We start from the raw sequence: 64,875 nt of genomic DNA, 5'->3' as shown, positions 1-64,875 counted from the left end.
GCAAGGAGTTATGCATACGGTGGGCTCTCGATGTTAATGCCTCACAAAGAAAAAACTAACTCTTTAAAAAAAACAAAACCCACACTCCAGTTGCAATCCATGTGATATTACTAATACATCCCATGCTCTAATAACCACCTCAATTTACAAGAAAGAATTGGCATTGTCCTCTCACCATGCAAGCAAGGATTGGCATCGTTCCTCGAGAAAAGGACCTCCATCAATGGGTCCTTTTCTTACATATAGAAAGAAAGGTCTTCTTGCACACACTACCTCTAGCACATGCAAAGTTCCAGGACAAAATTGGACCCTTGTGGAAGATGTAGAAACCTCTTCTTAACTAAGTGCTACTAAAAAATACCTTTTGCACATGATTGAGGAGATTGCAAGTGATTGCAACATTCTACTTGGCTATTGCAAGAAAAGACCTCGAGCCCAAGCTTGCCACCAATGTGTGAAAGTCATTTTCTATGTACTTTGAAGGATGTATAATGTTTGGAGATATCCTAGCTACACTTGTCATGGACCTCGATGATGCAACTCAAGATTAATTTAAAAAACTCAAGCACAACTTTCTTTTTTAAAGAATTACAAATAGACCCCTTGCTCTATTTCTATGAAGCGACTCAAGGTTAATTTAAAAAACTCAAGCACAACTTTCTTTTTTAAAGAATTACAAATAGACCCCTTGCTCTCTCTTTCTAGTAATAAAATGTTTATCCACTCGATAGATGTATTTCATTCTAGTGGGAGTGTTCAAGTGAATACCCAATCTCATGCTTAAAAGTATCATTGATTTGAAAATGATGCCACGTTTCTCTCTTCATCAATGCAAGAGTAGACACGTTTCCCTCTTCATCAATGCAAGAGTATTCTCCACAATCAAACTAGAAAAAGTAGACAAGAAGTAAATAAACTAAATGTGCAATTGGTGAAAATGAAGCTACCTTTGGCATTTTCTACCATCGCTAAGGACTTGCCTCTAACTTCTCCTTGAATCATGTCCCATAACAACATGAATGCAAACCTTGTTTGCTTTCTTGGAAGCATCCTTCTAACAAGTATTAGGAGTACCACTAGCATGAAAATCATGAACTCTACAAACATTAAAAAAGCACAAGAACAATAAAGAGGAGAGAGGTAGAGTCTCCCCCTCTCTTGGCTAATGCTTCATCTAGAGTATTTACAACCTCTCAAAAAGCTTATGACATAAAATAAAAATGCACAATTTGGCCATAGTTGTGAAGTCAATTGATTGACATCTCTTTTGGAATTCTTATTAGCATTGCCTTGTAAGAGGATTGCTTTAGTTGGAGGGGGGGGGGGGGGGGAGGGAAGTCACCTATGTGATTTTCCACCTGTTTTAGTGGGGAATTTAAACTCTTCTATGTAATTTTCCACCTTGTCTCTTGTCTTTTAGTAACTCTTTGTAAGTTGATTTTAATCTCTTACTATTCGTAGGGCCTTAACATATGCAAACAAGGGTGGGCCAGGTGGGAGAGGCCACATGGCATCATGCCATGTGTTTAGGAGGTGGGGACAAGGACACATGCATCGTCCCATCCTTTCCAATATCATAAAGGACCCATTCTAGTTCCCCATGGTCTTGAGGCCATAATTTAGGAGGGGAGAAAAAGGGGTTATTCCCATTCTAAACCAATTAGTCTAGGTCCTAGGATGGAATAATGATGACAAATATATTCCCATTCCATCCACGTGCTAAGGCCCGTAGAATACCATTTTTAAATATGTCTCTCTCTCTCTCTCTCTCTCTCTCTCTCTCTCTATATATATATATATATATATATCATGATTATGAAATTGTGCCCATGAGCATTCATGCTCTTCATCTTTCTTTGGATTACATTTCATCCAACTCAACAAGATACCATAAGCATCTCAATAATAGCCACCCAAATCACCAATAGACTAACATAATAGTAGCATAGCTTTCATTATAAATCTCATAAAATCAGTTTGGAAACCCTCAATTGATCCCTAGTGCAATTTCAGATCATCTATTTTGTTATAGCTCACCGCTATGGGTCTCATAAACGCAAAACTATAATGACAAATGCTTAAATCAAAACATAATAACATTACCATTTCCATAACATTTCTCAAACTTACAGATTGATTTATGTTTGTCCTTGTGTTTACAACTTGGTGAATTCAACACCAAAGACCATGTCTCGTTTGTGATTTTAAATGTCTAAACATACTTTAATAGGGAGTTGATGAATAACCAAATTGAACCGACAAAAATATCAAAAATTTTATGTTTATTATTATTGTATCTAGCGTGTTGTAAATTTTGGCAACATAATTAATCTCTTTATCATGTGAAAGTATTGTCCCATACCAATTGGATATATAGGAAGATAAGTTAATTAATGTGAGCCATTTTCAAGTATTTACTCAAGTGAGACTTGGGATATATATCATTAATGGGAGTTTTTTATATAAAAAAAGTTTTAAATGCCAGATATATTAAAGGGCTAGTTAGGCCTCAAAAAAAGGAGTTGAAAGGTCACCTCTACAAAGCATGGAGACCCCACTTTTTAGAACATGGCCTAGAATTGGTGTTCACTCAACTAAGGAAATACCCTTGTTAAGATAAGGGACACACTACCGTACTCGTAGTTTTTGCTTGTATATATATTTTTTCATCTCGCAAGGACATTCCCTACCCCCTAGTGTGTAACATTTCTCACGTATGCATTATTGTGGCAAGGAGCTACCCCCGAACCCCCCCCTTTAGGAAGTGGGTACCTTCCCCATTTTTATATCCTTAGAAAATGCCTCTAATACAAATGCACACGTGCATGCATATATTTCCCTTTAGCTAGCTTACTAGGCGAAACTTTAATGCTATTGTCAAGACATTAGCAACAAGTTCAATCAAACTTAATAATTTTGGATATGCATACTTTGGCTTTCATGATCAAAGCACATGCAACACATTGATAAAGGGATTGCCTATAATGCTCCTTTGATGCTAAGTGATAGCAACTCAAGTAAAGGCTAGTCCATGTCATTGCTAAATATAGGAGGCCATGTGACTTCCTCCTAGGAATCTTGGACAAGCTAGGTTTTAGTGAAGGCTTCTACAAGATGGTGTACACTCTATTCAGGAATGCATTGGTGATTCTCATCCATTAAGAACTTCCCCACTAGCTAGAGATCGAGCAGTTACTTTTCTCTTTCCTTTGGGCAAAATACCAAATTAAAGAAAAACTCTACTACATTTCATGGGAGTCCTAAAAGCCCCTGAATCAAAAGGGGGACTAGGTCTCCCTACATAAGACTAAAAAACGTAGCTCTGTTAATGAATGGGCTCCCCATATTTTTCTAGCGAATACTCCCTAGACAGAGGTAACCAAGCACTTTATAGAGAAGGGGAAAAGCAAGGGGGACTACTAAGCATAGAAGCTTGATTGGCACACGAGACTGTGCTCCATCTTTCCTCTACGCATTGTGGGCTTTGATATAGTGTTTGGTATGGTTAGGGGATGTTTTTGGGTGGCGAGCATCTTTTGGCGAGCTTGCCCAAAAATGGCGAGCATACTTTCGCTTCTCTCTTCTCTCTTTGAATGTATGTTTCCCTCTCTGTAATTGCTCATGCACTCTCTCTGTCTCCACTCCCCTCTATCTAGTCACACCCCCCCCCTCTCTCTCTCTCTCTCTCTCTCTACCCATCTCCCTCCATGACTCGCCCTATCTCTTCGCATCTCCCTCCACTCTCCCCCCCCCTCTCTCTCTCTCTCTCTCTCTCTCTCTCTCTCTCTCTCTTACATAATTTGCAAGCAAAGGATGCAAGAAATCTCTTGAATATTTTTCTTATGAAGTAGGTCAAGGTCTAACTATGGATATATTTAAAAGACTTAAATGAGCATATGGAAAAACATAACCATTTATAAGTATTATGTTGATCAATGATGCAAGTAGGAATTGTTGGAGGTGGTGGACTTACCATCTTGATTGAGCCAAGCGGAGCATGGTTTATTGGCCAGTATCACGCTATAGGACTCGTTGCATTGGTGGGATTTAATCCCATAATCATTAATGTGGCCCTAATGGCCTTCGATATATTGGTTTGATTACCCCTCTCTCTCTCATCGCTCGTGGGAACTTTTCGGGGGAGACAGAGGTGTGTGTGGCTAGGATACAGGGGATTAGGACCCCCCACACTTGACGATGTCCCTTGGACATGTGGTAGCCATGCATGCTACCAACATGGTGTCAGATTAGGTGTTCCTTGTTGCCACAAGATTGTGGTGGATTTTTGTGCGGCCATCGCATGAGCGACACATGGCAATTGTGCAACTATGGCATGGACTGTCACATTCTATGCAGTAGGAAGGGAGATTTGGGGGGGGAGAGGGGAGAGAGAGAGAGAGAGAGAGAGAGAGAGACCTCTTTTAAATGATCTTGCATCATCATTCCCATACATGCGTCTAAAAATTTGTAGCTTGAAATAGACTTTGAACTTTTTTCCAAATCTCAAATCTGAGCATGCAACAAGAAATATCTTAAAATTTTGAGTAATTTTCCTCTTTGAACTGCCTCAATCCAAGTTACGCATTAAAAGTTATGCTCCTTCCAAGTTTTTGCTCTGGAGGAGTGAAGACTGCACACCCCCAAAAACCCAAAAAAGGCCACGTGGCATTTTGTCCACCAAAGTGCCATGTGGAATCATATTAGACACATGTCTAATATTATGCCACATGGCACTTCAGCGGTCAAAATGCCACGTGGCCTTTTTTTGGTTTTTGGGGGTGTGCAATCTTCACTGCTCCAGAGCAAAAAATGCACAACTTGGATTGAGGCGGTTCAAAAAGAAAAATTACTCAAATTTTAAAATTTTGAGTAATTTTCCTTTTTGAACTGCCTCAATCCAAGTTATGCATTAAAAGTTATGCTCCTTCGAAGTTTTTACTCTGGAGCAGTGAAGGCTGCACACCCCCAAAAACCAAAAAAGGGCCACGTGGCATTAAAATTTTGAGTAATTCTTCTTTTTGAACTGCCTCAATCCAAGTTATGCATTGAAAGTTATGCTCCTTCGAAGTTTTTGCTCTGGAGCAGTGAAGACTGCACACCCCCAAAAACCAAAAAAAAGGCCACGTGGCATTTTGTCCACCAAAGTGCCATGTGGCATCATATTAGACACATGTCTAATATTATGCCACATGGCACTTCAGCGATCGAAATGCCCCGTGGCCTTTTTTTTTGCCAGTCTCCACTGCTCCAAAGCCAAAACTTCGAAGGGGCATAACTTTTGATGCATTTAAACTCAGATTGAGGCAGTTCAAAAAGGAAAATTACTCAGAATTTCAAGATCTTTCTCGTCCCATTCTCAGATTTAAGATTTGGTGACAAATAATAGGTCCTTCTTAAACTATTATTGGCCACACACATGGTCCATAAATAATGCAAAGTAGAGGGGGGTACCAATCCCCCTTCCCCCTAGCCACGCTGCCTTTCCACTCTCCAACAAAGCTAGAAAGATTATGAGAGAGGCTTCACAAGTAATTTTAACTAAACCCAAGCACCCTATGCTTATGGGATTAGTCACCCAAGCACCCTATGCTTATGGGATTAGTCTTTCCTTCATCCCGTGTCATACAGTTTGTGCTTGGCATTATTCCTTATCTTATTAGCCGCATATATATATCCTTATTTTATTAGCTACACATATATATCCTTATGCCTTGTGAAGGGGTTGTGCCACACAACCCATATTCCACCCCCCCCCCCTCCATCTTATGGTCTAAACACTTGAAACATCATCTTGGCCTTGAAATACAAGATCTTGGCATGACAAATGTGACTTCCCACAAAGGTCAACCCATCACATGACAAGAGTTCTCTTAAGTTTCAATTTCTAGTCTATTCCATAATCATTCATGTCTAAAGTTTGCTTCATTATAAGTTACCTCAAGTTTCAACTTCACGTGAAATTTTTATTTTCAAGACATGGACAAGGTTGATGCCAATCCCAAAATTTGAAGGTGAGACTTAATATAATCGTGTTTGGAAGAGAGGGCAAAGATATGGGGAGAGACTGCGAGAATATCATAGTGCAATAACACTGATAAAGAACGCTAAACAATTTCTTTCTATGGGATGTGATGTAGAGAGAAAGAGAGAGAGAGAGAGAGTCATAGTGCAATAACAATGACAAGAAAAAATAAATTCTATGGGAATGCGACAAAGGGACACACACACACACACACACACACAAGGAGAGAGAGAGAGAGAGAGCATAAAATCGATTACAAGAAAAACTATTTTTTTTCAAGGGGAATGTGACAAAGGGACATTGAGAGGGAGGGAGGGAGGGAGAGAGAGAGAGAGAGAGAGAGAGAGAGAGAGAGAGAGAGGATTGTCATAGCGCAATAACAATGACAAGGAAGACTAATTTAATTCAATGGGAATGTGACACACACACACACACATAGAGAGAGAGTAAGCTTGCCATTTTTGCACAAGCTCTCCAAAACATGCCGCCAAAAAATCACTCCCGGTATGGTAGAGGCCTAGAAAACATCTATAGGCATGATATCTTGGAAAAGTCGGAGCAGCCTGAGAGGAGATGCATGCTTGTTGGAAAGCATCTAGTGGAGCATGACATATAGAAAAGGCAGTAAACCCTTCGTTCTCCATGACCTTCCTAGACCAAGCTATTCAAGAAAGATGTAAGGATCTAGCTAGACATTTGGGACCAAATCAAAGTTGACTAATGCTATTTAGAGACCATTTGTGCTTGATTTAAGCTCAACTTGGGCAAAACATACCCTTTCTAGGTTGTCTTGGAGCATATTCTGGATACCTAGTCCTCTACCTGCATTCCATGCCTACTTCATGCCTAGGATGGAGTGGAAATTGATGACATATGGGCAAGACCAGTCTTAGCAAAAATTTTGCTGGTTAGGAATAGATCTCTCATTTAGGACCTTAACAAGAAATAGACTCTAAGAACAAGCCCACAATGGCATAAACTCAAAATGTGGGATATTTGGAAGCATTATGTGGGAGGAAAACCGTGTTTTTTGCTTTGGAACTATGGCTTCCAGTGAGGGCAGAATTAGAGAGACAAATTTCAATCATGCCAGTCTATCCCCATTATGCGACAAATCATTGGAGTGGTTTGGCATATCATGTGGAATTTCTTGGTATCCAAGGAAGTCTGGAGAAGGATGGAGAAGGCCGTTTGCTCCTCAGGCCTCACGATGTGATTCTTTCTAGGCTCTGAACACTTGGGCCCTATTGGCCATACATTTGAGCTTCTGTCATGCTTGCCATCTAGGAGACTTGGATTTGGATTGTGTTCCAATGCAGCATAATGATAGGTCTCCCAGAGTTCCCCAAGTCAGAGTTACCCTTAGGAATATGAACTAAATGCTCAGCTCCAAGGATTTTATGGTTAACTTGAGTCTTTTAGAAATTTGTATGTGCATAGGGGCAGTGTCCTTCCTTTTGATGCATGCAGTGCAGGCCGAGGGCTATAGCCCACCATTCCTGAGCCAATTTTTCTATGGTTATTTTTTATTGAGGGCTAATCAACCCATGGTTATTAATATACTTACTCTTTATTCCGAAAAAAAGAAAAAGATTATGGATGGGGTAGGCAAAGAAGTAATGACTTACCAATTCAACCAACAAGGTACTCTCCCAACAACTCTCTCTAGTCATTACCTCACAACTTGATGTTTCCCAAAAAATTTCCCTTTGTCAGGGTATCCCTTTCACATCAAGAATTATTCAAATCATACAATCACAAAATGCATTATATTGCCTGTTGGTAGTGCAAATCTAAAAAATGCTTCAACATAAAACACCTTGGATGAGATTATAAAGGTTTTGTAAAGAGACAACTAAAATTGAATAAAGAAACACCTTATCTTCAATAGTATCCAAAAATTTTATTAAGCCTTTAGCATTTGACTACAAAGGAATCCAAGTCATTGTGATAGGCCATTGGTGAGTTCTTCTAGTTGAATGCCCCACATCTTGGGTGGATTGGTTCTAGGTATATAACCATTCCACTTGAACTATATAGGAAACAAAGGAAATGTGAAGGTTGAAGCTTTTGCATCCCTGCATTTCATGCACCCTCAAAAAAAGAGATAGATGCATGAGCATCCATGAATTATGGCTGAAATAGATGAATCTATATACTTGAAGGATGAATTCACATTCTTTAAATCATCCTCCCACTTGGTGGATACAATATGCACTATCCTCCTTTTGTGGAAACTTAGGTTTTCTTCTTTTTCAGCCTTTACTACAACCCTTTTGTCACTTTGATTCTCATTACGCTACTTGATTGTTGGTAATACTTTTTTTTTCAAAGAGAACATGCCGATTTTGTTATAGGGTGGTTATCCTTGAGCAAAAAAAAAACCATAAGTACAAAAATAGACCTAACTATGAGCCCACTTCCCTAGGTCGACACTACAAGTAGCCAGCTGTAGAACCTACCCTCAGGGGAGGAAAACATGAACCTCTAGAAGAGCTTGACTAACCAAGGATTCTTTTAGGTGAACCCAACTGAGGTCCCATAAATTGATATTCCCCAAGAATAAAATTACTGACTCCTTATCCCCAATTGACATCTAATGGTTCAAGATCACCTTATTTCTAAACTCCCACACTACCAAAAACACCACAGCTCTCAAGTACCACCAATAGGGATTTCTAAAGCAGGAAGGATTCCTTTTTGGCCATGCACGCCTTCCATATATCCTTCATTCTCGCCTTCCACCATGCAAGTACTCTTCTAATAAGTAGCCATTTTTTATTCAAGTCAAGAATCATCGAGCACAAATTGATCAATTGTTGGTAAACCACTTTGACAATGACTTTTTGGAATCACATTTTACATGTTCTCCATTGATCAACTCTCCATTGTGGAGCAGGAAGATACCACCACGATTCACAGATGTGCTCCATCACTGCTCTTAGGAAGTTAGTTGCCTGTCATTGCAGTCAAACCTCACCCTTTCCATGCAATTAGGCTTACACAATTCTTCCACACCAAAGAAAGGCCATCCAGTACATTGGAATCAACAATGTGAAGGGGAATTTTGAATAAGCCCAGTTGTATTAGGATATCTTGATCATCACCCTGAACCCTTGCACTTACCTTTTTTGATGAAGTATTTCGTCACTTCCACCCATGGCGAGTGACATTCAAAGAGACCTAGGAACCATTTGGAAATCAAGGATATGCTCCTCAATCTAATGTCTCAGAGGCCTAGCCCCCCTCTGCAACTTTGGTGCCTTCAATGTGTCCCAAGAGATATAAAGCATACATCTTTTGTCTCCCTCCTCCACCCTGATGAAAGGAGGATGAAAGCATGGAACAATTGCTCTAACGCTACCTAGTGGCCCTTATAGAATTTCTATATTGAGGCAACATACGTGTTGTCATTGCAAGGATATGTTGCACTATCAAGATCCTTGAATTCCAACCAAGGCACATACATTGCCAAGCCCTCAGTTTGACCTTAATTTTTTCCTTGAACCAAGAAAAGAGCTGACAAACCATGAATCTAGGGCCAATACATCACATAGATAACAAACAAACTCCCCCCAATGGACTAGTTGCACTTGGAGATCCTTAAGCCACTTAGGAAAGGGAACCATGGTCAAATCAGAGAACGAAGGTTTTTGGCTAGCTACATAGGGACCTCGAGATGTTGCAAAATTTCTTGATTATATTGAATAGATATAGAATGCTATCATAGTCAACCAAGGAAAAGAAAACAATGTTGTCAGTGAAACGTTGGGCATTTAGTTGTTTTCCACAATGGGAGGGTCAATCCTTAAGTCGCATGTTGGCCCTCAAGTTAAGGCCAACACGCGCATGGTTCTACAGATGGTACCGAGTGTTACTCTGCTCTAAATATTGTAAGAGCAAGCATCTTCACCTAGGCATTGCACAGGGTTGGGTTATTAGTAGAGAGCACCAAGCACCTTAAAGTGAGTTTGTTGAGGGTGGGTACATTGAAGCGTCAACATTTTGGTGATCCTGCTAGGGAAGGGTCAATTGAGTTATGAGTTGACAAGTTGTTAGTAGGGAAAGTCTAGAGGACTGAGGTAGCAAGCCTAGAATTTAGAGGTCATTGGAAGGTTCATGTTGATGACAAAGTGAAACAACTGCTAGGAATTGTGGGCTATGACCAAAAATCCTTTCGAGTAACCTCGGATGAGTGGCATAGTCTGGTAGTGTGCTTGAAGGCTGACATGTGGGATGTAAAAGCTATTCAGATAGCTACTCAGATGCTTTTCACCTTAGCCAATGCCTGCTTGGAAAAAGACATAGATATACGGCCAAGCATGAAGAGTTCTGAAGCCAAAGGAATTGGCTACATCCTACCATGAGAACTGGTGTGGTCTCAAAACCGGAGTTCAATGCCCGAAGGAGACTGGCAAAAGCGTCGACTGTTTAAACAAGTGTGTAGAGCATGCGGAGAGAGATGACTTGGTCATGTTACCCCAAGCATGGAAGTTGAAAACTATGTAGAATCAGGAGGATGGAATGTTGGCCTTGGGCTGAGGCATCCTAGGAGATTGGCAGATGAAGGCTCATCATGGCAGGTGGAGTCTGAGCATCCTTCCACAAAGAGCGAGCGGTTGGCCATTTCTTTTATGGAATATCAAAATGAGCATGAACACACCAAGGAACAAAGAGCAAGAATCCTACAATAGTCGACTAGTATTCCAGAGGAATCACATTGAGAAACATATAAACGAAGAAGTGTAGCCACAATAGATGGCCAAAGAATCAATCGATAAGAAGAGCGGTGTTCTTTTGATTGAGAAAGACACCACTGAATACTCGAAGAGGTGAACATAGAGTAGCTTAGGAAATTTGGCCAAGTTCCCATCACTATGGATAGAAGTCTTACTCGGCCTGTCGATGTACAATGATCTATGCCCCTAAGGCCTAAAGATAGTGCAATGGATGGATTGTAGGTTGGTCGAATGACCTCGTACACATGAAGGTAGATATGATAGGTGGAGAACCAGTGACTTGGTTCTTCTGAGAGGAAGACATGTTTACCCTTGGTATGGAGCAAGTAGAGTGGAAGTACCTCTAGAATGAGCAGAGAAGTCCAAGTCTAGAACCAACATCAAAGTAAATTTCAGAACTTCAAAGACACTGATGACAAATATCCATATAATCATCTGTAGAGTTTCTTATGAGTTTGCCATATTAATGGTGCCACCATAGATGAAGAATACATGGACTATTTTCAATGTACTTTAATAAAAAATGCTCAGAGCTCAATTAGCTTCCAATTGGGTATTTACTTGCCTAGTATACGATGTCAAAAGCATTCTTATGGAGGTTCAGACAGGAGATTGACGAAGAAGATGTTTGCACAAAGCTAAGTGAGCTGAAGTAGAATAAAGGAAAATCCATCGAAGATTTTGTGTTTAGGATGTGAATATCATATGAGTACTATGCCGGGCGATATGTCTATGTGAGCCTAGCTGATCATAGGGTGCACTAAATCTATGTAAGCTGGAGATAGTCAACCCAACTAAGACTTATGAAGAGTTGCTACACAGAGTGATGGCTCTGGAAAAGAGTGAAGGCTTAAATAAAAAACAAAGAAGAAAGATGATGATACTGACATCGAGCAGACACCAGCAGCAAAGAAGGATAAGCTCAAGACCAAGCTGAAGAAGGCCTTGAAGGAGTTGGGCATCTAAGGAAAACCAGGTAATAATGAGAAATGGTGTAATAAGTGTTCTAGAAGCGGACACTTAGAAGAAGAATGAAAGAATGTTCACATTTCCAGAAGAGGTTCAAGGCGCTTTTCTCTATTTCACCTCCGCATCCCATCGAGGATTTTGATAATGATATTGTCAAGGGAATTTTGAGAAGCAACAAGCTCCTAAAGGTTGCATGGTGGCCATGGAAGTAGGATTGAGAGATGAGGCATTGGTAGAGGAGATACTAGACTCCTACAATGCTGAGGACCACAGCATCATTATCAAAGATGTCCATGTTTGTCTAAGCACAACACTCCTAGAGGAAGCTTTTCAAATGAAGGCACTAGCAAACCCAAGACAGTTAGCCTCTACTCAACGGTGTGATGCCTACTTTGATGAAGACAGCTATTTAAGTGCGCAGGGCTACTATTAGAAAGACATTTGATGAGGGTCTTTGGGTAGTATGTAGGTTCTTATCAGAATTCACAACAACCGACCTGCAATTCCAAGACACACTAGAGAAAATACAAAGGACAAGGGTCGAGATCCAAAGGCATTCCAAGTAGCCCAAAAATAGGTGAAAGCAAAAAACTCAAGGCTCCATCAGGCCATTGTAGATGCTAAAGATCTAAGGGAGGAGAATGCTTGGCTGCAAGGGAAGTTGAAAAACTATGCCCAACTTTAATCTCTTATTTGACTTTTCCAAGCACCTGACGAGCACTTACACAAGTTGCCCCAGAGACAGCCAACAAACAATGACGACTCGACAATAGGCCCAGCTGGCATGCAGCACATGTCAAAAGCTACCACTCAAATGGATACCTTACTAAGTAGCCATGTTGTCGAGGCAGAGACAATGTGGAACAATATCTAAGATTTGTGCAAGAACCCCCTAACTAAGTGGCAGGAGCGAGTCACACCTGTTTACAAGTACATGACTCATTTTGAATTGATGCTAGGCATTTCCAATCCAGTCAAAGACCCAGTTGTCGAGCTTTGGATGGTGGACTAGCTAACCCAACCAAATAGGGCCCCTCTTGACATTAACTCATCATATCCATGGCCTCCCCACCCGCAACGGTGAATTCTTGCCCTTGACCCAACAACTTCCATTCCATCTCCCCGACATCTCACCACAAATGAAGACAGACCATCATATGCACCATTAGGGCCCTCTACTACAGCACGTTAATGATGCCACAACCCTGCACAGTGACCCCATGACTTCAAACCCCTGTAGCTTCAGTGTTCAAGCAATGACAACTAGTACATGCATCTACCAATCCATAGCCATGAGAACCCAATTAAAGTATAATCGAGGCAAAATGTTGGTCCTCGGGTTAAGGCCAACACATGCATGGTTCTATAGAGGGTATTGAAAGTTACATTGCTCAAAATGGATATGCGACTGATTTTGAATTAAGCACCAATTGTAGAATGTAATGAAGCAGGTGATTTTGGGCAATCAACCAATGGTGAGCAATGGTGTGGCATACTGAGCGCACTATCTTTTGGAAGGTGGTTTTGCTAAGTATAGTTTAAAAAAAGTCTTTGTAACAGGGAGTAAGGAGCAGCGGTGTTGATACTTGGTCAAGGATTAATTTCAAGGCTATCAAACAAGCAACCAACTATTTCTTTATCATTAATAGAAGGACACAATTTCATGGGCTCGAGAGACTACTTTAGAAACTGAGTATTTTGATGAGAGCAAACCAACAACCATATATTATGATAATTAGTCAATCCAAGCACTTGTACAGAATCTAGAATGCCATTCACAGACAAAGAATATTGTTGTCGGAGAACATTTCATTAGAGAAAGAGTGCTACTTGATGACATCACACTACAACATTGTCATGACAAAGATAATGTTGTAGACATCTTTACCCAACTACTTGGAAAATAGCTTTTTGAGAAACATCAACAAGCTCTTGGTTTGACTTATAGGAAGGACATTCCCATTAACGAGAGTGATGGAAATTAATTTCCTTCAAATCCCAAAATAATCATATTAAGGTAAGACCAACTTCATAATGTCAATTGTGAGGGAAGGTATTGAGAAGAACAATCTCAACATCATGTAATACCATATGCACATATGTTAATAGTGTGCAAGGGTAAAATGGAATAGACTAAGGTCCACATTAGGGCAATTAGGGAGTAACCCTAAGTTGTGCATAAGTTTGTCTTTCATCATTTTTCAATAGAGTTGTACATTGTAGGTTTCTATGGTGTATGCTCTCACTCTCACTCTCTCCCTTTCATCTCCACAACTCATTGCTATATAGATCCATCGACTAATATGTGGGTCTATAGACCCATAGAAAAATCCATATGGGTTATCTTTTTTAGGCTCTTTGTGCCCCATGCACTCAAGTGCCTGGCCACTTTTCTAACCTCGTGCATGGCCCCAACCATGGCCCTAACCAGGGAATTAATTAGCCCCCACACTGTTATACTCTGCCACACACTCTAGACACACATCGGCCCTATAATTATGGGCTAGATCTACATCTCAATCATCTTTATCATAGAACTTTTCAACACCTTTTCAGATGGATCTTGGCATCCTTCGATTTTCCCACGTATCAACCTCAAACCCTCACCTTAGATCTATAGCCCATGTTGTCCTCAAAATAGCCATCTCAACACCACATGAAAGCATTAACCTTACACAAGTCAAGGGTTAATAATATTTTATATTACTTATACAAAAAGGGTTTACCATGCAAATGCCTAGGGTTTCCCAAGTGGTCATGCATGCAAGTGGCATCATACATACAAAATAAATGAGCCCTATTTGGAGAAATTAGATTGTGTTGAGTTAAATTCTATGCAAGAAAAGTAAGGATGCAAGTTTTACATGTTGATGGGTCACATTTATACCATAAAACAATAATATATTCCATTCAAAATGGCCTAAAGGTGATTATAGCTAAGGTGAAAGAGAAGTCTTCAACCCAAAACTCTAGAAAGAACAAAAAAAATGGGTATAGGGCGGAGAACATCAATCCCTAGCCTATCGAAAACAACAAAACCCTCTACAACTTTCTTGAAGATGCCTCAAACACCTGCAAATAAAGAACTTAATTATCCCTTTTCCAATTTGTTCATGGGAGTGGTAGAAGCCCTTTGATGTTGTAGCTGAGGCCAACTAAAAATAAGGGGAAAGAAGGGACTTTTTCCCCTTCCCGTTGAGTCTTGATGGGCAAGGGAAGCAGGGGGGAAACAAAGCACACCACGTCCCCAAGCCCAAAACAAAACACCCCAATAGACCATTTCCACCATGTTCAGATCTAGGGATGAAGCATGTTAGCCTACTCAAATAATGATAATGACCAAGAGGAGAAAGAGCGATATGCAAGTATGAAGATGAATTAAGTCGACTAGTGCAAAAGAGCGACAACCAAAAGGATGTTGAACAAGTATGGGTACATGGTGAATATTTGAATCTTGTAACCAGTCCTCGTCAAATTGTGAAAAAAGCGCAAAGGATCTGAAGTAGTGGGCATTGGCCAAGATCAGTCCCCTAGATCCTAGTCCTTTGCTAAATTTTTCCCCTAAAATATCCAGTACGTCATCTAGGCTCCTCTCTAACAATCAATTGGGGAGGACCTCGTACCTTTGCTTCCCCAACCAGCCTATAGCTCTAATCCTCTACCAGAAAAGATCCTATTGGTCCATTGACTGCATACACGTAAGTCTGAAGAAGCATTTGTAGAATAATATAAAGAAATGTGCTGACCCCACTCTCACACCTACACATATGCCAAGCTCACTGAAGCATCCGGACCAACTAAAAATAGGCTAAAGAACCTCTTGAGGCTTAGTGAGGTGCTCTCTCCATGGTCAAGGGATGGCTCTCATAATCTGGATTCTAGTGGTAGCAATCTAAGGGAGAGGTCCATAAGTATGCATAATAATCTCATCAGTGATCTCTTAACCTCCCTTGAGCCAATATCCAATACTAGTCAAACCTTGGGCATGCCATCTTGCCAGTCCAGATGTGAGCTCATTACCAAGTTTAAAACCCAGATACTATACCAAGTGTTATGGAAAAGTGGTTGTTTGGCTATCTCCTCTGTGGTGGAACTGCACGAATGATCGTGGAACAAAAATAATCCCATATTTGAATGAGCCTTCTCACTATTAACAGTACGATGATTTGCCATCCAGTTGACACTTCCTAACCAAGAACTACACTGTAGAATATCTTGTAGTAGAAATTACTTCCAAGAATGAGAGTAAAAGTTTTTGAAAAAAAAAGGTTTTTGCACGCTTGCGCATGCATGGTCTGTATGGAACCTTTTTTTAAACAAGTGCTTGCTGCAGACACGTTATAAGGGCCTTTGGGAATGCATTTGATCCATATGAAGGGAAACTTCCACATACAATTCTCAGAGGGGAGAAATCCTGACAAAAGGGCCTACCTATCCCACAACTTGGAGTATGCTAGGATTCGTGAAAAGCAACACCTCACGATGTTTATGACTAATTGGATTCCAATGTAGTAGTAGGTACTAGGGAGGATTGCTATGATTGTTAATATATTCATAACGAAGAGATGTGATAAAGTATTTAAATCAATGTACGTCTCAATGAAATGCCCAGTGGCATGATTAAAGATGATGATCGTAAGCTATGTCCTCTATCATGACCTTGAATGAAACAATCCACAGAATCGTGCATCATGTGGAACATGCATCATTGTCCTTAATCAGGGCTTAAGTTAAAGGAACCCTATGGTTAGGAGTATCCCAAGGTAGCGTATCTCATCAGAAGGAATACATGGAAAAGCATTAGGTGAGAAAACCTTATAGAAAAGAGCCCATATGGGCCATGCATGCAACAGGTCAGAATGGCAATGCTGTCTTGGCCTATTGCATGCCTACTCGCACATGACCCATATGGGCCCTTTTTATTTTAAAAAAACATCTACTTTTATATCTAGCATAATATATACATATACATACATACATACATATGTGTATATATATATATATAATTTTAATATTTACTTTGAATTTTTATACATATATGAATTATATTCATCACACACACACAGAGAGTATTTTAATATGTACTTTGAATTTTAATAGTATTTGACATGATAAGGGCCATGATGCAAGAGATAAAAAATATAAAAGGACATTTTATTTTTTTTTGAAAGAAACAGGGTCCACTTGGAAAAAATAAGCTTTAGAGCATGAATCTAGCACAGTCTTGAATTGTTAAGTTGGAAACAATGTTGCAGTACAAGGTCTTGATAGATAATTCCATGGAACAAAAATCTCAGATCCCCAAAGTTCAGATACTTTCATGCTATTCTCACCTTTACATCCTTGAAATTTATTTTTCTCCCAAGCCCAAATGCATTGAATTTAGCAAACATAACATTCCTTCAATTCATAGCCACAAATGTTACAATGGCATGTTAGAAAATGTTCAATAATACATGGGAAAGGAGATTTGTGATTGTTGCAATGAAATTTAGTCATTATTTACCTATATAAATTGAACCACATAAATGTGAACACTCAAATTCAATCATCATTTACTTATACAAATTGAACCACAAACATAAAAGCAATGCTCTAATGGAAAAGGTAGGTGAAAGATGTTTATTGTATTAAAGATATTGTATACAATTTGTTGAATATTTAGATAAGATTGTCTTTCTTTACTTGCTCCACAATAGCTGCCCTCCTCCTAGGCAGTAGGACAGTGATCAAATGTCTCGGCAACTTCTGATGCATTAAAAACACCAAAAGGGGCACCCATAGCTACAACTGCCAAAATTCTTCCTGCCAACTTCTCCCTAAATGGCACATCTCGCCTCACCAAAATACACTTGTTCACAGATAGAGATAGCGGTACAAGGGACATCAATTTTGATAAAGCCCTGCACTTAGTTAAGTCTTCCTTTCCACAAGGCAAGAATGCGTGATGCATGCAAACAAATGTATGCCTTTGGAACATCCCCGTGTAGTGTGAAATCAAGGAGCCCGTCCCCTTGCTATCCCCTTGACCTGCACCTTGCACCGCAAAGTAGTCGACTTTGATGGAAACCTGACATTTGCAATAACCAGATCATTAGTCTTTTGTAAAATTCATACATGCAAACATGCAAGGACATGAAATCAAAAGAAATGGAAAAATAAATCAAACTTACAATCTTCTGTGCATCTCTTTAATCAAAGCCCTCTGTGTATATTGATGGAGCTTTTGCTCTCATAAATGCTGGTAGATGGTCCTACATATGAGGAGGCTTCTCCTATAGTGCTTTGCAGTATCTCTCACTTCCTCTCCCTTTTCTCCTCTAGAGCTCCTTGCACTTCTTGGAACTCGGCCTCCGTTATTGTTGCTTGTTCAGAGTAAAGCATTTCCTGCCGTGTACTAACTATTGGATCCTCTAGAAAGCTGGCAAGTTGCAAATCCATGCATTGGTTAAGTCCTTCCTTTGGGAATTATTGATCTCCCAAGAAGATAGTGCATATAATACTTCGTCTTCTCTTAAACTTGTGACATATTGAATATCAATCAAAAATAGATATTCTTTATCATCTATAATAACATACATAAGAGACTACAACAAAACCTCATCCAATATCTCCTCTGTCTCTTCCTCTTCCTCTTCAAATTTCTCCCCTTCTTCTTTAGGGGATTGGATTTCCATGTTCTCTCTCTTGGCTACTGACTCTTTGTAAGTCCTATCAGCTCTTCCACCTCTGCTATGTGACTCCCTTTTCCCAATGTCTTGCTAGCCAATTCCAAAGCAATGGTTTCTTTTATAGCCTCATCAATGATTTCTTCTACTTCTTTGTCATCATGCGCTACTGTAGTAAGAGTTGTCACCTTATGCATGAAGCTAGGAGCAAGGAGTTCTTCCATTTCTAGATCACTACACAATATGTCATCTCTATGGACAAAATCGTGTTCCTACGTCCCCCATGTGAAAATCTTTTTCCTCCTTTGATACTTTCTTGTAGTGCTTAGGACCTAGGTTTTTGTAGATTCTGTACAACTTGTCTCGAAATGAGGGATCACTCCTATGACAATCTAGGAGGAGACTGCCTCGCACCTACTTGACTCTATCAATGTAAAGTCGAACAACAAATTGGTGGATGTAACTAATAACATACTCTATGACATCATTAAAAATATATGTGTGCTTTTGCACTGTGTTGATGATGTCAATCTCACGCGATCAAAAATCTCATGCAGCTCCTCCTCTCTACTTGCATAAGGAGATACTACCACGAAATTGTGGTATGCTTCGCGAGGAGTGGCCATTGAAGGGATGTGTAAAAGTGGTAGGAGATGAAGACTAAAGAATTGTTGTGTAGGCAATGAATGTAATAAAGGTTAGACAGAGCCCCAATCTCTTTATATGGTCTTGGAAAAATGTAATAAAGGCTTAATGAAGGTCTAAGCCCTCATTTATGTGCTCTGACTTATTAAGAATCCAAATGTCTTTAAAAGAGACGTATGTATTATATTCATTTACTGTACTATAGAAAATTAAATGTTTCTAAAGAAACATTATCCAATGGTCTCCTTAACAATTTTTCTTTCATTGTAAATAGATAATGGATGACAATTTGAGACCATGAATACTTACTTTCAAATGTAATTCAAATTCCTATTTAATACATTGAATATTACCATGGGCATCAAACCCATATCCATCCTATTAACATCACATTTAAAGGAATCGATGCCCCATCATTCTTTTTCAACACCTACATCTATACCTCATCTACAAGATCCCATAGACAACCTAGTACCTAAAAACTACTACAACCTAGTAGACTTCATCAATGATTCACATTGTAAGAAAAAGTTAGCCTGGCCAACTAAATACATCAATTATCCTAAAGTGGTACATTTTAAAACCATTAATAGGAAAATTTATAGAACAAAATATAGGCATCCACTATTGTAGAAAACATTGCTTGGTATATTAAATCAGATCACGTTTAGTCAATGTATGTGGATGGTCAGTGCTTCCATTCAATGAAAATTGCTATTACATCATGTGTTTTTCCAATAACTTTTTGATATATACAGAAAATAACAATCATCATAACAGATGCCCCATTGTGGTCATGAATTAGCTAGTCGTAGATATTGTAGCAGTGCTTGGCATATGACTCCACCAATGAGAACTCCCTCCCCAATTTCTCCCCAAGGTAATTGCTTTGAAAATATGATAACAAAAAGGCATATCCATGGGCCAAGAGCATTGTGGACCCAAATCCCACATCCCTATATGACCAATTTCGGTTTTTTTTTTTGTGTGTGTGTGTGTGTGTTTGTGTGTTTGTGTGTGTAGCCCAATGTTAAAATCAATGCCTAATACCGATATAGTATGAAAAACCCAAGTTTGATCTATGTTAACACAGATACTAACAAGATAGGTGTTTTGCCATGACTTTGATAAAATAAATAAATTTCACCTCCATAAAGAAGACGGACAAATTCAAACGTGGAGAATTCTTCAAAGAAAGTTTTTGTATTTCATACTAGGGAGAGAAGACTACATAAGAACAAGGAGGCTGGCAAGACAAGGTAAGTAGCTAGTCCTGGGAGGGGGATGAGGGAGCCAGGGGTGGAATCAAGTTTGGGGGTCTAGGAATCGGTATGTGCCCCTCTACTTTAATTATTTCCTCCAAATCTTCAATGGCCTCTAGTAGAATGACTTTTTCAGTCATTCCCTAGTATTCAAGATCCATGTTTACACCATGCAAGCTTGTAACAAGGTGTACTCCTAGTAGGAATGCCGAATCCACCCGATAAGAGGAAGGGGTTTTTGGGATAGTTTGGGAGGAAGAAGAGATTGAGAGGAGTAAGAGGTTTGAGGGGAGGGGATAGCTTGGGAGAAGGAAGAGGTTGAGAGGAGGAGGATATTATTAGGGAATCTACACCACAACAAGAGCCATTTTCCCATTTGCAAAGGACTTGGGTGAATGGGGATAGTTTGCAAGTCCTCATCCTAATACTTTTTGTTATGCGCATATTTATGCTGTGGAATTTTTTACTCTACTTTTTGTAGGTATAGGAGAGAATAGTGTGGAGATCACCAATGACATTTTGTGGGTATAGGAGAGAATAGTGTGGGTTTGTGGATATCACCCCAATGACATTTATTTTTGCATGTTTAATGTTGGAGATTACATTTATGCTGTGGAATTTTTTACTCTACTTTTTGTAGGTATAGGAGAGAATAGTGTGGAGATCACCAATGACATTTTGTGGGTATAGGAGAGAATAGTGTGGGTTTGTGGATATCACCCCAATGACATTTATTTTTGCATGTTTAATGTTGGAGATTACATTGAGTAGCCTGTCTCCTCATGCTCTACATTTTGTGGTTATTTTTATCATGGAACTTTCTCGCCTTTGTCTTGTGCAAAAAGAATCATACTATAGAGGCTTCAAAAACACCATTGAAGCAAGCGTGTGCTTTGGAAACATGAAGCTAATGTCATCCTTACTTATGACAAGATATGGAGCTTTTAGGTGTCCTTGAGATTGCTCATGGTGCCTCAATTTCCTCTACCTCATCTCTTCCTTGTTAGGAATTGAAACTAGTGCTTGTGAAAGCCTTGCCCCCAATAATTGCATGGGATTTTATGAGCTCTTTGTTCAAAAGGCTGAACAAGTGCCCATGATATTGAAAAATAGGCATTAGTGTTAGCACGTTGGCACTCAAGGAGAATTAACCTAAGTTTAAAATCAAATTGCAGTGGTGGTGGCGTAGGTGTCTCTAGAAGTTTCCTAGTGCTTGAGAGACTATTCAGAGGGGAGGGCAGGGGTTTTCTACAAACAATAGAAAATAATTTAAAAATGAAACTCTAATCTAAACCTGAAGCAACAAATAATGCAAAGTATAGAAATATTCAAACATTGGAAGTGCTTTCTACTGATAATCCCCTATTTGTCTCTCACCTAATTCCTCCATTAATTTTCTCATCTATACTTCCCATCCACCTATTCTAAAGGGCCTTAATCTCAACAAAGTATCCTATACACATGACTTAAGCTAAGAATAAATGTAGCTGATAAGGCCTTTATTTTTAAATTGAGAAATCCAATCAATTTCTTAGGTGACATGGTAGAGTATCACCTATTTGTCTCTCACCTAATTCCTCCATTAATTTTCTCATCTATACTTCCCATCCACCTATTCTAAAGGGCCTTAATCTCAACAAAGTATCCTATACACATGACTTAAGCTAAGAATAAATGTAGCTGATAAGGCCTTTATTTTTAAATTGAGAAATCCAATCAATTTCTTAGGTGACATGGTAGAGTATCCCAATCAAGATATTGTGAAGATGAGAGCTCAAAAAATCTTATACGAAGAGAGGACTTGAACTCAAGACATCCATTTCACTAGGTCTTACCACTAGGGTACACTAAATTGTTGTGATGAAGTAGACCAAAGGGGTTTTAGATTCTTAAGGGTGGAGGGTGGGCCCTCCTCATAAATAGAGGGGAGTCCTAATTAATCACTCTGCTCTTTACCTCTCGCCTTGCCTTCCACCCTTGCCCTCCTCCTTTTTCCAGTAATTAATACATTTTTCAATTCTTTTCGATTGGGGGGACCTATTTTAGGAGAGAGGACTTTAGGTGTTTTCCTTGCTTTGATTTCTCCCATGTAGGCAAAAGTTTTTAACACATTTGTAGCTTTTGAAATTTATAGAGGCTCATGGTTTTGCAATGAAAGCTTCACAAAATTAAAGGGAAGAGATTTGCACAAGTGAAGTGTTGGTGATGGTGATGGCTTTGATATGAATGCACTCTTTAGATGCAACCTTTGGCACTTACTTCCCCTTTACTCTACCAACTACTCTACTTTTGTAATGTGAGTTATTAGGCCTACAATCACAAGGATCCTCACATGGGGCACTCTCTTGTCCAAACTAGCTTTGTTTCTAGAGCAAGCAAGAGGTGCACTGAAAGAGGGGCTAGCATAGAAGATTATTCTTCTCACATAACATGGAAAGGGATTCACATGAAGACAATATTAGAGAGAGGAGTATAGATAATATCGGAGAGAGGCATCCACATTGTTGGTTTAGGTTAAATTTTAGGTGGGCCTTTATTAAATGCATAACACCCACCTTCATTAAAAGTATGACAAATGTATGATAAGGCACTCCATCCTCTCTTACTAACGAATGGGCCTCTCCCCTCTTACATTTATTGGCCCCCCTTCTTTTACCACTTTCCTCTCCTCCCTTTTCATGCATGTCCTCTCCTTATATGTATTCATCTACACTTGCTTTTCTTCCCACTCCTTTCTCCCAATTTACCCCTCCCCTTATATTTAATTATTTGCTTGAGTTACTTTACATTTTCCCTACGGGTACTTGTTATGTTTTTTTAATAAGGAAAAATTTGATTTGTTTGTTTATGCATCGATGGATACTTAGTGGTTATGTTGATTGGTGGCAATCCTTAACTACCCTAGGAGAGTCTGTAACAATGTGGCTGCCTTGTTCAAACTGGAGGGACATACTAGTAAGTGTGAGAGTGAGAGAGAAGTGTGTGATGAGAGTGGGTGTATGCACACACATAGTGTGATTGGTTAGCAGCAACACATAGCCAACTACGAGGGGTAGGCAAACGGCCAAACTGCATGAGCTATTGTGCTCTATTGGAATCTTGTTTTCTAGGGATTGGAAAGCATGGAAGGATGACATTGTGCCCACCTCCTAAACACACACCCCTAGTTCTTTTGAAGGGTAGCACATGGTGGGATGGGATGAGACTAGGTTGTCCCATTTTCCTTAAATGTTCTAAGACCCTAACTTAGGGCCTTTACAAACTCTGTAGGTGCTTGCCATACTCACTCCAATTAGCCAATGAAAAAAAAAAAAGCAAATTGTGGGTAGAGGAGGCTTTACACATCGCTTGTTGGACTATTGTGCTTGGAGCCTATGTGGTTGCTAGGTCAAGCCCTCCATCTGCCCATTCATGGGTAGTTGATGTTGGCCGCCCATGGATGGGCATTGAATAAATGAGTGACTAATTTCATGTCAAATGCTCTACAATGTTGCTTTTCTTCATTCAGTGTTTCCTACATGTATTATGGTTGTTATCTTCGTCCGTGGCAGTTGCTACATTGGCCATATCACATTAGGTGATGGTAAGGGCTTTGCCCATGACAACATGCTTGTTGCAAATTTGAAGTGCCCAAACTATGGGCAATTGTTGATGGGCACCTTGTGAGGGTTTGTATGAGGCCATTCCCGTACCCTCGCTAGACTAGCTTTGTAGCGGGTTTTGCATTTAATAGGGCAGCCGCCATTATAAAATGATTCAAGCAACCTTGCACCTAGCCACACCAGCGTTGTAGGGGAGTTTTGCGTTTAATGGGGAAGTCCCTATAGCATTCTTCAAGTGGCCTTGCAGCTGAACGACAATAAGTGGCCCTGCAATTGGCCACACCGGGATCGCACCAGGCATGGGAGGGGCCCCGAGATGTCCTACAGGAGATGCAAACAGGCTGGGAAGTGCTTGGAGGTGGAGGCTCCATGTAGAAAAGATGAGGCGATGGAATGAAGGCGGTGATGAGAGAGAGAGAGAGGAGTTAATATGAGGGGGATTGGGGGAGGTTACATGCACATGCAAAGTGTGAGTCAGCGTACACACACACACACACACACACACACACACACAAAAACACTCTGTTTTCAAGTAAGTAAGGTAGCTTAGCTACTTATACTGATTGGACTTTGAAAGCTCCGCTCCTCTTCGCCATCGTCGCCTCCCCTCCCCTGCTCATGACGATCGCCTGCACCACCTCCCTCCTCCTTCGCCATCTCCTTCCATCAGCTTCCTAGCTCCCATTCCTTCTTCTCTTCCCTTCCCACCATGGACCTCGCCTCTAACGGTCACCTCCTCGACCCTTCCCACAATGCCGTCGATGATCGCCTTGATGAAATGCGTCGCGCCCTCTCTAAAGCCCCCGCTGACCCCCTCCGTATCGTCGGCGTCGGCGCTGGTGCCTGGGGTAGCGTCTTCATTGCCATGCTTCAGGACGCTTATGGCCACCTCCGCGATCGCATCCAAGTGCGCATTTGGCGTCGGGCTGGCAAGACTGTCGACCGGGCCGCTGCAGAGCACCTGTTCGATGTGATTAACTCCAGAGAAGATGTCTTGCGCCGCTTGATTCGGAACTGTGCGTACCTGAAATATGTCGAAGCGCGGCTGGGCGACCGCACCCTTCTGGCGGATGAGATTCTCAGGGACGGTTTCTGCATCAACATGCTGGATACCCCTCTCTGTCCTTTGAAGGTTGTTACCAATTTGCAAGAGGCCGTTTGGGACGCTGATATCGTAGTGAATGGCCTTCCCTCCACAGAAACTCGGTTTGTTTTCGAAGAAATAGGAAAATACTGGAAGGAGAGACGTACAGTACCCGTGATTGTTTCTTTGTCAAAGGGTGTAGAAGCATCTCTTTCCCCAGCTCCACATATTTTAACTCCCACACAAATGATTCAGCAGGCCGGTAAGATACGCTTTACACATGCATCGATAACTGCATGTTGCTGAGAGTCTGTGTACTAACGGTCATCGTTAGGTCGGCACCAATCATGTCAAAGCGCTCCTTGGGAACCGATTGTTTTCAGTCATAACAGAGGCTGAATTTTTAGGTGCGTTTTTTCGCAGCAAATATTCCAATGGAGAACGTCCTCTATCTTGGTGGCCCCAATATTGCTGCAGAAATTTATAACAGAGAGTATGCCAACGCACGTATCTGTGGGTCAGAAAAATGGAGGAAGCCCCTAGCAAAGTTTCTACGCCAGCCACATTTCATCGTCTGGGATAACAGTGATCTCGTGACTCATGAAGTTATGGGAGGGCTAAAAAATGTCTATGCAATTGGTGCTGGTAAGGATGATAAAGTTATGTTGAATTGTGAGGTTTCAGACAGCCTTTTGCAAGGGGGATTTACTTGGGCGATAACGTTGGAAAAAGTAAGCTCAATTGGAAAACGTGAATGGAAATTTAATCATGATCATTAGATGAAAGCAAGGCTATCAGAGCTGAATAGCGAAAATAATGAAACTGTCAAGAGTCATTTGTATGCGTGGTTAACTCCTCTGGTCTTATGACCTATCAGGTCGAAGCCTTGTTTGTCCTCACGGTTTTTTAGATTACCTTATATAACAGGCTGTCTTTTATGTTCAGGCATGGTTGCAGCACTGACAAACGAAAGTGCAACAAGTAAAGCAGTGTATTTTGCACACTGTACTTCAGAAATGATATTCATAACAAATTTACTAGCAGAAGAGCCTGAAAAGTTGGCAGGCCCTCTGCTGGCAGACACTTACGTCACTTTGCTAAAAGGGCGTAATGCATGGTATGGGCAGAAACTTGCCACAGGAGAGCTCAGACCTGACATGGGAGACAACGTAAAGGGAAGGGGAATGATTCAGGTCAGTAAAAACGCACGACATATCAAAGTTGGCAATGCCTTTGTTTCATACATCCTTAAAACTTACAGTACTGTAGATGACAAGTAGGCAAGAATAATGACTAAGATCGATAATGGAAGATTTCTATGGGAAAAGTATGACTTCTGGATAGAGGCCTCCTGCTAGTTTCCCATTGATCTTTACTGTTTATTCTCCTGTGACTCTCATTTGCTTTTTATTGCCAGGGCGTTTCAGCAGTGGACGCTTTTTATCAATTGTTAAGCCAACCCAGCTTAAGTGTCATGCACCCCGATGAAGAGAGGCCTGTACTTCCTGTGGAACTGTGCCCTATCTTGCAAGCCCTTTACAATTTTCTTATCAAGCGGTATGTGCTTCAAAGATTCACTAGAGTTTAATGTTAAAGTCTTGTGGCATGTATTATGGTTTGTGCTTTGCTTTGGTCTGAAACCTTATTCATGGGGCTTGAAGCTCATTAGTTGGTTAGGAATTGCTTCGGGAAAGAACTGGTTAATTGTGCATGCTCGAGATTGGTTCTGCAGGAGAAGACTTTAGAGGAGTCTATACGTAATGAAGGGAATCTATGAGCTCTAGGGAATTTAGCTAAGGTTCACGATGCTAGAAAACAGAGACGAAACGTATACTTAATTCAAATCTCACGCCTTTCTTTTGTGCACACAGCTTAGATAGAGATAGATGTAGACAAACAATGAAGCATGCGCAGTAGAGTAGAAACAATAAACATGTATTGCTCCAAAGATGGAAAAAACTACAAAAGGTGTGCTCAGTGTGCCACCATCTAGTAGATAGAGGCACCCATAGCATCCATGTGTAACCCTGTACTACCATCTTTAGTGCCCCTATACTCCTCTAAGTCTGATCTTGGAAGTTTCTCTGAAGAAATCTCCCCTATGCAAGTGGTGTCAGCTTTGATCTTAGAACAACAATGTGAGGAATCCTTGCTAACCTCCACCTTTGTCCCTCTTGGCTCATCAGGCCATCTCTAAATGTCAAACATAAGAACAGCCCCACCTAAATCAGCGTACTTCTTGGATTTGTTACCAAAAGGAGCTCTCTTGTTTCTGTTCCCACATTTGCTGCTGGCTTTGACTTCTCAGACTCTTGCTTGGATCCTCCTTTCTCTTTTGACCAGCCTTCTTCTTTCTGCATTCCCTCGCATAATGTTGTGGCTGGTTGCAGTAGAAGCATTTCTTCTTTTCTTGCTTCCTCCACTAAAGAGTCCCTCTTACTCGTCAGATTTGTTGTCTTTCTTCTTGTTGGGCTTGCTGTTGCCAGGCTTGCCGGGTGCACAAAGGCTTTGTCATTGTGACTCGTGAGAAGTGCAGATGGAAGGGAGAACTAAAAGTGGAGCAATGCTGAACTGAATTTGCAATAATTAAAGTACAAAGGGAATGTTAAAACCCTAAAACCCTAGGTAAACCCTAGTGTGAGACTCCGCGGGTCTTTAGAAACCCAGTATAGCAGCTTATGCTTGGGCACTGATGACGACATGTGTTGTTTTGCTTGCTAAGTATGTCCTCCTTTTGTTTTTCTTAAAAGTTTTTGTTTACCTCTTTTTTCTTCTCTTTCATTTTCCCTTTTATTTTCTGTGTAGATTTTTGGTCTTTAGAACAACAAAAATTCTAAATTTGTATGATTGGACTTATTCTAGTCTTACAAAGGTATATGACTTCAAACTCACTCAACCCTAAACTCGACTACTAATTGTGGTTAGGATGGTTAGGGGTGCCTTTAACCCTCCTAACTACTTGATACATTGGCAACTGCCTTTAATATTACAATATTTCCAACACCCCTGCTGCATTGACAATGTCTTGGTGTACAAGGAGTGACCTCAATCACAAAATGATTAAGCCCAAATCTTTGCGGAAAGCTTCAAACTTCCTTGGTGAAAAGATCTGCATCGTTCTGGTGTATAGGACAGCAGATCAGACTGATCTCTCCTGCACACAATCTCTCTCTGACATAATGATAATAGCTCTTAGTGTTTTTCATACATGCACAGGATTATGTGCCCTTGCCATTTGGACTGTCAGCAAGAATGGGACTAGATGGCCAACCCCTTGCAATAGAAGCATTTCTTCTTTCTGGGCTTGCCTTTTCTGGTGCCCTTGCTTTTGCCTTGTGCAACAAAAGGCTTTGTCATTGTGAGAACTAGAGATAGAGGGGAGAGCTAAAATGTGGAGCAAATTTGCAAGAATACAAAGGGCTGTTAAAACCCTAAAACCCTAGGGCCTGTGTGAGTTAAAACTCACTCAACCCTAAAGTCAAGCACTAATTGTGGTTAGGGGGAAAACCTTAGAAGGGAAAAGTTGTGAGAAGTCAGCGGAACTGAATACCAAATGGGCGAGAAAGTGAGCAAACTACTCACAGAACTGAACAGAAAACCTGAGAGAACAAGAGAAAGAGAGACTTGCACAAGGATCTCAGGAGAAAACCCCACTAAAGCTGGGGGAAAACCTCACTCCAAGTGAACCGCTGGCTGTGTGCACTGAGATGGAGAGAATGGGGGGTGGGAGCCCTATATATACCCCCCCCCCCCCTCCCCTTTCCCAAGGCCAACTAACCAGAGAAGTAGGGGTAGCCGACTGGACGACCGACCCAAGACGGCTAACTGACTGGCTGGTCGGTGAGCATATGGGGGTCTAGGGGCTATAAAAGGCCCCCCCAACCAGGGCGCCTACTAATGAGAGTAGCCTAGTGGCAGCACTAGGTAGGCCCCAGAATAGGGAAAACAGGCCCGAATCTGCTCCGTACACTCCTCCAAGTAGTCGTGGACTGGGCAGCATCCATCTCTCTCTCTCTCTCTCTCTCTCTCTCTCTCTCTCTCTGTCTGCCTGTCCTGGGCGGACAAACCCACAAACATGGCCCTCACTCTCCCTCAATGGGAGGGCATACCCACAACCAAGGCTCAATCAGTGAAACAGGAGATGTCACCTCTAACACCCCCTCTCAGCTCTCGGATCATGAATCATTTTGAGTGAGCTCCAGGTCTCCAAGCAGCTGCTGTGCCAAGGGCTTGGTGAAGAGGCCCGCCATTTGTTCTCCGTCTTGCAATAGGTAGCTGGATCACCTCAGCGAGCACCTTCTCCCAGACATAATGATACTGGATCTCAATATGCTTGGTTGGTAGCCCCCTATTTCCACCGATCAGCTTAGGCCTGCTGGCCGACTTCTCAGCCCCTCCAACCGACCCCACAAGGCCCTATTATTGGGCTGTGGGCACCTGTTTTAGGGCTGTGCGCTGGCCGACCAGCCAGCCCTGCCCTATTTAAGGGCAGGGCCATGCCCATTTGCAGCCCACTTGCTGCTCATCTTGGCCAATTGGATGCCCTGCATACCTGCCCTCCTGCCAGGCCTATTGCAGGTCCTGGATCTGCCCACAAACGTGTCTAGAGGCAGGCGCTTTTCCTGCTGCAGCAGCCCACCACGTGGCAGCCCTGTATCTCCTGCACAATCATGTCCTCTCCCCATGTGGACAGCCTCTGGATCTCCTTCTGCCAGATCTGCCCTCCAAGAATCCCTTCCATTGCCAGGTATGTCTTCAGATGTGCTGCCTGCATTATGCTGTCCATGTAACAGCCCCTTCTTTCCACTCTTTTGTGTGGGCAGATGCCCTAGGTCTCCCTCCTTCATTTGGGAGCTTACAAATGGGGAGGTGACCTTTCCAACTGTTACTGGGTTCCATGGTGATGAGATGGCACCACACTCTGTATTGTGAAAAGCCTTCAGAAGCTTCTGAGTGTATCGCTTCTGTGGCACAAAGCAGCAAAATCTCCAATCCCAAGAAGAAAATGCAGGAGCCCAAGATCTGTCATATTGAAGGCTCTGAGAAAGAGCAGCCTTTGTCTCAGATATATGGGCAACATGGGCTATTTGTGATGAACAGATCATCAACATACAAAATGATGAGACAAAGTTTGACCACCTTGGCGGAAGATGTACAAGTTGGGATCAGCTCGGGACCTCAGGAAATGCTTCCGCACAAAGAACTCATCAATTTTCTGGTTCCAGCTGGAGGAGCTTGCTTAAGCTCATACAATGCTTTCCATAACCGATAAACCATCCCTGTAGACTTGGTAAAGTCGGGTGGTTGTTCCATATAGATCTCCTCCTTTAAGTCTCCATTCAGAAAGGCAGATTTAACATTCATCTGATAAATTGGCCATTGCTCATGAATAGCAATTACCAATACTGTCCGAAGAGTAGCGATCATGGCAGTAAGAGCAAAGGTGTCATCATAATCGATCCCAGGTCATCGTGAGTATCTTTGGGCCACTAGTTGGGCTTTATGTTTATTAGTACCATTAGATGTCTACTTTGTCTTGTAGACCCATTTGGCTCCAATGACGGAGCGGTGCTTGGGTTGGGGCACTAGCTCCTAGGTCCCAATTCTTTCAATAGTCCAACTCCAGTTCCATGGCCTTCTTCTAGTGAGTCTGGAAAAGTGCTTCTTGGACAGTTGAGGGTTCCTTGTGTTTGATGATGCGAGATATCAAGGAGTAGTTAACTCGGAGTGGGACTACCTCCAAAACCTTTTCCTTTTTCCAGTGGGATCTACGTGGCCATCCTCATCTCGAAGCCATGAAGAAGGGATATCTGTGACACCTGAGTCACGCAGAGTCTCAATCAGCCATCATGGTACTTTTGGAGAGCTGGACCTTGAACATTCCCCTGTGGCTTGAGGAGGTGGGAAATCATATGGATCACTGTCCGGGTCACTCGTAGACTTGGAACGGCTGCTGGTACCCAAGGAGGTTGAAGAACAAGATCATCCACTGTTGGGCGCTAATGATGTCAGTGGGGATGTCATAGTAGCTAGTCCCTGCTATGCGTGATGGAGTTTATGGTTTTCAATCTTATGAGTGACTCTTGTGAGATTGAAACTGCACTATGTTGTGTTTTTAGAGGATGAGTTTGGGAATGTTTCTGGATTCATCTAGGTATATGCTTCTGTCGTATTAGTGGACATGCAAATTTCACCTTGTGAAGTTTTCGTCCAAGTTGCGGCCTATTGGTATTGCGATATTTCTTTCTATCTTAAATGGTGCATTGCCCTATCAGCTAGATTTAGATGTAGATGCTCGTTTGGGAGAGACTATCGTTTAGACTTCACAAGCAGTTGTAGCTTGAATGAAGAGATTTGGACTACTTTTTGATCAGCCTTCTCCTTTAGTGCTAGCCTTCGTCATGGCTGAGTTTGCCCTTAACCTTCGGAGTGTCGACAGAAACTGAGTACGAAGACTTTGTATAAATGGGTGCTCAAGTATGTGTGGGTGTGTGGATTTGTATGTGTGAGAGCATACTTTTATACTATGGTCTACATGCACTATTGGGCGCTGATGACGTCAGTGGGGATGTCATAGTAGCTAGTCCCTGCTATGCGTGATGGAGTTTATGGTTTTCAATCTTATGAGTGACTCTTGTGAGACTGAAACTGCACAATGATGTGTTTTTAGAGGATGAGTTTGGGAATGTTCCTGGATTCATCTAGGTATATCATCACCATTTTCATCGTCAATTGGCTTCGTGATAAGAGGGGGGTCTGCATCAATGATAGAGAAGGAATCTGTTCATCAAAGATAATCTCTCTGTTGAGAATAATATCCTGCCTAGAAGGGTCGCACAGCCTATATCGTGTGGGTGGATTTAACATCTAACTTCCTCTATTTCTTGGGAACGTGAACAAAGGCATCATACTTGAATATGCGGAAATAGGAGACATCTAGTTTTTCACTAAAATAAGCCTTAAAGGGAGTAACTTTAGGAACATCAAAATTCCGAGAACGGTTGAGGATATGTACTGTTGTGGCTGTGTCCTAGGTCCAGAGAAACCAAGGATTTCCTTCGAATGCCCTTTGTCACACATAATTCTTCAAAGGGTTGGGAACAAAATTCTCCGCCTTTGTCAGATTGTAGCGCTTTAACATGGAAGCTTCACAATGCAAAGCATATTCAATGGGCACAATACTTTGCACACACCTTCAAATAGGTGGAATTGAATTAAGGTTGGGAACGGTCATAGGTCCACAAAGTTCTACATGGACCAAATCCATAGGAAGATAAGCCCGCTGTGAGGCTTGCTTCGAAAATATGTCCCCATGTTACTTCCCTCAAATATAGGAATGGCATTGACCATGCTTATTGCCCACATCAGGTAGATCAAGGACCATTTGTTCTTGGGAAGCTCGACGTAATGCTTCGACATCAGGTGACCAAAACAAAAATGCCACAAGTCACTCTGAAGGGCGGACGTGATCGAGGAAAGCACGGACATGGTATGAATCCCATGATTCACCATACCAGTGTGAATGTCATGGGGACGTGGTGGTGATGGTGAAGTGTCTAAACTAACTTTTGGCCTAGGGTATCAGGCTAGGGGCCTTAGTTAATGCCTAAAAGGTACCTATGATTTTATGTGCAATAAGTGCAACTCCTAGTGCTATTAGAGTGGTTTCATTTTCTAAGGTTATTGGTTTGGTTCAGTGGGGTCATCCTTAAAAAACTGACCCTACAAAATAGGGTCATTGGTTCCTTTGCACTAGGGTCATGGTGTGCCGTTCCTTTGCACTAGGGTCATGGTGTGCCATCTGACCCCCTAGGGGCATTAAAAATCCCACGCCTCATTTTGCTTATGTGTCTGCTGGTGGCCTATCTGCTTGCCTTGTGTCACCTCTGGAAGTCCCTGAAAGGCTTCCTTGGCTTTCCTTGCTGATTTGAGACTTCACCCCTACCAGGGGCAGCTTCATTCCTAGATGGTGGATTTGTGCAGCTCTCCTTTTGCTTGCTGAAGTGGAATTTCATGCTTTCTTTGCGACAGTTCTCCTCCCCTTGGTGCCCTCTGTTGCTGGCATGCTTTTGGGACCTGGTGCGAAAACTGTTTGTGTAGCTGGAGATCCCGGCCACTTTTGAAGCTGTTTTCGACTTTCTTTGCGACAGAAGTTCTTCTTTTCTGCATCTGAAGCCATATTCATGGGTGCCTCTCTTCCTGCTCCTACTTGGTGCAAGGCGCACTGAAAACGGAGGTGTTTGTGGGCTGTAAACTCTATTTTGGTGGACGCATTCTTGGCTGATCTGCTACAGCTTGCTGGACGCACTCTTCTCTGATCTTTTCTGGTGTTGGAAGACACTCCTACTGACACGACCCCAGCACTCCTGAAACCTCTAATCTGCAAGCAAACACAAGAACACACCAAACATGAAGAAACTGAGCAGGCTGCTGCTCACCACCCAACCATGACATCTACGGGATGCGATCCCAAATCAGGAGATGTCCCCTCCGAGCCACGAGCTGAGGTACTGACACGAACTCCCAACCAGATCCTAACCAGCCTGGTGTCCCATCCCACCAGGTGGCGGTGTGAAGCTTGGGATCTGTTGTTGGGCCTTGGGCTACGCTATGATGCAGGCGCGCGTCCGCGACTCAATCTAGGATCAGACCTAGCACCTGGGAACAAGACTTGCTCCCATCGGCTCTCTGAGAGCTGAACCTTTGGGCCCCTTATATAGACTCGGGCCCCAAGTGCCAAAAATAGCGAAGACCTCTAACTGGTTCGTACCCTTGCCACACAACCCGAGAATCAAGCCTGTCTAGCTCTAAGCCTCCCCAGGCTACCTGAGCTAGTCTTGTGTACCCAGTACACGTTAGATACCAATCCGTGCACATGACATACTTCCCCTCCTCTAAGAACTCACTCCTGAGTTCGCTAAAAAACCCGGGAATTTCCTCTGGAGGTTCTGTAATGTCTCCCATGTTGCATCCTCCTCAACACGATCCTTCCACTTGATCTTGTATTCCGTGATAGTTCTATTACGAATCTTTCTATCACGAAATTCAAGAATACTTTGAGGTTCGTGTGGAATAAAAGTCAAATCGGTAACTTCTATTATTTCTTGAGGAGAAACAAGTTGATCATCCACACCCAGTAACTCTTTCAATATGCTGGCATGAAATACTGGATGTACTTTAACATCAGGAGGCAATTCTAGTCTATATGCAACTGGTCCAATTCTATTAATAACCTTGAACGGACCACAGTATCTAGGGGATAACTTCGGAACGCAATTCCTTTCTGAGGGTGAAGCTCTACATGTTTACCTTCCTCTCCAGTGCAAAACCCCTTTGAATTTCGACCTCTACATGACGAATTGGAGCAGATTTTTGAGCTGCCTCTTTGGCCATGAAAGCTTGACTATGCAAGTCTAAGTTTGACTTTGGACAGTCAAAGTTTGATTGGTAGTTTGACCAAGATTTATTTTCAGTCTGCTATGCTCATTTTCTAGCATCTACTTGGTCATCTTTTGCTTAGACATCTTGCATAAATGTTGCTCTGACTAATTGCCTTATGCTTTGACATTTACTTAAGTCACATAGAGAAATCCAAGTCAAAGTATTCAAGTAGTTACTCTTTGAAGGATTATTTTTTATTGCTCATATTTCACTTGTAAGGCACTAGACACTGCCCTTGGGTAAGACCTTGCCATGGAAGCTAAGACCTTTTCTGAGAAGTTGGATGGAACTAATTTCCATACTTAGCAAACAAAAGCCAAGTTTATGCTTTTGAAAAAGAAGATATGGAATGTTGTGAATGGAAAGAAGTCTCCAAAAGAAAAAGCTAATTGGTTGATCAAAGCCAAAAAGGAAGCAACTACAAAGCCAAAGACTGCCAATCTACTTTCAGTTGATGTGCCTCCACAAGATGAGGCATCCTATGAAGATTATGCTTTTTGAACCATCTCCATATATGCTCCAGATCTCTCTCCTTTTATGTTGAGTCAAGGTACTCAGCCTGGATAGTCCTCCAAAATGAATGAAATAAACTATTGTGTGTTTTGTAAACACCTCTGGTCACCATATGATGTAGGCCATGTGTATGTGTTTTGCTCCATGGTACCTCCTGCAGACATTGTGTGCATGTACATGCAGGGGAGATAATCATTGGAAGGTCTTTTGTATCCCTTTTGTTTACTTCACACCCTTGGGAACCCCTTGCTAGCATGAGAACCTAGCCATAGATTTATCCTTAACCACCATGAGATGGCATGAGAAACTATGAGACTAGATGTATCCTTGACATAGCCTGAGGCATTCCCTTGAGGGGGGGTATGATGGGATATCTCAAGGTGTATGCCCCAGGCACACCTTGGGTTCTATGTGTGTGTGCTAGAGGCACAGTTAGGTGCCCCATAAGCACTGTTAAGTGGTGGTAGATGCCACATAGGATGATTGAGAGAATCTAGGAGCTGATTGAGGAGATGATTGTGGAGCTCAGAGGTCATCAGTGATGTCAGTGATCATGTAAGAGGTGCCCACACAAGGACCTCACCTTTCTTCATTCCAAAAGCAAGAATTCTCATTTTGTGTTCACTTCATGCTTTCCCTTCAGTTCCCCAACACTTCCTTCACCCTCCTTTAGTCTGGCCTTCACACATGCCACCTCTCAGATATGAAAACACCCTTCAAAGTAGTCCTCTCCACAGCCTAGGTCTTCTTAGACAGCCTTTGGCTCTGATACCATGTGAGAAGTGCAGCAGAACTGAACACCAATGGGGAGAGAAAGAGAGCAAACTACTCGCAAATCTGAACAGGAAACCTGAGAGAACAAGAGAAAGAGAGACTTGCACAAGATCTCAGGAGAAAACCCCACTACAGCTGACTGTGTGCTCTGAGATGGAGAGAATGGGGGAGAGGAGCCCTATATATATGCTCCCCCCACTTGCCCAAGGCAACTGACTAGAGAAGTAGGGGTAGCCGGCTGGACGACCGACCCAAGAGGGCTAGCCGACTGGCTGGTTGGTGAGCATATGCGGGTCTAGGGGCTATAAAAGGCCCCCCAACCAGGGCGCCTACTAATGAGAGCAGCCTAGTGGCAGCACTAATTAGGCCCCAGAATAGGGCCCAATCTGGTCCATACACTCCTCCAAGTAGTCGTGGACTGGGCAGCATCCATCTCTCTCTCTCTCTCTCTCTCTCTCTCTCTGTGCTTCTCCTGGGCGGGCAAACCCACAAACATGGCCCTCATTCTCCCTCACATGGGTGGGCAGACCCACAACCAAGGCTTTCACTCAGTGAAACACGAGATGTCACCTCTAAAAAAAGTGCCCCTAGCCCTCCTATCTACTTGATACATTGATATTACAATATTTCTAACACCCCCTTGCATTGAAAATGACTTGGTCTACAAGGATTGATCTCAATCACAAAAGGAGTAAGCCTAAGTCTTTGCGGAAAGCTTCAAACTTTTCTCTAGATAGAGCCTTGATGAAAATATATGCAAGGTTCTGGTGTGTAGGACAGCAGATCTCCTACACACAATCCCTATTTGACAATGATAATGGATCTCAATATGTTTCGTACGCATGAAATTGGATTTCGTGCCCTTGCAATGAGCATTTTGACTGTCAGTAACTATAGGACGAGATGTGGCATCAATCTTCTGAGCTATACATATTCAACTGTTGTGAAGGCTGTCCTGTACTTAGCTCTGCAAGATGATCTTTCCACAGTTGATTGTTTCTTGCTCAACCAAGAAATGCATCGACTGCCAGTGGATGTCTGGTATCATAATCCCCAGCCCAATTTGAATAACTGAAACCATGCAAGTCAGAGTCACCCCCCCGGCATAGAACAGACCAAGAGAGTGAGTACACTGCAAGTATCTGAGAACATGCTTTACAGCACACCAATGTTGTGTCTTTGGGCTGTACATATACCTACTCGACTGGGATACACTGAACTGAATATCTGGACAGGTATTGCAGAGACAAATAAGGCATCCAACAGCTTGACTGTATACAACTGTCAACAGCATCAAAGTTCATCTGCATCATGCATGGACAGCCTCAATTTTGGTTCCATGAGAGTTGAAATAGACTCGCAATCTTGAAAATTGAACCTCTGTAACAATCCCTACATATATTTCGACTGTTTGAGCACAATGCCCAAATAAATATTGAAAAGTACTTATTTGCTGAACCTATTTGCAAATTGAATGCATAAAGTAAATAAATAAATCAAACATCTCAAATGAAGCTAGCATGTGTACTAGGTGTCTATCTGCAAATGTAGCTGTTCGAAGTGCAAATCTGAAGGCAGCAAGTGTGGAAATATCAATTCGGCAGCAACTACGACTGTTGTGCGGCATTGTAATCTATATGAAACAGTTTGGTGCTGTTGTATGAGTGCTTCACGATATAAGGTGTAACTGTACGGGTGCTCAGAGCAAGCCCAGTTGTATGCATCTTTACAGTGCTCGTCGCAACAGGTTGAGGAGAGTGAAGGCTGCTTTGGAGTAAGCACGATTGTATGGAACAGTATGACGCAGCTGTATAGGTGGTTGCGCGCGTCAGAACGAGTTGAATAGAGTGGCGATAGTGTCATGGATAATGTCAACAAGATGTCAGGTCATTGACCCTCGAAATGATAGCAAAACGATGCCAAATTGTCTTGGAAAACTGCACACAGCTTGATCTTCTAGGCGGTGATACACACTCACCATTCTGGACACCGCTTATAAGATCTTAGCTATGATTGTGAACCTGTGGTTGCACCAATTTCAATCACGTGTGCGCACAAGCACATGCATACACGTGCGCACACTCATACAGCATTGTAGAGCAGCAAGGTCTGATCACGTAATATCCGAGAAGCCCACTGAAGGTCCATGGGAGCATGCAGGCTGACAGAGTTTTGGAGATACCAAAAGGAGGTGAAAGACCGTTCTGATGTGCCAGGGGTCCACCTCTAGACAGGCTCTGGACAGTACCCTATTTGCTAGATGGTAGCAACCGAGCACACCTTTTGTTTAAGCTTTTGCCGATCTTTGTGCTAGAGAAAAGGATTCCTTGCTACAGCCAACCGCTCTTCTACAGTTGGTAGATCTGCCCCTTTTTGTGCTCCTAGACTGTGCAAAGACTGTCCCTTTATGTGCTCCTAGACTGTGCAAAGACTGGGTAGATCTGCCCCTTTATGTGCTCCTAGACTGTGCAAAGACTCCCACAGAATGACTGTGAGTACCTCATCTGCTGCATACAGCCACTCCTCTACTTCCAATAGATGGAATGTCTGCCCCCTAGAGTAGACTGGTTTCTGTTGGAATAGTAGTAGTCACCACCTCATCTGTGAGCCCCCAAATGAGGAGTGCATCGAGGGGGTGGACCAGGGTAGGATGGGGCTGCCACATGGACAGCATCATGGCTGTTATGTGTGCAGCATTCACACGTGGAAAAGCAGAAAAAGGGGGCTGCCACATGGGCAGCAACCAGGCTGCCATATGGGCAGCACAGAGAGGATTACCTAGCAGATGGAGGCTGTCCTGGAGGTCAAAAATGACAGATAATTGCCACATGTCTGTCCATGATTGGGATAGGACAAACCTGTGCAGGGAATCCAGCAATGAAGGCTGTGCTGAGGTGGCAGATGATGTCAGCACAGGTACGGACTGCCTGCAGTGGCTACACAGATCTATGGCGTGGAATCCAGAACAGTGCCTAGCAGATGGCGGGGGTGTTGAGCAGGTAGGTGCCTTCTTGGAGATCATCCCGGGCCCAAGACAAGGGCTGGAACAGACGAGGGCAAGGACTGACCCTGGGCTGACAGGGTCGGCTGATAAGGAGCCTCATCGGGCTGGTCCAAGCCAACCAACCAGGTCGGCTCTTACAGATCAAGGGGTTGGGTCACACAATGAATGAAATACCGCCTCATGCAAGGGTGTATTTATAGGGCTAAAGCCTTACTGAACTGGCTGACAAGTTTTACTGACATGCAGTCTGTTAGCCCACCAGACTGAGCCAACCTAGTCTGGTCCTGCCCTTGATTAGCCATCCTGATCATGTGCCATTTAAGGATTTGGATCAGGTACTTTTTGCACCAGCCAGTCTGCAATACCTGCACTTGTTTGCCTACAATCTCCAAATTCTTCAACAGCCCATGTAGAACGTGACTATGCTACTGTACAACTGATCAGTACAGTCTGAGATTGTTCCAATCATAGTTCTAACTGATATTGTAGACCTGTGACTTCTCCAGACAAGTGCACCTGATATTGTTGACTGGGTACGGCTTCTGAATGGACTTGTTAGCCCTGTCTTTGTGACGTACAGGTTCTGTACCATTTTGTTGACCTTTACAGACCTGCTACAACAGATCCACATGCTGCCTACATGGCAGACTTCTTTCTCTCTGATCTACCCATGTGGCAGTCCCCAGATATGCCCATGTGGCTTCTCTCAGATTCAATCCATGCTGCTGGTTCACTTCCACCATTTCCTCATTTTGGGGGCTCATACGTGGAGAGATTAGGATCCCGCCATGAGTGGAAGGACCAAGGAATTTTTATCAGAAGGTGATACAGGAAGTAAGGCTTTCACAAAGAAAGGCAATGCCATGGTGGCCAACAAGCCATGGTAGTTAACAATGTAAAGCTCAGAACAATGTTGGCCAGTGTCGTACCCACAAAAAGAAGGGAAGCCATATGATTTAGTACATACCTACTACCCTAGGCCAACATAGCCAGTCAATATGAGAACATGGATTAATGAAACAGATTCAAGTCCTTATATCAGATGCACCACGGACTCGAGACCTACCAGCACATGGTGGCTGTCTAGTAGAGGACCGTCTGAGCGAAGCGGCCGAAAGATCAGCAATAAAGTCCCTTTGACAAAGATCAGGACTTTGGAAGCCCTATCGCTGGAATTTTAGATGTAGGCACAAGCGCCACCCCCCCCTCCAAACAGACAAGAGTAGGCAAGAGTCTGAACACCATTGCTTCTTCAAGGTGGCTGAGCACATGTTACCCACTATACCTGTGTATGAGACTATATAGCTTCAATAGTTACTTGGTGATCTTAGCTTACCACGACAGGATCATATTTCAATTGATTGTGACGATCAATCATGTATTGCCTTGGAGATGAACTTGTATTTCATGTGATAAAGATGGTGTTTCGGTAAGTTCAATTTGGACATCTTCACCTACTAGGTTATCATCAGCTTCTAGTCTTTTTTTAAAGTCTACTTACATGTAGTAAAACTGTAAGCACTCTACATCCTTCAGTATAGCCACTTTATAAGCACTCTACATCCTTCAGTATAGCCTATAAGTAAAACTGGAAGAACTCTATATCCTTCAGTATAGCCACTTTATAAGCACGCTATTCAATTCTTTGAAATATTAGGAATGGTACACTATATCTAGGAGACAATATTGGACATTTACTTGTGTTCAGGGTTTCTGAACACTCTTGCACTTTAAGTAAACTCTCTCGCTTTCTGCATAACTTCTTGCTATGGTGTGGTCTGCATAACTTCTTACTTTATTTGAGCCCTTTTAATACTATCTTCAGCTATCTTAAGCATCCTATCCATGTCTTCCATGAAATCCCTAACTCCTAAACCTCTCCTTTTGGAGCCCCAGTGCAATTGATGCTCTTGGTTGAAATCGATACGCTACTGTTAGTCGATTAAACTCCCGTTGCAAAATGTTTGGCACTGTTAAATGCAAATTGAAATATGGGCAGATACTCTCCCCAATTAGTTTGCTATTTATGTACATTTTTTTGTAGCATTAACTCAATGATCTACTTGACTTGTACAATTTAACTATCACTCCAGATGCATGATGTGGAGTCATTTAAAACAGCCTTCCAAAATTGATTGTTGAATTTACCATCCTAGTCAGTAACAATACCATCCAAGACAATCCACATAATCTATAGATATGCTCCATGAAGTGAAATATACTTGATGGTCGCGTGAAGCTAAAAATTGAACCCATTGAGCTCAGCGAGCATTCATGATATGTTGCGTGAAGATCTTCTTCAAGGAATGATGTTCTGTTTTGACCACTATATTTATGTCAAGCATGAGAATCATGAAAAATGGCAAAAACCCTTTGTCCTAGATGGGATGAATATTAAGCTTATGTTTATCAAGGCAATTACATATCCTTCTTGCATAAGGTGTCTCTAGTAGCAATGTCGGAGGCATCGGCCACAACTTCAAGGGATGGTTTGGATCAGGAATAGCAATCATTGTTGAGAGCTGATTTAAGTTGTTGAAAACTGTATTCGGATTTTGATGTCCAATGGGCTGTAGCAATGCCTTTCAAAAGATCAGTGAGAGGAGTGGCAATCTTGAAAAAATGATGAACATTGGTGTTGTAAAAATTTGCTAAGCTAGGGAAGGAACTGGATGCTTCATTGAGTGGGCCATTCCAGTATGACTTTAATTCTCTTTGAATCGATATGGATGTCGTTTGCTTAAATAATATGTTCCAAGTATTCCAATTGTATGTAGAACAATTTATTCTTCTAGGTTGATGTAGAGTCAGTATTGGCAAAGAACTAGGAATACCTGATGTAGATGTTGCTTGTATACGATCAAATATGCAGCGGATGGTGAGGTTGTCATCAAGATAGACAATGGCAAAGTTGTCCAAGTAGGGCCACAAGCTATCATTCATTAATGTCATGAATGTGGCAATAGCATTGGTTAATCTGAAGGGCATGACAAGACATTCATAGTGATCGTATTGCATTTGAAATGCTATCTTATAATCATCACTTGGCATATTTGTACTTGATTGTAGAGCAACTTGAGATCAATTTTGGAGGAGTATTTGGCATGCAATAATTGACAAAAAGATTACCGATACCAATAAAGATACTTGGTTTTTATAATGAGATTATTCAAAGCTTGATAATCAATGCCGGGATGATATGCCTTATTCGTTTTTTCAACCAAAGGGACAAGAGCACCAAAGAGATTGCGACTAGGTCAAATGTGACCTTTGTCCACAAACTCTTTAATCTGCCATTGAATTTTTGGTCATTGGATAATTGTCGGGGATCAACTCAATAGCATGATCCACAAGTCGATGAGGAGTTTATTTTTTTTGGAGAACACATCCAAGTTAGTTGAAACAAGGGCTTTTGAAGATAGGTTGGAGAAGTATTTGCGAAAGAAGAAAGGTCATTGGTGTTCTTGAGATAGACTAGGTAAAACTAGGTTGGGCATTTTGGAACCTACTTCTTGACTTGGAGGGCAGAGAGAGTTGGAGTGGTCAATTCATCTCAGCAATCAAACAATTCAATCGATTTGTCATTCTAGATGAACATGACATGATGACTGTGGAAGCTAAATCATCGGATCATATTGATATAACCATTGTAGTTAAAGAATCATATCATATCAAGGCAAGGGCATGACATTGAAGTCACAGTTGTCGATATATTGTTGGATCCAAAAGTCAAGATGTCGGACTTAAGCATTAATGATAGAGTCGTCGGATCATTGGGAGGCTCCATTATTAGAGAACCAAGGTTGTTGGTGTTGATTATTTTAGGCATGCTACTAGGTCTTCCCAAAAGGAGGTTGTCGCACTAGTGTGCCCCTTGCACTATTCGTGCCAGTGCTTGTAGCTTGTTGGCTTTCAGTCCCTCGTTAGCAAGGCTCGAACTTGCCTTGGCTTGCTGCCCTCCCGCTTGAGGCCAAGACAACAGCTTCTGTAGAGGCTTCGGGCTGTTGCTGTCTTTGACCCGTTGCCTCCTTTTTTAATCCTTTTAGGTTGCCTTTTGACAGCTTGTGAAGCTTTTTGCTGCGCCCCTTGCACCCCCCCTCCAAACACCTCTCCCTTTTTTTCCACTTTTTCCATCTCTCCTTCCCCCCTCTTTTCCATCTCCCTTCATACTTTCCTCTTGGTTTCAGGCTGCCTTAACAGCCCAATGTCCCCCTCTACCTTCCCCCTTTTTGTCTTCTTTGCTAGCAGGAGCAGCTCTCTATTCGACTTTGGGGATTGCGATCTTAGTGGTGACTTTTTTGGTCTGGCTAGAGTGTCTCTCACGACATGTTCGGATTTTCCTTTCCTCAGAAGACGAGAGCAGGCGCAAATACCCATACAGTCCCTTGAGGATGGAAGAGTGGTGGGCCGCATTGCAGGCCTCACATTCACTTGGAGTTAGGTTTGAGATTGGATTCAGGCTAGGTTGGCGCTAGGGAGTGACCATATCCAAGAGGTCATCATCCATGGGAGGGGAGTCTTCCTTCTTCAGCTGAGTTCTCTCATCATTACCTAAGCCCTTATAGAGCAGAGTCCCATCTTCCTTGGTGGCCCACATTTAGTTTTCTTCATCCATTGGTACCATAGTTTAATGATAGACGATATGGAGATGAGACATCATGTATTGAGGTTTCTAATGATGCTATGCTTCAGCTTTTGAAGAAATATTGTGCCATTTTGTCTTCCATTGGAGCTTGCTTTGGAACTGTGCTAGATGCCCGCAAATTTTGCATGCCATTTTCAACAATGTCGACTTGACTTACACATTGTAAATTCCTAATTTGGATCTCCTAGTGTCTGTGGTGTTTTGGGACTTGTTACTGCATGAATCGTCGTCGTGGCAATTATTGCATCGACTTGATGCACATCAACATTCTAGGTGCTCCTTCGATGTCCTGAGAGCCGAACTCGTTGCTTCATGGATGAGGAAGTTAGAGGCAACCCTTTCTAGCCTTAGAAAGGTTGAGTAACATTGGGCTTCCTTTAGGACCTCAAATGCATCTAGGGTAACCCTTAAAGGAATAGCTTGAATAAGAACATATAATGCATAATGTGTTGGAGATTTTTCAAATAGAGTAAGGGTGGAAGAGATCGATTTGGGGCAATTGGTAAGGCTTCCAAAGACCCCCCACTCTTGATGTAAGAATCAATTTGGTGCTATTGAAAGACCCGTCATTTGTCACTGCTTTCAATGGATTTGATAACTTTATCAAGCAATCCAAGTTATGCATCGAGAAAAGAGAGAGGGGGTGTGGCGAGGTTGTGCTTGTTTAAAAGGGCTTGGTTGATACAAGTTTTGGTTGTTAGGGAAAACCGTCCCCATGGAGAGAGTTCAATTGAAGACTAAGATGAGTAGCGCGTCATAGAATGCATGTACAAACATTTGCAACTCACAATATAGGTCACCTAAAATCAATGAATGACAAATGTCTCATATCTACAAGTTGTGGGCATTAATCAAGATGCTTTGCGTGCGCGTACCCCCCCCTTCCCTTTTGCTTTGAAATCCATTTGTCACTATATTGCAGTCCCAAGAAAAGGTACAGCCAATTACCATCAGCATAAGAAGCCATTACACACGCACACATATCTTTGTGTGTGCACGCGTGCACCCACATCTTTGTGTGTGCATGCTTGCATGTGTGTTTGAAAATGACAACTTGTGCATCTTTCGGATTTGTTTTAGAATGATAGATTTGGTTGTACTAGATTTAAAGCATCCACTATGTTGAGGCTTTTCCAGCACACAAAGACTCTTGTGTAAGCGAGCATACAATCTTGAGAGAGAGAGAGAGAGAGAGAGAGAGAGAGAGAGAGAGAGAGTAGAAGTGTCTTTGGAAGACCAATGGATCCAGGAGATTGTGAGAAACCTGATACAACAAGCTGAAACGATAGAGCTACCAAAACGAGCATCATCACCCATGCTAAGTGCTAAGTGCTACATAGTACTACATAGTCATAACATCAACATCGTCATCATCACCATATCACATCAAATCCAGTGCCAAGTTTGGTCCGGTACAATAGGTATTGGAGGCCCCAAAAGGAGGTCATGATGGACCCAGTGGCGGGTGGGGCTGTGATGGTATAAGGACAGAAATAGAATGTTGGCAGCTATTTGTGGATGTGGTTTGGCATGGCCTCTTGGTGGTTGCTTTGCATCTAACAAGGGCCACGGTAACCTGTGTTAGTTGTGCCACGACCCTGAACATGGAAGGGATGTCTCCAAGCATGATGTGTGTCTCCGCCCTCTTGAATGTGTTGTGGTGCTGGCTCTAGATCTTTACCTCGTCAACTACCTGTGGTGTGGTGATTTGTGTGGTCTACTTGGAAGAACTTTGTAATGCTACTTCTTGGTATACCTTTGACTCTCTCTGTCTTAATCCTCAGTTGATGAGATGAGATCTGCATCTTTCCACTGGCAATCTTGAGTGCATGTGAAACTTGCCTATCCTTCAGATACTAGGGCCTGATGACCACTCCATCCTCGAACACTCTCAAGAAATGGTCGTGGTAGAATTGGGTCTTATTGAGGAACTCCTGATCTCCTCCCCAAGTCCGTAATGTATAAAGCTGGAGTAGATCTAACCGTATAATATGGTTGATCTCATCCCGTGGGACCAAGGGATTGGGAGAGTCGGAGTTCTATTGGAAGGAGGGGAGATGATCCATTTGAATGCCTTGCCTGTCAAACCATTTGGAAATGCATGCATACCAGGCCATGCGAGCCTCGCTCTGAGCTAGTCTTGTAGATGACTCTAGTGCCACCTCGGTAGCCTCCCTCTAGGTAAGGCCCAGAGTTTGCGAAGATAGGTAACTGTCCAGAAAATGGCATCGATCTCTAGCGGTGTCATGGCAAACTCTACCTATATGATCTGATGGGGGATTGAGGGCTTGCTCTGAATCATCCTGTATCCCATAGTCACTTGGATCCTCTCAAAGCAGCGCCATTCAGCCGCTATTATAATGGTCACACCCTTAGAAGGGTGTTGTGTACGTGGCTATCTGCCTCACCAATGTGTTAAATAGCCATTACTTCGTTGGGGGTCTTAAAAATGTGCCTGAAAGAACTCACTCCAATCGAGCTAGAGCTCCTTACCCTCGTGTAAGACGTGCCTTGGTTGCATAGGTAATCATGAAGATTGGCCCCGCAAAAATTGCCCCTAAATAGGTGTAGGGTTGTACGATCTCGACTAACTCTCCTCCTTAGGTGAAGCTATGTTGATGAAGTGTTGGTTGTGAAGCGTTAGGAAAAAAGGGAGCTCATTTTAGGGCCCTGTAAGAAATTCACTATTTTCTCTTTTCTCTCTCTACAAAAGCAAGAAAATATGGATACTTGCATGAGAAATGTTAGTGTGAAAAGGAATAAATATATTCTTTCACATGCTTTACATTCAATGTTCATATAAGAGCAACACTTTTCTATGCAGAATTTGGTGATTCTGACACCGCAGACGTGTCCGGAACGGCCCAAAACCCCAAGAACGGCACTGGAAACGCTAGAATCGGACATCCGGAGGCCCGGCAACGGCCAAAAAAGGTCGAAAAACGCGATTTGGTTGAAAAGTACCAAATCGCGTTTTTCAGCCTTTTTTGGCCGTTGCCGGGTCTCCGGATGTCCGATTCCAGCGTTTCCAGTGCCGTTCTTAGGGTTTTGGGCCGTTCCAGACACGTCTGCGGTGTCAGAATCACCAAATTCTGCACAGAAAATAAATTTTTTAAAGATTCAAAATCACCTCATTAATGTGACATGCTTCTACGAACATATAGTACTATTTCTTTTTCTTATTTTCATCTTCTTTTGTTGAATTTTCAACGTTACGTTGGCCCACTCCTGATTGGTTGAGAGCCTATTTTCTCTCTCTTCTAAAAGGCCCCAAAATGAGCTCCCTTTTTTCCTAATGTGTTAAAGATCATAAACTTCATCTTGCCAAGGTTAATTGTAGAGAAAGAAAGAAAGAAATATTAAGGTCGACAAAAGGCCTCGCGGGCCTATGGGACAAAGTGACACCAAAGAGAAAAACAAGCCATAGAGGCAAAGGGCGCGCTAAGACCCTTTGTTGAGTACTGTGCTGAAATAAAACGAGCTCAATGGCTCAAGTACAAAAAATATATCATATCATATCATGTGCTATTTGCTATTGGGAGTAGGCTGAGAACTGGAATTGGACTGGAAACTCAGAAACCAAAACCGGGCACTGTGGTGGCTCGTCTGAGCGGTGAAAATGTCTCGAATCTGAGTTTGTCTAGCTGTCTCATACTGTGGCATCTGAGGGGGGGCGTGGCCTCCTCGATCTCTAAACCCGTTGAGCTATGTTCAAACTGACCCCTTGTCTCGGGCGGTCCCCTCTGAGGAAAGTGGTGATAGGTCGAACCTCAATCGAGTGTGCTCCGGGCGGTCTCTGTGTCGTGGGTGGCCTTTGCAATCCTCTCTCGGTAATCCAGACTGCCCGCATAGCAACTAGTTGCTGCTCCTCCATCCCACCGTGTCTTGGAGTTGACTCGAATGCATAAAAATCTGACGTGCCATTGTCTGTGGTCGGCCTCTGCATCCTGTGGTGTGATCGCCTCCTACTGCTCTTTGATCTGTCATAGCAAGGTCTCCTTATGTCAGTGCATCTCAAGCAGGTAGAGCCCAATGTAGACCTGGTCATGGAATTGGATCAAGCGTGATAGGGGCTGAAGCCACTCTCGTCCTGATAGAGGTAGTGGTATTGTCCCCGGATCTCGTAGTAGGCTGGGCAGGTGCAAAGAAAGTGTTCCTTTGTCTCAACCACTCCCAGTCTGCATAGTGTGTAGGTCTGCTGCTCTCTAGGTATACGTGTTGCTCCCCTTGTCTCAATCCCCAGCTGATGGGGTGAAACCCGCATTTGCCCAATGGCGATCCTCAGCGCACGTGAGACTCTTGTGCTCGAGATACAGGGCTCTAACGAAGAATCCCTCCTTTGAGACATTCAAAACATTGTCACGGTAGAATTGTGTCTTGGTGGGGAGCTTGATCTCCCCAAGCTCAAAATGTGTGGAGAGAGAGAGAGAGAGAGAGAGAGAGAGAGAGAGAGAGAGAGATGCATGCACACATGTTCATGTACATCCGTAGTGTATGTACGCACACACGTGGGGATGGGGGAGGGAAGAAAAAAGCTAGAGAGAGAGAGAGAGAAAGAAAGAAAGAAAGAAAGTTTATTAAAGTCTTCGGAAGACTGATGGGTCTATGAGACTGTGAAAATCCTGATACAATGAGCTGTGGTAGTGGAGCTACTAAACGAGCGTCCATACCAATGCAAAATGCAAAAAATGCAGAATGACAGTACTAAGTTCTAAGTACAACATAGTCATGTCGATGGTCGACTATATATTAATCTCAGCATCATCATGAATATCATCATCATCCCCAGCAACAGCAAGATATCAAGATGGATGAGGCAGTGGAGGCATGAAGTCAGCAATAGAGTGCTGTCGGTCACTCAGAGGTGCAGCCCTGTCACGTCTCCTGGTCGTAGCTCTGCGTCTAACTAGGGCTATTGTGACCCCTGTCGATCGGGCTCTAACTCTAAACAAGGAGGGGATGTCTCCAAGTGTGATTTGTGCGTCGACCCTTTGTCTGAGTTGTCGGGTCACGGGTTCGGGTCATGGTCATGTCGAGGCCTCGTCTCGTTGGGGTCCATGTGATCTTGCTGAAAGAACTTCGTGATAGAGCTGTGAGAGGGATCAACCGAGGAAGAAGTCTGCTCCTGTCTCTGTGCTCAGACTATCCTCTCGCGGTGTCCAAGTGCCTCATGAATGAAACCTGCCAAACACCACTGATCTGGGTAGGAGAGGAAATGGGCTAAAATCCCATAACTATCTCTGAAGAGGCAGTGGAAACGTCCTCGGATCTCATAGTACACAAGACACCTGAAGATGAAATGCTTCTCTGTCTCAACCTCCTATATGTCACATAGTGTGCATATGCACTGCTTCCTAGGTAGTCGCTCTGCTCTGCTGCTCTCGATGCGAAGTCTGTGTGAAGAGACCCGGAATTGCCCAAGAGAGATCCTAATCGAGTGGGGTAGGTGAATCTGTGTGTATCCAGGTGGGTCAATGAAACCCTCCGTTGTGATATGTAAGAAGTGATCTCTGTAGAAGCTAAGCTTCACTGGGAGTTCACTCGGTTCCAACCAGGTCCGAAAAGTATGTAGCTGTAGTAGATCCTCACGGATAACCTGGTTGACCTCGTGTGATAAGAGGGGAGAGAACGGAGCATCCATGCTGTACTGGAAGGGAGGTAGTCTATCCATGTGGAGGCCTAGTCGCTCAAACCATCTCTCTGTATGTGCATACCGCACCTCTGATCTCCTGCTGCTGCAAGTGCCATAGAAGAGGATAGAGCTATCCATGGTAGCCTGCTACGCCCTGAGGTATAATCCCCATATTCCCTAACTCGGTACAGATATGTGATGACCTGAAATGTAGCATCTAGCTGTAAAGGGGGTGATCCAAACTCAGCCTGAATGATCTGGTGAGGAACGGATGACTTACCACGAATCATCCGTGATAGCATGAGAACCTGTAGCCGCTCCACACGGGCCCACTCTGTATCCGAGAAGTCTGGCCCCCAACAAGGACTGTCGTACATCCCCGCTGGGCGAGCCAAGGAGTCAAACAGCAACCCCTTGGTGCATGGATCCTGAAAGTGTGAGCGGAAGCACTGCCTCTCTAGCCTGGCCAATGAGGCATACCCTCTACTCAAGCGTGCCTGCATCGCGGGTCTCATAGAAAAGCTCGGTCTGGAGAAGATAACCCCAAGATAGGTGTATGATGAAACTATCTCAACAGATGACCCCGCAAATGTGAACTGCTCTTGACGCATGATGGCTCGAGATGTATTGAAGATCATGACCTTGGTTTTACCCAGGTTGACCTTCAAATCATGAGACTCACAAAAGGACTGTAGTGCGTCTAGGTGTCTCTGAAGTCCCTCTGCTGAGGAAGACAAGAGAGCCACGTCATCCGCATAGAGCAAAATTTGGATCAGCGTGCCCAAGAGAGAGAGAGAGAGAGAGAGAGAGAGAGAGAGAGGGAGAGAGAGTTGTGCGCGCACACATCTACACGTGCATTCACAGCATATGTTGCACACACGTGGGGAGGGAAGGAAAGAGCTTACTTGCCACTTAACTTCAAGGCATAATTTTATAACTAAATGCAACTTAACCTCCCCTATGATTCAACTTCAAATGCACAATTATTTATCACTTTAGTCCACAATAAAATATTTTATGGCTAGTGTTAAAGCCTTTGCCAAGTGATGTATTTGTAGATATAAAGGTATCACAAGTGGTATGCATTTCTTGGTTCAAACGCTTGCTTGGACAAGACAAAAATCCAAAAAGGCTAACGTTGTAAGCTTCCCGCTAAAGCATTTTTTGTTATACCAAGACTTATTTATCTCGAACATGATTTCAAGAATGTGTACTTATGCTTTTTGTTTTAGTCCCCTTAAATAAGAGAGAGAGAGAGAGAGAGAGAGAGAGAGAGTATTTCAACTAATGTGCCTGTGTGGCTTTTCACTCATTTTTTGTTGCATCCATGCAAAAGCAGACACACGAGTCCTCAATCTATCTTGCAAGCGTTAAGGGACGAAACTCTATATGATCCACGTGAACGAATTGAGGTGGCTCGTAGTATTTCTTTCTATAAACCATCATTATTGGGAAGTTCTAAATCAGAATCAAAAAGTGGAGTAATTTCAACCATCCATTAAAGGGTGTGCAAACTCTCTACATGGAGGTAAAAGAATATGATAGTGATGTTTTCCTTTGCCTACAAGATAGTTTTGCTCTAAGCAAGCAAATGCTTGTGAAAGTAGAATGTAATCGTAAAATTTATTTAAAAAGTAATTCATTTGGAGATGATAATATTTGGCATGTGATTGTACATTAATGTTTGATCAACTTTTCCTTTTTTTCCCCATTCATTTTTAACAAGTCTAATCTATAATTTTAGAAGCATTAATTTGGATCTCCAACGCATACATCAAGAGGGGTGTGAGCTAGGTTGGAAAATATCCTTTGGATAATTGTGGTTTTCATTCTCTATCGCTTCATAGTTTGAAATCTTCACAATTCTATTTCTTACAAGCTCTAAGCCGCTTGCCATAATGGTTTTATTTCCACAAGATTAGATGACCTTTCAAATACAAAGACACATGTCAATCGCACAGTTGTCCAAACAATTTGAGCATAAATTTTGATGTGGAGACTACAACCAATTGTTGCCTTGATATGTGTTACCTTGCAAGAAGTTTGGTCCCACTCTTAGATCTAACCTATTGTTGTTCTCGCTTTTTTGCTTCTCCTCTAGCTTAAATCCATACACATCGACAGTGGCTTAGGTTTGTGGTGCTTTGACTAGTGACAATTTGTTCCTTTCTTTTGTGGGTACGATTGTACCTTTTGGACTCCACCAACGTCTTCATACAAGGTTCGTTCTCTTCATTCATCCTCTTTCTTTATGGCTTTGGAATAAGTGTGGTTACAAGGTGGAATTCTTTGTGGCCTCATCTTGTATCGTGTTATCCTTTTGAGGATAGACTAGGGAAGTTCTTGTATTTTTGTACCTATTGTCTTGAAGGACATGATAGTAGGATGATGTTTCGTTTCTTTCATTAAACTACTTATTTGCTATTGAATGATATCACTCTCATTATCCATATGAGTTGATGCAAAAGTTGTGAATGATAAAGGAACATTTTCAAGATTTTCATATTCACCTTTTGCTTCGCATTCATATGTGTCAACAATCAAGATTTCTTGATCACCACATGAGTCTTCAACAAACAATCTAGAAACTCCTTCAAAAGACTCATCATGTTTTGTAGGAGGAGAAACATCACCCAATAGAACAGAGGTAGAGGTATCCTTATCCAAGGATGGAAATGAATGAATCTTTGACCCCTACCAATTTGGCATTTCTTTCAGAAGTTCAAGAGTGGAGGATCCAAACTTGCTTGAGGATTCATCTTTTGTTGGGATGACCTTCACAACTGTTGGTTGCTCTATGCTCTCTTCCATTTTCAAAGATCTTGCTTTTCTTTGAGGAGTAGAAGGCACAATTTCACTATGTTTCACTGCAAGATTCCAGACCTGAAGTTTTGAATCCTTTGCCTTCGCTTTGTTTTGTTTCTTCCATCATGAGACTTTCCTCTTTTCCTCATAAGGGAATTTCTTCCATCATTGCTAATATCTTTTCTTCTTTTTGCTTCAACCTAGGACACTCATTGCGATAGTGTCCCTTTTCATGACATTCATAGCAAGTACTCCCAATTATATCTTGAGGACTCTCTTCACTCTTATGACCTCTAGGCAGCCATGCATTTACTAAATGTAATTTCAAATCGGCAAACTCAGCCATCAATTGAGAAAAAATATGATCTAACTTTGAGGACTTTTGTACCTGAGGAGTTTCCATCACCTTCGCCTGGGAAGCCAAAGTCGATGATGTTGGAGTAGATATAAATAAGGATTCAATTTGTAAAGAAGCTTCCTTCTTGGTTGCAATACGAAGTGCCTCCATGTATGTTGTTGTATCTTTACACATTACTTCTGAACAAAGACGAGGCTCCAAAGCTATCACAAACTTGCTCATCTTAAGGTGCTCCATTGCCAAAGAATTTTTAGAGTCCCCCATGGTAGAAGAAGAAGAAGCAACATGATGTAAAGCAGCCTGTTGATACTTCATGAACAACACCTCATACGTCACTGATAAGGTGGAAACTGACTCTCCTTCCTTTTGAAAAATCTGGTCCAACTGCAATAGTAAGGCATTTGGCGACTCCATTGTCCCAAATCTCTCCTTCATTGCTTTGGTCAACCTTTTCCAATCACTCTTGGTCTCTTCTAGAAAAGCCTCATGCTAAGTTAAGGCCACGCCCTCCAAGAAATTTGAAAGTATTTCAGTTCGCTCCATCATAGACCAACCTGTCAAGCGACATGCTCGATTGAACTCTCAGAGATAACTCCCTGGATCTTCTTTCTCTGATCCACGGAACACTGGGATGTTGAACATTTTTGCACCAAAAGAAGAGTAGAAACAAAAAACTTTTCCAAATATGACTTTCTTTCCTTCAACCAAACGGGACTATGTGGTTATGATAGAAGGATTCTAGGCAAAACCTACCTGATGTCTCCATCAAAAGATGTGACAAAACTGGGGGTTTGATTTTGGTCACGTCTCAACCCACAAATTGAAGAAGAGAGAAGAGATTTGGGCATTAGATGAAGATTAAAGAGACACTCACTCTCTATCTTCTCAGATCAAAACAAAAATATAGACGTCAAAGGTGAGGTTGTACTCTAGCATTGGAAATAAGAAAGGTTGAGGGGAAGCATTGATTTGAGCTAATCGGTCAGCCCCAAAAGTAAGGGCGAGCCATTGTTAGAAGAACATCTTTTGACTCAACACAATGTGAATTGATAGGCTGATTTGCTTGAATGAAACAATTGGGACGAAACATAGATCTCAAATAGATGAAGATTTTGATATCAGTTTCATTCAAAACTGAGCTTGGAACAGAAAGTTATGAAGGTTTTATGAAAGGTTCTCAAAACTGCTCCAAACAACAAACCCGATCACGCAGACAATAATAACTTTTATTCTAGTAAATGGAACAAATATCTGAATACATCAGTAGATAGATCTTGAAAAGACGAAGATTCTGATATCAGTTTCATTCAAAAGGGAGCTTGGAACAGAAAGTTATGATGGTTTTACGAAAGGTTCTCAAAATTATTCCAAACAACAGACCCGACCACTCAGATACAATAACTTTTGTTCCATTGAATGGAACAAATATTTGAATACATCAATAGATAGATCTTGAAAAGGCGAAGATTCTGATATAAGTTTCATTCAAAACGGAGCTCGGAGTAGGAAGTTATGATCATTTTACAGAAGACTGTCAAAACCGTCCATACTCGACTACAGTTGTGGAAAGGGCAATGATCTCCTTCAGTAGAGAAGTAGCTTTTAAGATACATGGCAAATTGAGGTCACCCAGGGGAGTAGATAATACCCTTAAAACAGATCTAGAAATGGGTACACTAAGCTTTAGATCAAGGAGAGAGAAGATGAAAGAAGGATGAGGAAAAGAAGCATGAACTTATTTCAAAACATCAGAAGCAAGAAGAGGGAAACAAAGTGAGAGCCTAATGCTCTAGGGAGAAGGGAAGAGATAGACAAAGCTAGATACAAGTGATGGCATAACTACAATGAGAAGAACCCAATGCTGGAGAGAGAGGAGAGAGGTCTCTTTTTATAGAGCAATTCTCACCCTCCTTCACCTTGTTACATTTTCAGCTAGTAAATTTCTTTACCCCCTGGTGACATAAAGACATGGGTCACCATCAAATGTCCTTTTGGGCACATTTTGACAAGTGTCCTATCACAAGATCCTTGTGACTCTTTAAAAATTGAGAAAGTCAAGTCTTTCCCCTTGGAGCCCATAGGGACCCTCTCTTTTCCATATGTCAACATCCTCCACATTTCACATAAGAATTCTAGAAGGATTCCTTTTGACTCCACACTCCTCCACATGCCCTCCATGTGCTTGGCATGTGATCTCCATATTATTTTAGTACATTATGGAGGCCATGTAGTCATCTGGCCCACTCAAGATACATGACTCATTTCTATTTTCCCAATACAATCCAATAATATTTCACTCTCAATCCCCATACCAAGGTATTTATAATTCATACCCATGGTATTTACAATGATGCACTCCACTCATACTCACATCCCACTAATTAGTATCAACCCACATTAATTATTACATGAAATGACGTAGTGGACATCAAAAGATTGACAAGCTGCCAACGAGAGTGGCCGTCAAAAGTCATCTCCTACTGCCAACTTCTCCATCATGCTTCTTGGTTCTTATGTTTCCGCGGCTGGCTTTTGTCACCTTGCGGGTCCTATAAATCCTCCCACAAGTTTCGAAAGAAAATATCATTTTTTGTTGTCACAGCACAAGAGAATAATTATGTTGATAGGATGCTTGATTAGGGTGTCCTATGCTCACATAATTATGAAAACATATATATGTAATGTACGTGGATGCACTTGTAGGTTCTCATCTCACCTTGACATGAAGAAACATGATTGGGTTTTGAAGTTAAAGACTGAAAATATTTGAACAGCAATCGATTTATAAGAACAAGATGCGGAGCATTTTTCGAGGCTTGAAATTTAGAGACAAGAATGGGTTTATTAGTGGCATGCTAAAACTTCTAGGCAATCTCCTTCAACTTATTGTATGTAATTTATTGCAAGTGATGGTTAACTGAGATAGAGATTGGGAGGACATATACAGTTTGTGGTATACGGGTAAGACAAGATGTAGCACGAAAAAGGTGAGGATGAGTATGAATATGCTAACATCTCACTTTGACTAAGGGCAAAAAGCATAGATTTCTTAGTTTATTTATTTTTAAACCTTAATGCATTTAACTAGAAACTAGAGTTGGATTAGTTATTGGAAATGGCGTTCTAAGTGTATTCTTCATGAATTATGAATGCTTCATTGCATTCTGAATTTAGCAGACGTGTATAGCATGAGAAAATGGTCATATCATCAGAAGAGAAAAGCCAACAAGAAGTAAAATTTCTCTCTCCATTAAGTTAAAGCTACAAGGAGGCTTGATAAGTTGGAGGAGCTAGTACTCTGATGGAAAATATAGGAGAGGAGTTTACAAACCATGTTGTGATATCTGTGAAATTGCTATTTATTCCTTCTAACATGTCCTTCTTTACCTAACGAAGGATAACAAAAATCGTGTTATAAAGATCTAATTTTCATGTGTGTGCATGTTGTTAGGCATTGCATCATTGGTTGGTATGAGGCATTTGGAGAGAGCAAAGAGGTGAGGTGACATGGTTGGAGACTCATAAAAAGGAAAGATTTGGAGATGACAAAGGAGGTAAGGAGGAAAGTAGGGTAGAACTGTCTATAGAGGTAATGTACACAAGGAGACATAATGGCAAGAATGGCATGAAGATGCTTCCTTTTGAGCTTTTGACTTCTCTGACATTGAGTTTTATTGATAAAAGTAGGACATACTCATAATAAATAAAGTTCATGCTAGCCTAAGGTGATTAAGCATGTAAGATATTAATATATAACTACCTCAATCTCATTGTTCTCACAAATTGTGCAAGCCTACTCATGACGAATGCATGAGGATTTTCTAAAGCTTCAACAAGTCCTCCTTGCATCTTATAGTTTCACTTCAACGATTGTTCACGGCAATTGAACTCGTCTTATTATTGCATGCATGAATCTTTAATTTGCACCTTATAAATTCACCTCAATTATTATTTAAGGCAATCCAAATATATTGATAACTTGTCTTGTATATGTATATATCAACATTAAAATTTGCATATACACAGAAAAGATATAGTGATGCAAAGTTATCAATTTTTTTGTTATCATAATTTTTATAACTATGGTATTGCATGAAGGAATTAGTATTAGCATAGAAAATCATCAAATGTTGTCCTTGAGCAAAATGTTCTTACTTTGAGAATACCATTATTCTCCCATTATTTATGTTTTTTAATGAGTAATAAATCCCACATAGAGACTTAGCTAAAAAAGTAAATCACTCCCTCTATCAAATTGGAGTTGGCATAAGCTGACCAAGCTTGCAAATTGTGACATTTTGGAACATTGGGATGCAAAGATGCAGGTGAGGAGTTAATTATCAATACATGAATATCTTTTGCAATCTATTGCTAATGAATAAGGATAGTATAAGCCCTTAAATTTAAATTTACATCTTGTGATTCACTTTAATGATTGTAACACCATGGCAATTAACTGAGAACTATTGCGTGTTACCCACTTTTAAGATTCCCTCAACTAAATTTTAAGTCTGTTAAAAAACATAATAGTTTTATATAGAAGTTTGTTTTGGGGATAATTTTATAAATCCTAAAATAAAAAAATCATTGCTTTTTTATATGGAATCTTTAAAAGGAAATAGATTATTTTAAAATCCTTACGAGCTTATAGACCAATTTTTTTGATAGATTAATATTTATGACTTTGTGTAGATGTTATGTAAGATTGTTTGCTTGATAATTCTTATTTTCATAGAATTCATGACCTGCTATACAAGCAAATGAACACTTTACGGAGTATAGAACTACATAATGAAATAATGTACAAATACTCTCAAAGGGAGACTCTCTTTGAGATGGGAAGCACTATATGTTTCAAAGTTGTTTTTCATTGAAGTTACACTTAGTGCTATTTTAATATCTTTTCCCTCCTATAGAGAGAGTTGAGTATATTACTTTATTGTGACCTTTTAAAATTGCAAACTTTACAAACGTCATATTTGGAAGCATTCATCAATTGGATCTTTTAACTATGAGTTTTAGACCCAAAAGCATTAAATTAGGCTTAAATAGGAGACCTCCTACCTAAAAATAATAAAACAAAGATGATCTGTAAGTTCGAAGACAAACACTCTTATTTAAATAATTATAATATTGAAAGTAAATAATAAAATATATTAAAGATTGCTCAATAGTACATTAATAAACAACACTTTAATTTATTATTTAAAATCATTATAATCAAAATAAAAAGCATTCAATAATCAAGGGTTGTAAAAAACTTAATTTTAATGACACATAAACAATATAAAAGAAAGGAAAAGAAGTCTTATCTAATGAATCAAAGCTTACAAAATACATTTATGGGTGAACACTCTATTTATTATTTTTACATTATTAAGAACAAAGTGAGAAAATAATAATCGAACAAGAATTTTGAAACCTTTAATTACCATGAAACATGAATACTATGAAAGAAAAGAGAGCTCATATTAATTGAAAGTGCATACTGTCATTACATCAGATACTTGTTACATTAAATGAAACATCTCACATACTAAATGTAGGGTTCTCGTTAGCTTGCTAATCTTCTTGCTCTGTAGAATTAGGAACAACAACTTTGGGTACTCAAACTACTCTGCTAGTTGATGACTCTTCATTATCAATGGCAGGTTGGGGCTCTCCGAATGCCATTTGTACTGCTGCATTTTCACTGCTATATTTTGCTCCAAGTTCCTGATCAACATCAGGAAGATCATTGATTGCACATACCCTTTGGAAGATGAATGCAGCTTGCAGAGGATTCTTCTCAACAATAATACAGCTTCTATGTTTTGTAAATCACAAAGAGTGGTTGGTTCTATCCCAGCAAAAAAATCACAAACCCTATCATTTTTTACTATAAAAAAATCTAGAAGCTCAGTCATTAAATGTTGTGGCTTCTGGTATCGATTGATGATGGATTTGGTACTGTTTGCATACTTAAGATTTCGAATGACAACAAAAAAGAAACCCATTGCTAACATTTCTACAAGGACAATGTAAAATAGTTTTACACTTCTCTATTGCAAAGACGTATCCAATGGACATCATTTCAATGCATGTAATATATTTAAAGGTTTCATTATTACTCTCAGTATACATACAAGCTTATGGGCAAATTATAGAGAACTTACTATGTCATATAATCCCATGAATGGGTATGAGCCATCAAATCTTTTGTAACTGATGCTGCTTGGGTTGTGGAATGGAAAATAATAAAGCTCCAACAACTAGAGTTGGGTTATGTGCCTTAAAAGCCGACACCATGGCATCAATATGTTTGTGTCCAAGAGAAATATCATTGACACTTCCCTTTAAACAATAGGGAATGTCAGCTATGGCTAACTTGTAACTGTATTTAGGGATTTTATCTGTAAAATCTTTCACGTCATAGCAAAATACATTATAATAATTGACCCTGGCTAAAGATTTTCATGTTCTCATCCTTCTCTAAAAGAAGTATACCATCTCTCCTCTACTACTCAAGCCTTTCTACTTCAATGTAAGCAAGAAAGTTTCTTGGACAAGGGAAAGTCTAAGCATTAGATTTTGCTTTTATTTTTAGCATTACAAATGAGAGGTAAATTAAACAATGCTATGCTTTAATTATATAACATTTCAAATAAGATCTTTGATGATATACTTACAATTTTTTTGAATGCAATAAAGAATGGCCCCATAGATTGAAATGCATTGAAGATTGGATAACATCTAACTATTTACTCCCAAGATCATACATTTAGTCGAATCAATACTTGCTCTTGCTCTTGCTCTTGCTCTTGCATTCTCATATATGTCTTATGATTGCATTAAAAAAGATACATTGAAGTATACATGTACATCTTAAAAACATATTAAAAAATAAACTTATTTATAGATTGAGCATAGGGGGTTACCCTTCAAAAAATTGATACATTTCATCAACGTTGAGCTCTTTTGCCTTGACCTAGGTTGATGTTAAAAGGCCTTTCATCCTTTTTTTCTTGTATAGATCTCCAAACAATAGTTTTCATTTTCTTTGATAAAGATTTTAGAGAAACATCATTCCTTTTACTTTTTCTGTTCAAAACGATGTTTGGATCACCCTTAGCTTTCAATTGTTTCTACTCGTTCACCTCCCTCGTGTGCCACATGCCAAAAATCTCATACTGCAAATCCCATGCTGCTTCAAACTTGAATGCCAATTAGAAAAATTGATCATACCTCCTCATTGCATCAAAACACTTTGGTTCATAAAAAACTAAACCTATTTCTTGGCAACACTAGATCCTAAAATGTAGAGTCACCTTCTCATTAGTTCTCATAAAATCTAGGTACTAATTGAGGAAGAAATGGATCCTTTGAATGAATGCCATACCTTGATGGTAGTCACTGTGATTGTTGTGATCCCATGCGAGAATAGTGGTTTCTTCCTTAATCATGCCAACATAAGTTTTTACTCTATTGTTTAGAAATGTGGAGAGTCATGATCCTCAGTATGTAATTGTCTCCCAACCTCTGCACCGTGACACCCACCAATAACAAAATATTTATAGGTGTTTGTGTTGGGAACATCAAAACTACCCTTATTAGGACAATATCTGCATCCACCATGATAGGAAATGGGATGACATTGGAAAATGGGTTTATCTTCATCCTTATTCTCAAATTTGACACATGTAAATGGTGAGATGGTCTGATGACGTCAAGTAATATCCTACTAGTGTTTGGGATCATAGGATGCATGTGAATCTTCCTTATCTACAATAAGAAAGTACGAACATCAACCAATTTTGTCTACTTTATCTGCTCTCTTAAATTATTCTTCTTAGTGTCAAAAATGCCAAAAGTCTGTTGCATGCCAGGAACACTAGTGTCAAAACCCTCCACATTGTTTGAGCTTGGTGTTGATTCAGCATCTTCTTGTTGTGGAGTGGGCTTCTATTTCTTAAGTTCCCCCTTAGAACTTCCCTCTATAAGCCCTGGTAAGGAGTCAATCTTGGTCCTCTTCTTACTCTCAATCTTTGAAGACTTCTTACTTTCTTTCTCCACCATTGAAACCTTCTCAGAAATAATATAAGGAACCAATTTTGGCAAGAGATTAGAGTTGGTCCTCACTACCTCCTTCATATCTACTTTCAATGAGGGAGGCTTAACTTTATCAAAATTCCAGTCGATCTCAATTACTGAGATCTCCTTAATAGTGAGTCCCACTTCCTTTGACATTCCAAGGTCACAAAGCCATTTCCATCTTCAACAACGTAGGTAAGTGACCTTATAGGACCATAACACTCATAATTTTTCTCATCCTGTGAGAAAATTAAACCCCTTACCAGAAATAATAATAATCTTTGTCTTGAAATTCCAAAAGCCAGTGGTTGTGAGGCTATTGGTGGATGATGATAGAAATATCTTGGGGGCCTCCTTGGGGGAATTGCTCTGCTACCAAAAAATTCTTTTGTGTCGGTGGCATAATGTTGAGGAGCCCTCTTTGCTGGCCTCTAGAGACAAAAAGATTCTCGTGTGCTATAGGGAGGTGAAGAAGCTTTAGACCTAATTTTCTTGGTCACTTTGGTAGGCGTTGGTTCAGGAGAAGTACTCATAGGGTTAGAGTCATCAATGGGTTGCTTGAACTTTATCTTGATTGGTGGTCTACTAAAAGAGAGACATGACAAAATAGCAATTGCATTAGAAAATTTGAATGAAAACCAAGTTTAAATTCTAAACAATTCAAAAAAGACATTTTGAAGCATGAAAGTCATTCTAATTGCAAGAAACCTACAAAAACTATATATTTTACAAAAGAACACCCAAAATATTGTTAAAAAACCATAATATTTTTAAAAAATTCCATGAAAAACAACTAACACGAGAGGAAAATCAACAAAAACAGATCAAAATCAATCCTTAGGATCAAAAATCTAAGGAAGTCAATGAAAACTAATCCTAGGGATCAAACTTCTTAAAAATACAAACAAATCCTATCCTCAAGAGGATTAGATTAGTAGGCCTCAACATGCTAGTCTGATCCCAAGGCCCTTGGATTAGCTTGCACCCTCATGCAAATCCGATCCTCAGGATCAAATTTGCATGTGGATGTAAGGTCATCAAATCCTCAGGGTCAGATTAACATGCTAGGCTTGCTACTCTGATCCTGAGGGTTGGATTATTGTGTAGCCCATAGAGAGACTACACATACTAATTCAATCATGGGGATCATACTAGCACTAATCTTCATGCAAATCTAATCCTCAAGATTGGATTAGCATGAACATACATACTATTTTGATCCTTAGGATTAGATTAGCATGTAGCCCAGAGAGAGACTGCATGCTTAATTAAATCCAATCTTGGGGATCAGATTAGCATCTTCTTCATGCAAATTTTATCCTCGGGATTAGATTAGCATGAAGATGCATGCTAATCCAATCCCTGGGATTGGGTTAGTATGCAGACCATAGAGAGGCAAAATGCTAATCCAATCTTGTGGGTCGGATTAGCATGCATTTACACATTAATCCGATCCTTGAAATCAAATTATTATGTAGCCCACATAGGGACTACATGCTAATCCAATCCCAAGGATTGGATTTGCATGAAAATTCGATCCTAGTGATTGGATTTGCATGCAGCTTGATGGAAATCCAATCCTGGGGATTGGGTTTGCATCAGGGCTTTCATTTTTTTTAATGGTTTTATTTTGATAACAAACTTTTTTATATTTGTAATTTGAATGAAAATGAAAGATCATCTAAAAAGAATCCAATTATTCCACTCACTTTTTGGGCTTTATAGACATTTGAATGTTGCCTTGGATTCTGTAGGTTGTCAGAGTTGTGAGGAGGGAGATTAGGTTCTGGGGAAAAGTGAACAATGAGGGAGATTAGGTTATGGGGAATAGTGAACAATGAGGGATTAGGGTTTAGGATTTTGGTTTTATAGTCTAAGATGTTTACTTTTGAAATAATTACTTAAAAATTGGTTTTTAATTATTAAATCAATTTAATTAGAGCATGGATCAAAAGAAGACCTATTTGCGGCACTTCATGAGACATTCTCCAAGAAGCTTGAAAGAAATGATGCATTCACTTTAGTAGAGATTATGGATCTTGTGAAAGTATCTTATACTCCACGGCCTGATGTTAAGAACTTGAAAGAGACTTATGATTTCAAGAGATTCATTCAAGGTGGACAAGGTGAGGAATGTTGTACCAAGAGATTGAATGACTTGAGCTTTCAGTATCGGTTTCTCATAAAGCAAAAAGGAGATCAAGGTAAGAAATATGCCCCTTCTTTAGATTAGGTACCAATGGATGGCTTGGAATTTTGGTCTTTCCTTCCAACCCTTGAAATTCATGCTTCAATGTAAGAACCTCTGGTGATTGATAGTAGTGAGGTGAAGTAGTCACAAGCCCAAGGAAGGGATGAAGACCAAGCCCTCATCCTTGATCGGTTTAAGAGTAACACTACTAGTTTGTGCAATGCTTTTGTATGGCAAATGTCCTGTCCTCCGTCATCAGGACAAGCAACATCAGAGTCTATCACTTGAGGTGGAAGCTTATACTTCCCCCACAGCAACCAGTGCACTGGCATACGGATTGCATTCATGCATCATCCTTTGCAGCAATTCCAAAATGCCAAGATTCAAACCAGGCATCCCATCCAAACGGTTTTGCAACTCATGATTTGTATCATGGACGTATAATTGTGCAAACCGTGGAAGCTCCTGTCTAGACTCACATCAGGTAGCAAACTTCCGATATGATGGTACACATGCCATGAATCCAAAAATTATGTATACCCCTATTCCCATAAAACATTTGATCAACTTTGGCTCCCAATGAGGCAAATGCCATGACACTATTATAGGCTCTTATATTATCCTTAAATGATCTGCTTCTAGCGTCACTTCCATGAAGTAGAACTTTTAAAATCTCTAGTGGATCTTCCAATGGCAACAATGACACACAGCCAGCTTTACAACAATACTTTCCCACAACCTGATGCATACTTCCGGTCTCTTGCTTCCACAATTGAGCATGACAAAAACTGCATATGCAATCCATACCTCCAAGTGAATGAACAACAGGACTATTGGAAACCAATGAATACAAAGATGGGTGCTCTATGTCATCCCTTAATGGAAATCGATGCAGGATAGATAGGATCCCACTAGAACCTATAAACCTGCATTTCTATTGTTGCCAACAACATGCTCTCATGCCCATGACTGCTCGTAATCTCTAACTGCATCCAATTGAATTGTTGTACCTATTATTGGAGTATCTATTGTATTTCTTCCCCCAACAACACAATGCTACACATTCGGTGCACCATTAAGGCAAAAAGTAGATTCTGCTGGCTCTAGAAAGTGAGAATCCATGCTTGCATGTGGCTGCACTCTCACACTTCTAATTGCAGTACAAAAAACATTCCCTTCTCTAAGACTATCAACAAACTTCGTACTCATACATTCCATAGCTGTAGTCGTACCTTGCTTTTTGAGCATTGTTCTCTGCCTAGCCACGTGCCTTATGCGTTGAATGCAATACACTTCTCTTATCAAGACATGTTAAATTATCTACATTCCATTGTACGTCATTATGTCCCTGCATTTGATTAAGTTGTCTGCAATGAACAATCTCTACAATTGGCCCCATGTGTCTAAAACCTTGTTTTTTCAACATTGTTCTCTGTTTGGCAATACTGTGATGTGCCGTGCGTGTTGAATCCCATATTTCCTCCTATGACAACTTGTTTCTTTTGCCATGTCTGTTTATGAACACAACCATATATATCTTATTCTCTCTCTCTCTCTCTCTCTCTATATATATATATATATAAAAGTTTTGGGATTTATTGCATATAAGGCAAAGGATTAAATTGTCAATCAAATAAATGGAGTGTACATGGACTCATTTGGTAGAAGTAATGATCATTTGAATGTTCCAGTAGCAAATGCCTTACCTTAACAGGTTTTGGTTCTACCTCTGTTCCTAGGTTGAACTCTTCCAAGTCATCTTCTTTCAACCTCGTTGTTCTCTACATCTGATCTTCATACACCGATTTGGCTATCAAGATTAACTCCTCTCTATATTTTTGGTATAATGCAGTCCCCCCTCATTTGGTTCAGAATTTGGTATGGCCAACTAGTCCTCCTCTGGTTCAAATCCCTCATCGGGTGCCAAATCTTCCGTTGTGACTATGCGCACTTCCATGATTGGTTTTTTCACCCTATTGCCCTACTAGACAACTGCTCCCATGTCTATCTCAAACAATGGGACCACTGGTGGATTGGCATCCAAGAGCTTTTGCTCCTCATCGTCATCCAGCTTTGTTCCCATATTCATCCCTTGGGCCATTATCTAGAAATATTCATGCATGCTAAATGGAATGCTTGACAATGAAAAATGCAAAAATAGCCTATAACTTCCTATTGTAATTTCGTAGCATGAAGCTTTCACCTTTTCGCTTAAGATATGCATCCATGGCTTGTTGCATCCATGAAACATCTGTAGGTGTAAATGCTTTGTGGGTGTGAGTGCAGGCACATGAGTGCATAATTGCATGCATATATGTGTAAATTCATGCAAAGATATGTATGGAAAGACTCAATGCCATGTATGTAGATGTAACCTAAAGAATATGGTGAGGCATTCTTGTAACATGTATTCTAGTAAAATACAAAGATTGGGAACTAAGATGAATAGCA

General features: G+C 41.2%; 1 protein-coding gene across 1 annotated transcript; it reads left to right on the top strand.

Moving 5' to 3' along the window:
• The first annotated feature begins 24,456 nt into the window (after window positions 1-24,456).
• Window positions 24,457-39,549, top strand: LOC147892848 (putative glycerol-3-phosphate dehydrogenase [NAD(+)] 1, cytosolic). Its single transcript, XM_087386799.1, has 9 exons — window positions 24,457-25,253; window positions 25,415-25,636; window positions 25,937-26,184; window positions 26,409-26,548; window positions 37,251-37,377; window positions 37,423-37,493; window positions 38,586-38,849; window positions 38,986-39,058; window positions 39,304-39,549. Exons 1-9 carry the CDS (start codon window positions 24,617-24,619, stop codon window positions 39,547-39,549), a joined length of 2,028 nt encoding a protein of 675 aa, XP_087242925.1. The 5' UTR covers window positions 24,457-24,616.
• Window positions 39,550-64,875: the final 25,326 nt, after the last annotated feature.

The sequence above is a fragment of the Dipteris shenzhenensis genome, chromosome 16 (assembly GCF_047967505.1).
Source record: "Dipteris shenzhenensis isolate YYH24624 ecotype China chromosome 16, Dip_SZ_1.0, whole genome shotgun sequence".
Lineage (NCBI taxonomy): Eukaryota > Viridiplantae > Streptophyta > Polypodiopsida > Gleicheniales > Dipteridaceae > Dipteris > Dipteris shenzhenensis.
Note: the sequence above shows the minus strand (reverse complement) of the source record. Positions and strands in the feature narration are given on the sequence as shown.

What these genes read in the sequence shown, in the direction of transcription:
- LOC147892848 (XM_087386799.1), top strand. Translation starts at nt 24,617, where the DNA reads ATGGACCTCGCCTCTAACGGTCACCTCCTCGACCCTTCCCACAATGCC. An exon ending in GGTCCAAGCCAACCAACCAG is followed by an intron (nt 38,850 to 38,985) that starts GTCGGCTCTTAC and finishes TTAGCCCACCAG; the next exon opens with ACTGAGCCAACCTAGTCTGG. An exon ending in CATTTAAGGATTTGGATCAG is followed by an intron (nt 39,059 to 39,303) that starts GTACTTTTTGCA and finishes TGTGACGTACAG; the next exon opens with GTTCTGTACCATTTTGTTGA.